We start from the raw sequence: 72,089 nt of genomic DNA on the forward strand, positions 1-72,089 counted from the left end.
CTGACCACTCATTCATTTAGGGATGGAGTAGCAGCATCGGGTCTAGTGTGGCTAGCATTACAAATACATCATTGACAGTTTAATTAACAGATCACAAAGAAACACAATAATGGCTTTGACAAAAGACTCTGCAACTGGCTAGTTTTTATATTTTATTTAGGTCATTTACATTTATATACATGTCTACCTTCAGGAAAATCTGTATACATTAAGTGCTTTAACCCAAGCCGTTGCACACTTTGATAACATTACTGCTTTTCCCATTTATTTTCTAATTGCAACTACCTGGGCTGAATGAAACAACTAATTTAACAGCACTTTAAGGTACTTTAACGAATTGAGCCCAGTACAATTATAAAATGCAGGAGTGTAGGTTATTACACGGTGATATGGTGCAGGCTGGCAGATAGAATAATGTTATTGCCGTATTTTAACACAACGCTTGGGAAGTATATGACGTAAATAGGTTATAATCTGTTCCTACTATTGCTATGTCTTTTTTTTTAATCTTTGTTTTAATTCCTGAAATTATTATTGTGTTTTAAAATAATTTGCATATCATTATGAAAGTAGCCTGGACCAAGCCAGTCTGACCACAACAATACGGTATCGTTAAAAAAGAAAACCCACTATGATTCTGACCAGCCGGAGGAAACTAATTATTTTACTTTGGCGCCATTGGTGACTTTTTTTATGAATGAAAAACCCCCTGTGAAGAAATGACATCACTGATAACTGAGAGCTATAAAGATGTTTAAATATAAATCATCCCCAGAGGATTTGCAGGATGAGATCATCGGATATTTCACCACGTGACAGGATGGTTTCATTGGCCGCTCAGACACCACAGAGACAGGAGAATCTATCCCCCCCCCTCCTTTATCTTTTGTGAATTAGAGTATTACCTCATTGTCAGCCATTCAATAGTAGCCTCTTCCCGGTGACCATCAAAGACTTGCTTTACTATGCAAATGACTACAAAATCAATACATAGTAACCTGAGCAGTATAGATTTCCCCATTACATAAATCATATTGTAAGTATACCATTATAGTAAAGGGTTTCCATGTCCGTTTATTAAATGACATTGTAGCATTGTGTGTCAAAAAATTCAAGCTATTTGTTTTATTAGAATTATTTTGAGACAAAAAAATATTATCTGATGTTAATTATTTCATTGTGCATAAGTACAGACATAAATTCATATTAATATATATATATATATATATATATATATAAAAAAACTAAAGTTGCACATTATAGGCTAAATGGGGGTTAATTGATACAAATAAACAGTTATTATGATTGAAGACATAAGAACTGCCATTTACAAATTATTATCTTCTCATAAATAAGGCACACTGGTAAGCTGCTGCATTGTGTCACATATATGCATCCAAATTAATGACAATTTGATGTAGTTTTGCTAGTGTACACGAATGTAAGTAAGGTACCTAGAAGACTGATAATGGCATTCCTGTGAATATGCAGAATTAGTAGATTCCTATCAACAGCAGATGTACTCATATTAATGCATATTTATAATCACCCTTTAGGCGATACGCTTCTCTGATTGGATATTTTTTTTTTTTATCATCAATACATTTTTATTAAAGTTTTTAAAGTAGAGGAGAGAGGGGTACAGAAATAAAAAAGGGGGGAGGAGGGGAATACATAGTGGGGAGTAGACATAACATTGTATATCAAACCATACAACATATGTGCAAAAACATACCAACAATATCCCAACAAGGTGGGAAAACAGTGTATTAAGGTTTAGCTCAGGGTTGTGGGCAGATCTGGGGGGGCCGGAGTTACAAGGTTATGTGTTTTTAGGGGGTGGATTAATCTGGAACCTTCGCCATCAGTTGTAAATTCGTAAATTCGTGCCAAGACATCCACTTTACAAGACGGTGACATAGAATAAGGAGCATCTAATGCCTCCATTTGAAAATTAAAATGAATTTTCATAATAACTTTGCCGATTGGATAATGTTAAACATTAATTTGGCAATCCAGATAGGATTATGCTTCATAGAAGTTATTATAGAAATCTGTTAGCAAACATGTAATACAAGTTAACCCGTGCATGATACTCATGCATTCTAGTCAAATCAAGCTACTTAAGGTGTTAAAAAGGTTCTTGTCATCTTCATCGCCACACACACACGCCGCTAGGCTTTTATACATTAGATAATGCTAAGAATTTAGTAGGTCAGTGTAGTATATAACTCCGTCCAGCAGGTGGCGCTGCAGCTTGAGCACTCTGTCATCCGATAGTTTTTTCCACACACACACACAAATACACACTAACACAGCATGTGTGTTCATGAGGTAAAATTACCTCATGAAAATGAGTTTGCGCCCTCAACTCGTAAATTTAGCTTTTACTACCCCTACCACAGGGGGAAGGGGGGATGATGGAAGTTAACTGACTTCACTATTATAATTTTTTTGTCAAATAATGTCAGTATACCAAATTTCAGGTCAATTGGATGAGCCCTTTCTGAGAAAATAGTATTTTCCACACACACACACACACACTAACGCCGCTAGGCTTTTATATATTAGATAATGCTAAGAATTTAGTAGGTCAGTGTAGTATATAACTCTGCCTGGCAGGTGGCGCTGCAGCTTGAGCACTCTGTCACCCGGTAGTTTTTTCCACACACACACACACACACACACACACACTAACACACGCCGCTAGGCTTTTATATATTAGATAAGTAGAAATGTTCACTGATCCCCGTGTTTTGGTTTTGATTTTGGTTTTGGATCTGGATTAACTTTGTGTTTTGTTTTTGGTTTTTGATTTGGCAAAACTGCCCTTGTGTGTTTTGGTTTTGGATCTCTATTTTTTTCTAAAACCCCTATTATTATTTTTTGCTAAAATTACATAATTTTGCTTTTTGTTTTTCCTACATTATTATTAACCTCAATAACACTAATTTCAAGTCATTTGCAGTCAATTTTGACCACCTCACAGGTCACAATATTATTTTCATACACTTTCAAACAAAGACTGCAGCAACCTGGCTGGATGGTAAGTGACAGAGCAATGACACAAACACACCGCAGTTCATAGCACATCTAGGAAAATTGCCACACAGCAGTGGCAGAAAAGAAAAGTGGTGCAACATGGAATTGACCTTGGGCCCTCCCAACCACCCTTATGTAAGATATTGAAAAGGACATGTACAGTTTAACAAAGCAAGCACTCCAGCAACAAGCAGTGCCACTTTTGTGGCTGAAATGCTTGGTTTGATTGGGCCCCCACAAAACAAGCTACTAATAGCTTAGCTGCCTTAAGCCTAACAGTGCTGTCAATGAACTCTACTGTGGCAAGTCATGCACCAGTAGAAGCAGTTTTTGCCAGTGATAAGAAGAAGGCCATTGTCATGCCTGGGCATAGGACCAAAAAATCCACCTCTTATGTGTGGAATTATTTTTACCCAAATCCTGACAACAGTTGTCTAGCCATTTGTAGCATTGTAAAGCCAGTCAGTAGAGGTAGGGACCTTAACCATCTATGAACCTCATCCATGTTATGCCATTTGAAGCGAGTTCATGGAAAGCTTTTTTGAAAATCAGAATTTTATGCTAAAAATAACAACAAGCAGTCCAGCATCATCTACCTCCCTTCTCTCAGCTAGATCCCAGCACATGCAATCTACACCCCCAACACCTTCATCATCAATATCCTCACAAGTGATCGGAGTTAGTCCTGCATCCAAGTTTCTAATCCTTTGCAAGAGGAAGCAGGTATGAAAGCTGTCACCCAGTCGCAAAGCAGATCACAGACGCCATGGCGACTATGCTAGTATTAGATCTGTGTCCAATATCCAATATTAATGCAGCTGGTTTTAGACAGTTACTTGAGGTCTTCTGTCCCCGTTACCAAATTCCATCACGACACCATTTTACTAGAAAAGCTATTTCTCACCTCTAACAGAAGGTTCGTAAAAATGTCATTATTGGGCTACAAAATGCCATTCTACCCATTGTACACTTAACCACAGATATGTGGACAAGCAGAACTTGGCAAACTAAAGATTATATGGTTTTGACAGCCCACTGGGCTGGTGATTTGCCTTCACCAGCAGGGACAGTAGCAGCATGTACCCAAGAACGTCACATTTTTCAGAGTCAGGCTACTCTGTGTATCATCTGCTGCACTAAGAGGCATATTATTATTATTATTATTATTATTATCGTAGATTTGTAAGGCACCCCAGTGCTCACAGCGCCGTACAGTAGGGGAGACAAGGACATACATAAAACAAGGCATACGTAAATAAGAACAGACAAGGCAGACAAAATGATTGGCACATGAAAACAAAGGGTATGTAGGACCCTGCTCATTAGAGAGTTTACATTTTAAAGGGAAGAGGGTACAGCTGAAACACGAGGAGCGAGTGTGGCTCAGAGTGGAGATTGGGATGGTTGTGAGGGTGCATTTGTGTGAATAGTGTTATCAAGGATCAGGTCACCTCTAAAAAAGAGATGGATTTTCAAAGAGCCTCTAAAGATTTGAAGGCTGTGGGAAAGTCTGATTGAACGTGGTAGGGAATTCTATAAGTGGCAAGCAGCACGGGAGAAGTCTTGAAGACGGGAGTGAGAGGTGGTTATCAGAGACGAGACAAGGCGCAGGTCAGAGTTAATACCGCTGACAACTTGCTTGAAAAACTAAGGGATGTCATTGCAACATGGCTTATCCTGCTTGGACTCTCCTGAGGATATGTGATTTCTGATAACGCCACCAATATTGTTAGAGCATTACAGCAGGGGGAATTCCATCACATTCCCTGTTTTGCTCACACAATCAACTTGGTGGTACAGAACTTTTTAAAAAATGACAATTACATGCAGGAGATGCTGTCTGTGTTCTGAAATATTTAGGGTAATTTTTGAGATTCTGCAACAGTATGTAGGAGAATGCAGCAGCTGTAAGAAGAATAGAATTTAGGGGGACTGTACTTTAGTCCAGTGGAGAATACTTTCCGTGTTGTGCAAGGTGCTGAAACCACTCAAAGTATTCACCTGTGAAGAGAGTGCAGACACTGTTAGCTTGAGTCAAGGAATTCCACTAATTAGACTTTTTGAAAAGCAGCTAGTGAAATTGAAGGAGGAAATGAAACAAAGCAATTACGCTAATTATGTTGGACTTGTAGATTAAGTACTTTATTAGCCTTGACAGGATCCAAGAGTTATCAATCATCTTGAAATCGAATCATTACATTTTACAAACTGTGCTTGATCTTAGGTTTAAGAGCTATGTATTCTCTTTCTTTCCAACTGACCCAGATCTCAAGAGATGCAATGAGCTCCTGGTCAGCAAGCTGACAGCTCAAGTGGTACATGACACAGTGACCTCTCCTCCTTCAGTATCTCTGAAAATTGCTGCTAGGAAAAAACTTAGCTTTCCCAAGACACACAGTAGTGATGCAGATGAGTCTGCACAACATTTTGACATTTGGTCTGGTCTAAAAGAATTGGCCAAAAATCGCGACAGCTCTTCCGTAAAATGAACTACAAATTCCATGAGGAAGGCCATTACTGGCAATTACATCAAAGTACACAGACTTCTGTGATGGTGTATTCCAGCGAGGGTGAATTAGTATTGTTTGAGGATGATGTACACACTAATGAGGGTGGTATGCTTGGTAATATTTTGGGTAGAATGGCATGCTGGCAATTTTATGTTTTTCTACTGTAAACTTTCACGTTTATTAGAGAGGTGTTTTTTTCTTTAAAAAGTTACAAGCTTTTATTTGCATTTTTGTTTCCCTGACTTAAAACCACTATGCACTTGAACATAGGCTTTAGCACATGAGGTAGAGGGATTAGTATCATCATGACTGAGACTGGAGAGTGACAAGAACAATGCCACCCCACCTGTTTCTGTATAAACTATGGCACAGTAGAATGTCACTGGAGACTTTTAAGAACAGTGACAGCCCTATTATTGCAATTTCTGTTTCAGCACTGAACTCTGCCCCCTCTTCTGTTTCTGAGTGAGGTATGGCACAGTAAAATGTAACTGCAGATTTTGAAAAACACTGCCAGACCTATTATTTATATTTCAGCAATGACAATTGGCAATGGAGCTCTCCTCTTTGTGTGTTACCTATATAACACAGTGCAATGTGACTGCAGATTTAGAAGACCAAGCCTGCCAGCCCTATTATTTCTATATCAGCAATGACAATTAGCAATGGAGCTCTCCTCTTTGTGTTACCTATATAATACAGTACAATGTGAGATCCGACGTAACAATGCCGTTTTGCCTTGTTTTCAATTCCGAGGGCGCGTGAAAGTACCGAGCCGGCTCAGCTCGGTACTCGGATCTGCTAAATTAGAGTGTGTTCGTTTGTTTAGGTTAAAAAAAAGACATGGTCAAGTTTTATGCTCAAAACTCCTACATTACACAGGGAAAGAAAAATACCCTGTAAAGCATAGTCCAATATGACTTAAGAGAAAAATCCTGGCGTGGGTGCTCCCATGAGGGTAACTTTATCCATATATGGTGGACTTGTCCTAAACTCTCAAACTTCTGGGCCGAGATCAAACACCTGATCCAATCAATTATTCAGGTAACGATTCCATTAGAGCCTTAATTTTTTCTCTTTCTCCTGGGAGCGCCAACGGCAACTCGGCATGAGAATAAGCTAGCTAGGCACATCTTATCGGCAGCTACCTGCCAAATAGCAGCAGACTGGAGGCAGCAAACTCCACCTTCGCTTCAAGCCGTTATTAATAGAGTCTGGCAGGTTCACCGCCTGGAATACATGACCAGCATCATCAATAGGACATCAAGATCGTTCACTAAGGTATGGAGCCCATGGCTCTCATTTTTTCAGACTTATCCCCCTTTCACTTGACTCTTCACTTACACATGTCCGTCCTCCTCCCGTAATCCCCTCTCTTTCTCTTTTCTTCTCTCTTTCCTTTCCTGTTCTCTACTGTACTAGTCTCCCTCCTTTTTTCCTCCTGCGTCATGCCACTCTCTGTCGAGGCATTTCGCTCCCTCCCTTATTTCTTTAAAAATCCTTGGTCAATTACCATACACGCATATTGTTGCACTGATTATTTATATCTTTATGCTGATTTTATACTATGTTATCTGTGATGTGATTCTATTGCTTGTTTTTTTTACTGACAGTGCATTTTGGTTCTGTTTGTTACTTGACCATTCAAAAATAAAAATTAAAAAAAAAAAAAAAAAAGAGAAAAATCCTAATCCCTGATTGTCAATCTAACAATTTCCTGGATCAGCATGTCATATTATGTCATAATAACAGTGGCCCTATATACGTGTTCTGTGGAGTGACGAATCACGCTACTCTGTTTGGCAGTCAGATGGGCAAGTCTGGGTTTGGCGGATGCCGGGAGAACGTTACCTGTCTGACTGCATTATGCCAACTGTGAAGTTTGGTGGAGGAGGGATAATGGTATGGGGCTGTTTTTCAGAGTTTGTGCTAGCCGCTAGGCCCTTATCTCAAATGAAGGGCAATCTTAATGCTTCAGCATACCAAGTCATTTTGGACAATGCAATTATTAAAGTAATTTTATCGTTTTCAAATAAGCATTGCCCAATCAATTGTATGTGTTTCCAAAGCACAAAGAGATTTATTTTAGCAGATGTAAACAGTTAACAATGCAATACATTATTATATTATGATACAGTACAGTACAGCCAATACCAAAAGATAAATACATACCGATGCTATCGCATGCGCTCACTGCGCAACCACGGGACCCGGTGGACAGTATATCTGTTAGAATACTGTGTCAGAGTTGACTGAGAGCCATGGGGAGTGCTGCGATGATTATATACAGTACAGTGTTACACAGTGAACAATAGAGATGACGTAGATTGTTTCTATAGGTCCAGACGTTGGGTGGGTCCAGTGTAAACAGGTCATAGGCTGATTCAATCTAAGGAATCCAAAGGTGGGGGTCGTCTTTCCAGGGGGTCTGCTCCTTTCATAGCCAGCATCATACAAAGGATTATTCCCTAATATCAATAACTAAAGTATGCAATGTGCGATCTCTTCGCCGACTGCACCGGACAGCTGCTGATGAATAGGGGATCAATATGATATCAGGCATGACACCTTTCCTATAACCTAAACCTTTAATAACACTAAAATGTACATATTATCATATTATATAAACTAATAATAAACCAAATACTATCTGCTCATAAATTACAGTGTAACGGTACTAATATAAATACGAATTATATAGATAACGAAATGTTGTAATGCGAGTGTGTGCGTGCGTATTTAACCGTGCGATAGCACCACGCCACGTGTTACGTGGCGTACGGATCGCAATTACACGGCAAAACAATATTAAACCAATATACTTTCGTTCATCCAATTATACGACTTCGACACTATGCTTCCAACTTTGGGGCAAGTTTGGGGAAGGCTCTTTTCTATTCCAACATGACAGTGCCCCAGTGCACAGGGCAAGGACTACAAAGACATGGCTTGATTAGTCAGGTGTGGAAGAACTTGACTGGCCTACAAAGAGCGCTGACCTCATTGAATACCTTTGAGATGAACTGGGATTGCGAGCCAGGCATTCTCTTCCAACATTAGTGTCTGACCTCATAAATGCTCAACAGAATTAATTGGCACAATTTCCCACAGAAACACTCAAACATCTTATGGAAAGTCTTCCAAGAAGAGTGGAAGCTGTTATCTCTGCAAAAGGGGGGCCAACTCCATATTAAAGTATATGTATTTGAATACAATGTCATTAGAGTCCCTTTTGGTGTAATGGCCAAGTGTCTGAATACTTTAGTCCATATAGTGTATCTATATATGTATTTATATTTATAAGAAAAAGAAATGCTCTCACGGGTCTTCTATCAAAACAGGTTTAATTCACAAAAGTGTTAAGCTGTATGTGCTAATATATCGGTCAGCTAGTCTTTTATTTACAACTTCTGTGGACTCTGCTCTCAGACCTTCCTTACATGAACGCTACCTATTACTAAGGGCCTTGAACATTGTACAAGCTACTTAATCATATTTGAATGTGTTTAGGATATTTGTTTTTGCAATCACGTTATATGGTCGCATTATATCCACTAACTATATTTCCAATTATCCTCTTTACTTGAGCAATCTTGTTGTTTTGTTAATTTTTGTTCTTTGTTCTGTTTTAGTTTAGAAAATGTTCAATAAAAATGATCTTCTTTAAAAAACAGCAAGTCTGACGCGATGTGATTTGTGAACTGTTCGGGAGACACATAGGGGCATATTCAATTGTTTGAATTTCCCTCAGTGTTAATACTGAGCGAGATTTCAGCTTGCAGCTCCGAGACGCGAGCTGAAATCCAGCGTGAAAGGTACCGTAATAACAGTATTTACGGGCACTATTGCCGTAATTATGGTAATAGTGCGCATGCCGCGTTACTTTTACATATAACGCCAACAATTGAATATGCCCCATAGGGGGGAAATCAATTCCGTCCGAATACCGCTGCGTAAAAACTATTACCGTTATTACGGTAATATGATTATTATTATTATTGTTTATTTGTAAGGCGCCACAAGGTTTCCGCAGCGCCGTACATGGTACGGACAGTAGACTATACAGGGTAAAACAGTACAGAACAATAAACACAAAGTACCAGTCCTCCAGAAACTCCAGGCAGGCAAATACAGTAGAGACGGAGCGGAAGAACAGGTATGGAGACAAAAAGGAAGGGGGGGCCCTGCTCATACAAGCTTACATCCTAAGGGAGGGTAAACAAATCAGGCACAGAAGGGAGCCAGTGAAGCAAAGGGGGGAGAAAAAAAAAGGGGCCAGGGGAGAAACAGAGGAGATGAGAGGCTAAGTGGATGGTTGGTAGGCCTTGAGGAACAGGTGAGTTTTAAGTGCCCGCTTGAAGGAGCAGAGATTGGGTGAGAGACGGATGGAGCGAGGTAGGACGTTCCAGTGAAGAAGGCAGCGCCGGAGAAGTCTTGGATTCTAGAGTGGGAAGAGGTGATCAGAGTGGAGGAGAGGCGGCGATCATTGGCCGAGCGCAGGGAGCCGGCGGGAGTGTGAATGGAGAGGAGGTTAGAGATATAAGGGGCAGTAGCTTGGGAGAGCCTTGTAAGTGGTGGTGAGGAGTTTGAAAAGAATTATGTAGGGGAAGGGGAGCCAGTGTAAGGCAAGACAGAGAGGGGAGGCCGAGGAGGAGCGGCGTGAGAGGAAGATGAGTCTCGCAGCTGCATTGAGTATAGAGCGTAGGGGGGAGAGGTGGGAGCAGGTTAATATTAACCCGGCTTTCTGCTCGCAGCTCCAAAAAGCCGGCGTTAATAGTACCGTAATAACGGTAATAGTGCGCATGCTGCGTTACTTGCCAATTGAATCCCCCCCCCATTGTGTCACCTCACAGCCAATTGAATCGGCCCCCAAGAGTTACCTCAACTCTAAATCAGTGTAAAGATGTAGCTGCCTTTGCACCCTCCTTGCATTGCAACATGGTTTATGCAGGCGTCATCTTGCAACCTTTAGTTGTATTTGCTCCTAAATCCAAATGTGGCCATTATAGATCCATACCAGATAAAAGTCACAGGTTACCCACTTCCAGCACAGAGCCTGTGCATCTCCCTTTGAGCAACTACAAGCAAGGCATGCTGGGACCTGTAGTTCTACAAAAGCTGTAGAACCACTTTAGACGCTCATTACGTTTAATGTAATAGATATAATGCTGCTGTCTGTTTACTTTGGTAACACTGTGGCACCATGTGACCCTAGCTGCGCACGAGCTCCTGCCCAGCCCCCTCACACCTCCACATCAGAGGCGGCAGTGGGGACACTCAAAACCGGCCACGTATCTACTACCGCCATTACCCAATCACAACCCTCGCCCCCCTCAGTGTCCGGCCTCTCGCCAGTGTTGACGTTATCAGCAGCCAATAGAACGGGAACTACTCACTAAACCCGCCAGCCAATCGGCGTAATAGAACGCGAGAACCGAGCTCATTGGCTGTCTCACGACTGAAAAAAAATGAGTCTTGGTAAACAGAACACAGCGAGGGAGTGATGTGATTGGTTTAAAGCTCACATCCATCACAGGCAGGAGACAACGTCATTCACCAATAGAAGCAGGCAGGGTTTGTTAGTGGGCGAGGTCACCGGGGCTTGATTGACAGTAACGACGACCAATAGCCGTGCGGGTTTTCCTACTCGGCGCTGTGTGATTGGTGCAGCAGCCGGGCACACTGGCAGGCAGTTGTCTTTCCATATAATTGTGTCATGGCGGCGCTGGCGGAGGAGGTGTCATGTCTGTGCGGTAGATAACGGCCAGTGCTGCTGTGGGTCCGATGTTTACTGGGCCATGGAGGGCCGGGGCCTGTGCTGGTGGAGGCTCGGCCTGTCTCTGGCGGCTGTGCTGCTGATCAGAGCGGCGGCGCCCGGGCTGGTGGAGCAGGGAGCTCCGCGGAGAGACGCTGGATACCCCTGGGAGGAGCAGGATGAGAGTAGCAGCCTCAGCTCGCTGACCCCTGGGCTGGGGGCAGCCGGGGATGTGATCGTGGAGGACGATGAGTCCGGGGCTGAGCAGGAGGAGAGTGGTCGTGAGGAGCCGAGATCCAGGTGACTGTCCGGGTACATCACACCTCAGCTGCAGGGGCATCAGTGGCACCAGGCACTACCTGCACCTACCAGGCTGCCCCTATGTGGCACCAGTCACTACCTGCAGGGGCATCAGTGTCACCAGTCACTACCTGCAGGGGCATCAGTGTCACCAGTCACTACCTGCACCTACCAGGCTGCCCCTATGTGGCACCAGTCACTACCTGCAGGGGCATCAGTGTCACCAGTCACTACCTGCAGGGGCATCCTATGTGGCACCAGTCACTACCTGCACCTGCCAGGCTGCCCCTGTGTGGTACCAGTCACTACCTGCACCTGCCAGGCGGCCCCTGCAGTCATTATTATGTTATGCAGCATAATGTCCTTATTAATAGAGACTTACACTGGCATACACTAGGACAGTGGTGTTGCAGGGGCATCTAGGGGCTATTCTTAAAAACCTGGGATTGCACCAAGGGCATGGGGCACCTTGCAATTTGGAGCAGTTGTCAGCTCTGCCTTGTGTCCCTGCAACTTGTTTATCATTACCAAGTACAAGTGATGCCCACTGCACATTATGTATCTATTCCTGCACTCTGTATGGACTAACCAAATGTTGTTGCCTACTGTACAATAAACATGCATTCATGCTTTGTCTGTTCCTGGGTGAGGTGGCATGACATTTAAGTTGCATATGTTTTGTGCCCCTCACCTCCATGGACTATATGGGAGGTGGGCATTGATGTCCTGTAGATGACCATGCATGTTGTGGCTTACCCTGTAGTAATGGGACATGAGCAGTTATTTGATTGCTACTTTCTCGTTCCCTTGTACCGCAAATGCATGAATTCACCTGAGGGTGCAGTCTCTGGTTTGAATTTCGTGTAAATGTTTGCACCTTATATGCTTGGCCTTGCTAAGTTGTGTAGTAAAAGTTTCTTCATCTCACTATTTTGTCTCTGTATTTTGATTGCATGTAATAAGTATGCAGCAATGAGGTGGGCTGTTTAACACCTTCACAATCTTCCACTGAGAGCCCACCTTGGCACCTAATTAGTTAAATGTGGCTTGAGCACTAACACCTAAATCTAAAAGTATGAGTCATAATCAGAGGGTATGTTCTCAGCAAAGTCACTTGTCAAATGTGGTTGCCATGCAGTTGATTGCTGGGGAGGTGTTTGGATGATCCTGAAATGATACATTACTGCATAACACTTAAGTATTGAGATTGTACAAGTACATATGTGTCTTCATGATGAAACTTTTTCATTATAGATAGTGTGGTTTCTGTGAATCTGAACAGGTGTACAGAAAAAGATGTATCTTTGTGATACTGTTAAAAAAATCTCATATCATTTATGTAATATGACAAACATTATGCTCTGCTCTATATATAGAATAATTTGCAAAATATTATACACTAAGGGAATTAAAAGTCGAGAGGTGCCTCAAATTGACTTTGAATATCCTTCTTTACAGTAGGACTTTGTTCCTTGAAATACACACATTTTATTTAGTGAATTTTGAGATGACATAACTAAGTACTGTTCATACAACTTTTTTATTTTATCATCTATGTACATATACACATTCCTTACTTGTTCTACATTATATTAGTGTTATTGACAATTCGTGACTTTGGAATCCAGGCCACGACTTACTTGATATGAGAGACCGTGTATTTTCTTATGTACAGTGTAGGGATAATTGAATCCACCTCCTAGATCAAATTGTTCTGCTGGTTTGCCTTGTACTTTTTATATGGTTTCTTTACATCACTGACTTCTAATATCTTTATAAATGATATACTCCTTAATTATATTAATTTCTCTAATATGTCATTATTCAGTCGCTGATTTCCAGAATCAGATCCAACTCCTTTTTGTTTCCTTCAGGAATTTAGTAGATTGTTTGGCTGTACTGTCTACATTGCAAATATTTGTTCATGTCATGAGATTTGGCCAGGTAGTTTCCATTGTGTTGCTGTAAGTTCCTTTCTCAAAAAGCATTTTACAGTGTGAGCACAGCCAGACATGCCCATTTTTAAAGCTGTTTTGGGATGTGCTTTTAATCTTTCATGTGTACATACACAAACCCCATTGGTAAACAGATGAACACTTTATTAGTGCAGCATGTGACTCTTCCTGTATACCAAATTATAGAACGTCTGTAGGTAACTCACACATCTACTATAGTGCAACATATTCTTGCTTTTTATTTTATTAACAGTGTTGTCCAATGTTTATATTGTCTTTGCTGTCCTTGAGAATATCAATGTATTATGTTATGGATGTCAGGCAGTTGGTGGTGGATTCTGTGTGCGATCCTGGCTGTTTCTGCTGCATCTCCTACCTATGGGAGCAATTAGAGCTGAGTGTTAGTGAGGAAGTTCAGGTGGGAATTGTCAGGTCTTTGCCGGTACTCCTTTTTCTGGCACTTGTGCTAGCAACAGCTCGAGTAGCTCACAGAGCTTCAGTTATATTAAGGTGCTCAAAGGGAACGTATCCGCATAGCGCAACTTTATTTACGTGTCGGCAATGCCTTGGTGTGAGCTCTTTCTCCAGTTAATATATGTCCTGTTTCTTTAGTTATTCTGCAGAACGACTGATGTGTAGTCAGTGTGTCCTCTGAACAGTGTTTCTATAGGATATTAATGCTGATTTTAGACGTTGCTTAGAAACAATGGCTTTTTTTGTCTTTAATTAGTTATGTAGATGGTGGCTGATCTATGTTTGTAACATGTAAACTTTAAGGTGAGGAACAAGACTGAGGAGACAATTTGCAGTCAGGCCTGAATTCAAAATCTGTAAAACAGTATGCGGGATACTAACTTATAAACTATAAGTGGTACTTCAGCACATATTTTATTTAATTTTTTTTCTGGAGACCTCACTATAAATGTAAAAAATGATCAAACCCCGGTTATTTATGCATTGCCGGCACTGAACACCGCAGTTTGTAGGATTCATTATAAAGTATTCACGTGAGACGCTCCTATACATGTCTTTGATGGATAGATACTGATGGCTCTCGCTTAATGCCTGTGAACTGCCATTCTCTGAAAGTGGGCGGGCCTTAGGAATGAGGAGCTTCATGATGGTGCAATCTGCATAATGGTCCCAAGTCAGTGACTTGAGTGAGATGAAGTTTCTAGGAGAGATATGAAGACATCCAGGTAGGAAGTACAGACTAACGGAGCTGTCATGGTAATCCGGGGGGAGAGTAGTTCAGCCTGTGCTATAAAGTATCCATAATAGTTTATTATGTGTATTTGTCTACTAGGACCCTACAACCTTCTCCTTCTCTGGTTCCTGTCTTACTCTTTTCATGCTGTTTCTTCTTAGAATATTGCGTTTGGTCATCAGGTTTCACAGTTACTAACAGGAGAGAGCTCTGCTTGAAAATGCAAAATCCTCAGTAACTCTGGATTAAAAGCATTTGTCAGTTGTTCATGGCTGGATATGCACGTTTGGATGCTAAAGATTTGGTTTGGCTGTAAGATTTATGCCCTAAATGAAGTGAACTATGGTGTGCTCTATATGAATATTAGACTTCTTCTTTTTTTTAGTTTACTATGTGTATGCAAGAAAATATAACTTGCCTACAAATCTTCCTTTAGAAACCTAAAGATAAATTATTATTGTATATTTCCAGTGTAGGTGATTTATATTGAAAAATACTGTCTCAGTTTACCTCTGTTTTAGTTGTTTTATTGTGCACATACATGGTGGCTGCTGAATATATTTACACCACAAAATGTTTGTCTACTGATAGAACAATCTCTGTACATATAATGCATTTAGTAGATGGCTCCGAAGCCAGATATACCGGTTTTAAATGACCTAATTGGAGTTTTGGTGAATAATCTTTAAAAACAACTACTGGAGATAGCAGAGGGTTTATAAGGGTAATACTGGAAGAATTAATGTCTACATGTAAGAAATATGCAGCTTGCTGGACAAGAGGAGTGTTCATACCCCAGAGGCAATGTGACATGTTTAGTATGGAAGGGTGTGCTTTAAGGAGAAATATGTATTCTACCAGCAGCTGGGATATCTACATGGGGATTTCCAGAGTTACTGATGTTTCCATGACACTCCCTGGTTCTATGTCCTGCACATGCTGAGCTTCTGGGCTGGATATAAGTACACAGTAGTGACAGCCTAATTATGAATTTATTGTCCTGTAGGCTTGTGAGGCTTGTCTGTTTACTTAAAGCAGGCAACCTGTGGCACTACAACTCTCAGCCATCCCTGCTAGACTGAAAGTGCAACGGGGACTTATTGTTTTTACTATTCCAGGACGTTAAACTGGTTCATAATTGTATCCTTATTAAACACCTGTTTACATTATAGCTTAGCAAAATCTGTTTACATTATAGCTCAGACTAGCACATGCAATGCAACTAAACACTGGTTTTATCACTTGTCAGGCCAAACATTGGGTCAGGTCTGTCATACTGTATGGTAAGGGTAGAACAACGGGCTCTTTGTGATTCAGATTGTCCAGGATCTCGGTATTGGCATGTAGCTGGATTTCCTCCTTCATTGAATTTTATTCGTGTCAGATATTTGTTTTGGGAATCAGGCTGGAGACTGACTGGCTGCTCTATGCAGTGTGAGTTTGTCTACGACATGACCAGAATCAGGGGCTCTCTTTCAGCAGAAGCTCTTGCTGGGTAAAGTCTCTGTGCAAAGATGACACCTGTGTATAGATTATTATAGGCTTGGGAAGGAGTTTTAAAAGCAAAGTGTTTTTTTTTCACATATCTTCACTCCTGGAACTAGAAACATAGAATTTGATGACTGACAACAACCATGTAGTCTGCCCTTGTGTCTGTGCGGGGCTTTTTTTTTTAATTGTAATATTTAAAATATTTTCAAAGTCTTTACTATAGCAAAATGTTTCTCTCATGGATTCTTGCATTCTCACTTAATAAGCCCCTGCCACAATAGCTGAGACAATCCATGGATCCATCGCCCTTTCCTTAAATTGTTCTACATTGTGTTACCTTTCAGTCTTCCCTGAAACCCTCTGTGTGTTTTAAATACTGCCGCCTTGAATTGTATTCATCATCTTAATATAGTTCAGTGTTTCTATCAAATTTTCTCTGTCCCTTCCCTGCTCTAAGCTTTTCATGTTCAGCGAATAAGCTCTTTACTGCTCTGTTCTGGGATGGCCTATGCACCATTTTAGTTACTTGCCAACTTTCCCGGAAAGTCCGTGAGACTCCCGAAATTCGGGTCAGGCTCCCGCGAGAGTTGGCATTTCTCCCGCATCCCGGAATTCCCTTGTTAAAATGGCGTGATTCTCGATAAACCGCGCCATTTTGGCCCCGCGAAAAAAACTTAATTTCTGTTGTGGGGGTGGGGCCAAAATGGCGCCCCCTCCCTAGTCACGCCCCTCTCCCGAAAACAAGTTTCCGAGAGTAGGTAAGTATGTTTTAGTAGCCTTCTCTGAATGTTTTCTATCTTATTAATGTGTGTTTGGAGGCGAGGCCACCAGACCTATAACATAGTACACAAGGTGAGGTCTTACCCATGACCTATAAAGCGGCAGTATAAACCTGTCTGCTGCTATAGCTCTTCCTACACAACAAAGTATTCTCCTGGCGGTTCCCATTGTGTAACTACACTGCTTGTGTTGCTTTTATATGCTGTGAATCTATAATTCCATTATCTCTTTCTTCTGTTGCTATATTGTTGTTAGTTGATTTTAGACAATGAGATCTGTCTCTTTTCTTCCCAGGTCCCTGGTGATCATCAGTACATTGGATGGGCGAATCGCGGCTCTGGATGCAGAAAACCATGGTAGAAAGCAGTGGGATCTTGACGTGGGCTCAGGGTCTCTTGTATCTTCCAGCCTCAGTAAACCAGAGGTTTGTTCACACTTACTGTATATATCTGTACACTTGGGCATTCCAGAACGTTCATACTTCACTGCTGTACTGCTCCATATCTGCTATTGTGATACATGTTTTATTTAAAGTCCTATATACTCTCGTTATTGCTGAGAACAAAATTAGTTCCTTTATGTATAAAGCTTAATTTTTGCAGAAAAATAATTTTTATTTCTACAGGTTTTTTGGATTTTTTTTTTTTTTTGAATATTGTGTAAGGCTGGGTACACACTACAGAAATGTTCTCCTGATGCGATATCGTTAACGATTTTACCAAGGCTGGGGATTTTTTTCTCTCTCTCCAATCAGCATGCTGATTTATTTGTACACACTGACCGCGTTTTAAAAGGTTAACATTCAGGTCTGCTTCATCGGTCATAACCATCGGCTGAAAATATTGGGACTCTGCATACTCCATAGAGATCTATGGACAGTGCTGGTCATGAGTGCATAGAGTATTAAATAGATATACTAGCGCTCACCCTAAATGAATAAGCTGCCAAATGGGGAACAAGGAGAGCTGATCCCTAAATCTCTCCAAATAACCACAGATTAATAGCAACATTTCCTGGCGCTAGTCTAAATAGAAATGCAGAGACAGAAATGTAAAGGGTAAATAGGTAAATTTATAAAAACAAACACATGTATAAGCAATGATATTGCAAAAGCTGAATAAAAACAAGGTCTGCAGACATAATGAAAAATATAACATTATATGCATATAAAAAAAAAAACACAAAAATAAAAGAAAAAAATGTGTATATAAAAAGAAAATTGTAGGGCCTGAGAGTAAGTGTAACCACTTATTAGTATACACTATAGTCCTCCTGAGAGAGAAAAAAGCATGCTTCACCATACAAATGCTCTAATGGTCCACTGATCAATTTCTGCTGTCAAAGAGACTGTCCTTGCTAGCGCTGAAACGAATGTACACAAGCGCCCCTGATACTCACTGCATCTGCTCCGGGGGTTTCAGCGGTAGCGCTCTCTGTCCTCCATCCGACAGTATAGCTGAATGGTAACAGTCCCTGCAGTATCCTCTGATCGTTGGCACATGTGCATGAGGGAAATCCAAAGGTCCTTGCAGCTAAATAGTGAAAGAAACCTAAAAAGTCACTCGGCCACCAAAAAATAAAATAAAAAAATGTTAAAGAAGTGCCATCCCTTTAGGTCAACGCGTTTCACCCGCGCTAGGCGGGCTTCCTAAGGACTAATGAGTGCATACACACTGGAGAATTGGATCAACATCGTTCTATTGCTAAACGAGAATTTTAGCTCTGTTTAAAAATCAAATGAAACGATACGATGAGCTTTGGAGCAATGATCGTTCATTGTTGGAGCGTAGACACTAATGCAGTATCGGACCAAATGGTCGTTTATAGTGTGACTGGCCTGATAATCAGCTGAAATCCCTGTTGTGTGTGCCCAGCCTTATTCTGATATTTTTGGACATGTTATAATAATCCTTTATTCTAACACATTCCCTTTTGTATTAATGGAATATATATATATATATATATATATATATGCCACTGTCATTCTCCCGCACATCTATTTTTTCCAACTAACTGATGGGGACACAGCTTATTGGGTGAACTGTTAAATGATGCAACTCTGTCAGCTGGCTCCCGACAATCTCCTGTCACTTTGTGAATTATCCAGGCCTTGTCAACTGGAGAATAAATTTGGTACCAAGATAATAAATTTCGGAGTCCCTGTGAATGGACACTGTGATTTTAGTACTTGGAGCAAATATTATCAACCTCTATGAAGATCTAATATATTGTCCTACCCTAAAATTGAGTTCTACGTTAAAACTGCATTAGATTAGTCTCTTAGGGGGAACAGTCCACAGAGACATAACGCGCCGATGCTGGGGCTGAAATCTTTATGGGGTGCAGTGGAAAAATGAGCAGAGATTCCTTACTGTAATGGCCGGCAATGCGCATGGACAGACGTCGCGGTCATGTCTAAGAGCACATAGTGGCCAGTTGAATATCCCCTTTAACGTCACATGGGCTAATGACACGTTTTTGAGCTTTGTTGTCCTGGACATTGCGCAGTTCCTGCTGTACAAGTACTGATGCTGCAGTCAGTATTCAGCAGCTGATCATCATTCTTGTCATATGAACTCTGTGCTTACTCTTTGCTCTTCATCTTGATTTCTTAAACATTACTGGTAAAATAATCCCTCCGCTACACAGATTTTATGTCAGACTATTATATCCCCTGTGGATTAAAGTTAAACCTTATTTTTATTCAAAGGGGCTTATGGGACAATACAGCCCCCCAAATAGTCATGGTCTTGACGAGAGAAAATGAGGAAGTAGAAAGTATAGTACTTTGATGACCAATGTATGATCCTCTAATCCCAATGTGATTTATTTTAGCAAATACCCAGCGCTTTGTATGGACATAGACACAATTTGATTAACTTTGTGTCAAATACACATGTAAACTATACACAAATTCATTAAGGTTACTAATCAAATAACAAGCATAGCAAGGATTCGTTCTATTTAGTTAATGCAAGTTTTACATCCTCTGGTCAAAAATAGGTTAAATTAGGATTAACACTTCTGTAAAAGAAGTATTGCTTTTAAATGCAAGAGCTGCTGTATGCTGGTGATCTGCATAATTATAATATGTGACAGGGGCCGGCTGACAGCTTTCATATGCCAAACAAAGTTAATCTGTAGTCAGTGGCACCTCTCACGCTTCTATATTTTGGCAGCACTGAGTAAACACTTGAGGCTCTGCAGTAGCTTCCCTATATACTTACTCTGCACATGCCTGGTGTAGGTTGTCTGAGTGTGGGCTGGGGTTGCTGTACCCCCATAGAGCCCTGCTGGTAGTGCTACAGGATCGGTGGCAGCTTGTTCCTCTTAAGGGGCAGGGCTACTGGCATCGTCCTTGGCAGCGGTTCCTGCTTCTAGCAGCATAATTGCGCCTTATCTGTTCAGCCCATTTTTGTAAACAGTAATCTAATATATTAGGGCTAAACAAATGTGCCTTGGAGAACAAGACTTTCTCCTTAGTCTGTGTCTGTGCCTCTTTCCCTGCAGTGCAGACAGTAGTGTTGGCGGAGCACCATGTGTGATAGCTCTCGTCCCCGGCTGGCTCTACACCCAAGTTGAACTTTCCTCCCCATGATCTCCCCCTCTGTCTCCAAGTTTACACCACACTTCTGCTCCAGATACTCTTCATTCACAAGCTTCAGCTCCGGAGCTATTAATAAATGTATTTATATACTTTATGGAATTGTAGCGTATTTCATTGCAATGTCTAACCACTGTTAATTTGATATAAGTATTAGTCTAATTTAATTTCCAATTTAATTTCCAATCGTCAAGCTAGCAGGAAGAGGAGCAGCTCCAGAAGCTGAGCTCCAAGCGGCGGATGCCTTACTCCACTCTTATTTCAGCTTTACTCCAGCTCTGCTGAGTATAGCTTAGATGGGAGGTGCACCTGCCAGAAATCATTGTCATCTGCCCTGGCACTTACCTGTGCTCACGCACCCCTCTGACATGTAGGCACTTACCTGTGCTCACGCACCCCTCTGACATGTAGGCACTTACCTGTGCTCACGCACCCCTCTGACATGTAGGCACTTACCTGTGCTCACGCACCCCTCTGACATGTAGGCACTTACCTGTGCTCACGCACCCCTCTGACATGTAGGCACTTACCTGTGCTCACGCACCCCTCTGACATGTAGGCACTTACCTGTGCTCACGCACCCCTCTGACATGTAGGCACTTACCTGTGCTCACGCACCCCTCTGACATGTAGGCACTTACCTGTGCTCACGCACCCCTCTGACATGTAGGCACTTACCTGTGCTCACGCACCCCTCTGACATGTAGGCACTTACCTGTGCTCACGCACCCCTCTGACATGTAGGCGCTTACCTGTGCTCACGCACCCCTCTGACATGTAGGCGCTTACCTGTGCTCACGCACCCCTCTGACATGTAGGCGCTTACCTGTGCTCACGCACCCCTCTGACATGTAGGCGCTTACCTGTGCTCACGCACCCCTCTGACATGTAGACGCTTACCTGTGCTCACGCACCCCTCTGACATGTAGGCGCTTACCTGTGCTCACGCACCCCTCTGACATGTAGGCGCTTACCTGTGCTCACGCACCCCTCTGACATGTAGGCGCTTACCTGTGCTCACGCACCCCTCTGACATGTAGGCGCTTACCTGTGCTCACGCACCCCTCTGACATGTAGGCGCTTACCTGTGCTCACGCACCCCTCTGACATGTAGGCGCTTACCTGTGCTCACGCACCCCTCTGACATGTAGGCGCTTACCTGTGCTCACGCACCCCTCTGACATGTAGGCGCTTACCTGTGCTCACGCACCCCTCTGACATGTAGGCACTTACCTGTGCTCACGCACCCCTCTGACATGTAGGCGCTTACCTGTGCTCACGCACCCCTCTGACATGTAGGCGCTTACCTGTGCTCACGCACCCCTCTGACATGTAGACGCTTACCTGTGCTCACGCACCCCTCTGACATGTAGGCGCTTACCTGTGCTCACGCACCCCTCTGACATGTAGGCGCTTACCTGTGCTCACGCACCCCTCTGACATGTAGGCGCTTACCTGTGCTCACGCACCCCTCTGACATGTAGGCGCTTACCTGTGCTCACGCACCCCTCTGACATGTAGGCGCTTACCTGTGCTCACGCACCCCTCTGACATGTAGGCGCTTACCTGTGCTCACGCACCCCTCTGACATGTAGGCGCTTACCTGTGCTCACGCACCCCTCTGACATGTAGGCGCTTACCTGTGCTCACGCACCCCTCTGACATGTAGGCGCTTACCTGTGCTCACGCACCCCTCTGACATGTAGGCGCTTACCTGTGCTCACGCACCCCTCTGACATGTAGGCGCTTACCTGTGCTCACGCACCCCTCTGACATGTAGGCGCTTACCTGTGCTCACGCACCCCTCTGACATGTAGGCGCTTACCTGTGCTCACGCACCCCTCTGGCATGTAGGCGCTTACCTGTGCTCACGCACCCCTCTGGCATGTAGGCGCTTACCTGTGCTCACGCACCCCTCTGGCATGTAGGCGCTTACCTGTGCTCACGCACCCCTCTGGCATGTAGGCGCTTACCTGTGCTCACGCACCACTCTGACATGTAGGCGCTTACCTGTGCTCACGCACCCCTCTGACATGTAGTGGTAGTAATTGTGTTCAGTGGTGCTGAATGTTAGAGCTGCTCTCTCCAGATACTCTCAAATAAGACTCAATTCTGCTGGCAAAAGATTCAGAGATGATCCACGCTAGTATGTAAGGTATCAGGAGATCACGCTGGTGTACATATTGGTGCAATCAGGTTGTTGTGTAATTCTGCTGTGTGGAGGCACGCGCTGGTGTATAATTTATGGGGGCAAAAGCCATTATACTCTGGTAACAGGCTGGAGTATATTTTCTTTTGGTGGGGGGGGTTACCGGCTGTCGCAGCATGTGCCAGTATGCATGGACTGTATAATATATTTTTCCAGAAATAATGAACATTCATTCTTCACCATAAGGCTGATATCTGCCAATGTGCATAACCCCACTCATTAAATATTTGGTTGCAAACTTTTAATGTCAAAATTGCTGACTTCTAACATTTGGATGCATTATATATCCAGACCAGTATTATAGGACCCTGTATTGTTTATGTCAATATCTATTTCTCTCCACCTGAAAGACCTCTAGCATTGACCGTATCAGTTCTATGTCACTCTGTATTCTGATCACGTGTATGTCTGAGATTGGATCACATCATGGTTAGTCACCTGATTGATGGGACAGATTAGGATTAAGGGCATCTTTATCCCCTCAAGATTAATTGCTTTTCTACTGAAGGGAATGTGCCTCATACCTATAGCCTTGTCTGGCAGGCAGCTTAATTATCTCTGCATTAGTGTGTGACCCTGGATCAATGCCAATTTACAGTATCTCCTCAGAGCCGCTAATATGATGTGTGTATGGCACATTCTGCTGCTAGATTAGGAGGTGAGGTAATGTTATTACAGAGGGAGCTGATGTCATCCTTCACCTGCAGCATCTCCAGACTTCCTCTATGCTGATGTCCTGCTGCCTCCAGGGCCTGCACCGAGCTTCATCTAATTCATAAATATTCATACATACAATGTGCAGCAGCCGGGGAGAATTCCCTCACTGCAGTGTGTTAAACCATAACCAATGCTGCTGTAACTCTCAGAAGAGAAAGAGAAAATATTGTTCTATTCTAGCAAATTAGCTAAACACGTTTACTTTACCAGCATCAGTTTCATGTGGATATAATGTTGTCCAAGTCTTGGATTTTGCTTTTGTAAATCACATTTACACAGACATCGTTCTTCTGTGTTGTCCATAGGGTGTGAAGGAGCGTAATAAATTATGCAAACCTAATTGTTCACACTCCTGTATACTGTGTCACTAGGACGTAGCCCTAAGGTACCAGCCATGGCCAAATCAGAAGGTCCTGAGCGTTCTGGGCTCAGTCATCAGTAGGTCTTGTCCACGTAGGAGTCGTCATTTACTTTTCAACACTAGTTTATGCTTTACCAACAAAAAATATTTGCATGTTTCATTTCCTTTATTGGTTTACAAACTACTAGAGTGGAAAAGTGTTTTATTATCTTTATGGCATCCATTCGCATTAAACAATGATACGTTTATTTCAGTGGCAAACTGGTTTTAAAAGATGAGGAAGCATTAAGGTTAATTTCATATAAATCCTTGAGGAAACCTTTAGAGGATGTTCACAGTTGTAAGAACAAAGCCTGCATGGACAAGCGCTTGCATTGAATGTTTTTCCTACACAGTCAGATGCAGCTATTGTCCTGCAAGGTTTTCTAGCTCAATCAACATCTGAAAGTTCAATATCCGATGCTGATTAGGGACTTTTTGAGAGTGTACAGGCTGCAGCCAGTTAGGTTTCGGGTGACCTTATTGATGACTAGATTAGCAGCGTGTATGGGCACCCTCTATTGTTGAAAGGTGTTATCATTGGTAGCTTGTTTCCCTCAAGTTGCCCACATGCAATGGTATTATTGGGCCATATTCAGTTAGCCTTCCGCGATTACGCGCGGCTCAGGCTGCATGTGTAAAGTGACAACACAGTACTGTAACATTGCAGATATCTCTTCACAACCCTATGGGGTGTGCACAGAAATCTGCGGTGTTGCGGTAACTGGACTTGTGCAGCTGCGCGTATTCGCTGAGCGCAAAGCTAATTGAATATGCCCTGTTTAGTGAAATCAGATCATTATGGGACGTGTTGATAAACGAGGTCTGAAGATGACTGATGTTGGCCTATGTGTGTAGTCCTCTTCTGATCACACTAAACTGAAACCCAGAAAGGATCTGGCTTCTTGGCCTGTACACTGGCTGCATTCATCTCACTTTTACGCTGAGCCTAGTGCTTGGTCTGGGTCTGGCCAGCTGTAGACTGGTTTCACTTGTTACTGAGCTGCAAACGTTCGTTAGTTGTCACCCCTAGCGGCTAACTATGGTGTAAGAGATATCACAAATGTAGATTGTGAAATGGATAATAAAACAAGTTATACTTATCCCTAAAGCTTTGACTCTCTCTCTCTCCCCCCTTAGGTGTTCGGCAATAAAATGATAATCCCCTCTTTGGACGGAGATCTCTTCCAGTGGGATCGGGACAGAGAGAGCATGGAAGCCGTTCCTTTTACCGTGGAGTCTCTCCTGGAGTCATCGTATAAGTTTGGCGATGATGTTGTATTAGTTGGAGGAAAGTCCCTTACAACCTATGGTCTCGGTGCCAATAGCGGCAAGGTGAGTTTACTGCTGAACCTCCAGGAGTCCTGAGCAGAATCACTAGCAGAGAAACATTTTCCAGAGGTCTTGGCTTACAGTTTATTCTTTTAAATGAACTGTAATCTAAGAAAAGTTTTGCTGTCCCGCTGTGAAGGCGATAAGTGGTCTAATTCTCTGTCTGCCCTTTTGACATATTTTTGGACCTATTCAGACCTGGCCACACCTCCGATGATGTCACACACACATCTATTGCCACTAGGCCACTCCCCCAAGTTGTGTTTTAGAAAAAGATTATCATGTCTGAGTAAGGTTAGAGATTGGACTCTTGGTTTTGCAAGAAGACTTGCTAACACCTGTATGGAAGCTAGGGAAAGTCATATAACAAGTGTATTTACACATTCTTCTTTTAATATTTGCTGTGCCCAAATAGAGGGGGGGAATAGGGTTAAAGGATCTTACAGAAGCCTATGAAATCCTGCCTGCAGTATTGTGCATTCTTGTCTTGTAAAGTGTGCATTAAGAAATTCCTTTTGTGTTATTTGTAAATTATTCCAGATGCACTAATTCTATGTGTTACATGTTAACTGTAATCTGCTGGATCATGAAGTCACAGTAACTGCTGTTGTGAGTCTGCAGATCAGTGTAATCTTATTGTACTTTATCTCCGTTTCCTGTCCCATGGTCTGTCTTATGTCTCCTATCCCTATTGCCAACTACTTATTCTATGTTTAAGTATATTGTCTACTACAGCTGCTACCTGGAAAACTGCTCTATTTTATATTAGCAGCCTGGATCTCCTTTTCCTTAAGGTTGAGGAATATCCCACACCTAGTTGACGGGAGATGGTTGTTATGAATTTTGTTTTTAGCATAACACAATTCTTTTGGTGGCTTGTAGTTATTCACACAAACGACCCATATGTAACCATGGCTGTGTGCTCACGCTGCAGGTAAAGTACGTTTGCTCGGCTATGGGTTGCCGTCGGTGGAATGAAGAAGATGTTGAGCAGGACGATATTCTCTTATTGCACCGCAAGCAGAAAACGGTGCGTGCCGTGGGCCCTCGCAGCGGCAGCGAGAAGTAAGTCTTTGTCACATCAATGATACTAATGTTTTGGGCGTTTTTTTGCATGTGTGTGATGCTGCAATTTTCAGTTTGTGTTTTTTCATCATTAATAATTAAGTTACTTTGGACTTATTAGCTCAAGGTTCTACTCATGTGGTTGGTAAAAGTGGAAGCATATATGTAGATAGTAAGATTTGTTCCACTTGTCTTCTCGGCTAATGCTGATTGCATCATAGTGTAATAACCAACTATTAGGTTTTAAGGGTCAATTCCTGAACTTCATCAGAATGTCCTGTGTTATGTATGTGGCTACAGTTCTCCGTGAAGAAGTCGTCTTTATTTGGCATTGGACAGAAGTCCGATCTTCTGGTTGGATGGAAGTATTGGGTGTAGTTTTGCTACAATGGGACTTATATGTTCAGGATTATTGTTCTCTCCCAGTTATTAACGTCCACTTTTAATATGCATCCTTTTATGAATGGTCGCTTCCAAGTCTAGTATCTACATCGCCCAAATGTCTCCTTGTCCATCCGCTGGGGTTTCTCCCTCATCCACTTGTGTGATCGTCGGTGAGCAATCATTCATAGGATATTGAATAGTCTGTCTCTCTCTTTCTGCAAACTGAATGGTTGTATGCAGGTTTTAATTCAACGTGACTCCAGCTCCTAAAATCTGTTTTTGCTAAATCCCAAAATGTGTATGTGACAGCCATGAGGTTCATGGATAAAACATAGAAGGAAGTTTTATGATTGGATATAGTATATTGCTATCGCTCTGTTTCAACGGATTTAAGAATAGACCTGAAATGGTTAATGTATCAATAGATTTATTGAGGGATTAAAGGTGTTTCCGTTGAAATTTAGGATAATTTTGAAACCCGTCTTTTCCCCTTTCAGACTGAAACTACTTTTTTGTATGGGCAACTTATTTTCCCATGTTAAGTCTTTTTATTCTGCTGATAGTGGGATTCAGTATTTGCATTTTGGTCTCCCAGTAAATAAATGAAAATGTTTTCACATCTGAGGGTAAATGTATTAAACTGTAGGTTTAGCAAGTCGCCAATATTCGGCGACTTTGCAGAGGAAATTTAAAACGACAATGTCTTTAAAGGCACATACTCCCTGGGGTTTTGGTGATTCCATTACAGCAAACCAATTGGTTTCTGTAATCGTTCCGTAATCACGCAGTACAGCTATGTGATCCCTGTGTGATAAGATTGTGTGGTGTGTGTATGTATATGTGTGTGTGTGTGTGTATATATATATATGTATGTATGTATGTATATGTATATATATATGTATGTATGTATATGTGTATATATATATGTGTGTATGTATGTATATGTGTATATATATATGTGTATATGTATATATATGTATGTGTGTATATATATATATATATATATATATATGTATATATATGTATGTGTGTATATGTATATATATGTATGTGTGTGTGTATATATATATATATATATATATATATGTGTGTGTGTATATATATATATATATATATATGTGTATATGTGTGTGTGTGTGTGTGTGTATATATATATATATATATATATATATATATATATATATATATATATATATATATATATATATATATATATATATATATATATGTATATGTGTATATATAATACAAGTTAACCCGTGCATGATACTCATGCATTCTAGTCAAATCAGGCTACTTAAGGTCTTAAAAAGGTTCTTGTCATGCATTTGGGCCTAGCCCAGGCCTCCTCAGGGGAAGAGCGTTACTTCCCGACGCAAGCGGCCTTTTTAATGTGTGTTCATGAGGTAAAATTACCTCACGAAAATGAGTTTGCGCCCTCAACTCGTAAATTTAGCCTTTACTACCCCTCCCACGGGGGGGAAGGGGGGATGATGGAAGTTAACTGACTTGACTATTCTAATTTTTTTGTCAAATAATGTCAGTATACCAAATTTCAGGTCAATTGGATGAGCCCTTTCTGAGAAAATAGTTTTTTACACTTACACACACACACACTAACGCACGCCTCTACACATGTGTGTTCATGAGGTAAAATTACCTCACGAAAATGAGTTTGAGCCCTACCAAATTTCAGCCCTTTTTGAATTTTTTTTCCCACACACACTAAGAATTTAGTAAGTCAGTGTATAACTCCGCCCAGCAGGTGGCGCTGCAACTTGTTGTTTTTTTTACACAGACAGACTCCACTAATCATTTATATATTAGAATATATATATATATATATATATATATATATATATATATATATATATATATATATATATATATATATTGATATATCATGATTAGCAGTATTACTTTTTTTAAAACATGTTTTTATATTTTTAACAGTCAATAAAAAACAGGAGTCGAGTACATTTGTAAATAAAAGAGCTCTGTGCAATGGAGAGGACGGTACTCAGACTCTATTTGAGTATGAGAGAGGTAAGACTGGGAATTTGCAAAGAGTTAAGTAAATATCAGAGTAAAATAAAGAAGAGGCAAACAGGAGTTCTGTAAAAGGAGAAGAGGGAAGAAGGGTGGCAGAAACCACCCAGGGAGTGTGGGCATTGGCTAGGTGAAGGGGAACTGTACTGGAAGTAGGACATCCAGGGCTCCCATACCTTGTTGAAGGTAGCAGTATTACTTCTTAAAGGGAGCTTACTGGATTGTGCATTTTAATGTTTCTTAAAACACAATCTATCAATGTATAATTTGCAGAATCCTCTACTCTGTGACCTGTGGATGTGAGCAGGACTCTTCCTTTGAAAAATGAGTCTAACTGAAAGGTCCGATCGTGCATTTGTCCAAGATTTTTTATCAATCATTGACAAAGTGTACACTTTTTGGGTTTTTTTTTGGCACAGAGGCTATAATGCGAGAGGGAATGAATAATTCAATTAGATCTGCACAATATAATTGGTGAACTGAGCACAGCTGTGTAGAAGTGTTAGATGTGCTGGAGAATTTCATAATTCTAACATCACTCAGTGTAAAATACATAATTATATCAAACACATAAGACATAAGTATGTTACTACGTGCATATTTGTGGTAGTATTTTTGCAGTAAGTCGGAATGTTCAGGACACTGGAGGGAAGTAATAAAATGACCCAGGAAAGTGTGTGTGTGTGACGATCAGATGTTCCTTGGGTTGTACTTTGCCTTGTGTGTGCAGGATACATGAGGTGCAGCAAATCCTCTAAGGTCCTGACAGACATCCGAACAAACTGGAAGAACTTGTCCTGTCCTACTGACAAGGATCACTAGCTCTATTTTCTCTGACCGGTTAACAGGATGGAGAACGTTGTCTCCAGGATGTAGTACAGAATATTGGGTGAAGATCTAGGAGGCATTGCTCCGGATACTTGGTTAACACTGAATTTTGAATGCCTTTGCAAATCTAAGACCACAAATAAAACGTGTATTGAAGGCATCCACAAACACATTGCCTTGTGATGTTTTTATTACACCAAAAAATGGCATTGGGTACATGGTCTAACGGGTAACTTCTGATGTTCTTTAAAGGGACCACTACACCTGAAATAGATATAACCGTTTGTTTCTCTATATAAATATATCTACTGTGTGTATTCATGTGTTTTGAGACCTGTATTTCATTGCTGTTTGCGTGGACGGTATTGGCGGCACGTCATAGAGATCAATGGCTCTCTGTCCTGCTCTGCCCTTAGGCATTGTCTAATATGAAATACAGCTTGATGAAGTGTCCGTGTGGATGCCCCCTATAGGTTCCACACGCTTATTACAGCTGAAAATATTTTCCAAAAGGCTGTGATCGATGGAAGATAATATTCCTATATACAGCAGTGTTCCTGTCGCTAATCCCTTTGAAAGACACTATAGCAAGCCTACAAATGTACAGCAAATGTCCATACAATGTCCAAGATCTCCGGTTCTATGTGTAGGAAACCTGGACAAGAGCTGCTTATAACAGTCCTAAATATAATGCATATAATACAATAGTTTGAATATAGAGTATATGACAATTTATGACCTGAATTCCTAATTGCTGTGACCTCGGCATTTAGAGCACTTTACCCTAAAGTTACATAGTGAGGTTGGAAATAAACAATGTTTATCATATGTTGAGGATATATGTTGTACACTGAACATGGAGTACAGTACTGCTATTCTCCCATGCTTCATGCCCATCAGTAATTAATGGGTCTATTCTGGACAATAAATAAGCATATGCTCTCCGTCATCAACGTCTACGGTACATGTGCAGTTATTCAGATTGGTGCCTTTTTTTTTTTTTACCATGTCTGTGGTTTCTCAGGTGGAATTTCAGCGTTGGGCACTTTGAGTTGCGCTACATCCCAGATGTTGAGCCACGAGTGGGGTTTATTGAAGGTCACATTGAATCCAGCGGTGGCACAGATGAGTCCAAAATAATCTCTGACATCGATGAGCAGGAAACCGGGACAAAGGACTCGTTTATAAAGGTCTCTGTCGCAGATTGGAAAGTCATGGCCTTCAACCGGCAGCTGGGTCATCTGGAGTGGGAACACCAGGTAAGATGTGTTGGTGACTGTAAGTGGGATGTACACGTGAGATAGATCATTCATCCATAGAATGTGTTCTATAGGTGGCTGATGACCTATTTCATGCATCTTTTTTAACCTCGTTCTATTCTTTCTAGTTCTGCACTCCCATCGCCTCAGCCTGGTTAGTTAGAGATGGAAAAGTCCTTCCCATCAGTCTCTTTGATGACACGAGTTACACGTCAAATGATGAGATCTTGGAGGACGATGAGGATATTGTGGAAGCTGCGAGAGGGGCTACGGAGTCCAGTTTCTACCTGGGTATGTGTGATGGAGGAGACCTGTCTGTATGAGGCCCCATGATCCATGTTAAATGGAAATAACATTTCACATTTGAGATGTACAAGTTGCGGCTCCTCTTGCCCAAGTATTGGTATAGTGTGTGTCCGTCTACAAGTCCTGCTAGAGGAATGAGCAGGGTAAGGTTACCGGTGAGGTATAATCCTGCAGAAAGTAGTATTGGACACAATAAGTTCAGTCTATACATGGATAATTGAAGTAGATAAGGAACTTGTGTGTTGGCCGTAACTTGTAGCAGTCCATGGTAGTAATACAGGGCACTAGGATTGTGTTTGTGACAATTGTCTGCTAAACTCCAATAACATTTCTGAGTTCTTAAAGCGCCTGTTGTATTGTCAGATTGACGACCAGCAAAATACATTTTGGATGTTTGTCCTTTAAGCATAAACTGGAAAGTAGACACATCATATTCAACTCTTCCCTTTATTATAATTATTTTAATTAATGTGATCTAGGTGCTGATGATCCTAGTGCTTAGTAAATGCCGTATTGTGGCAGAGAATGGAGAGATCACACAGGGACAGTCTTGTCTTACACTCATTATAATGCTTCTCTGTGAATGACAAGTGTGTCTTTTATTATCATGTAAAATAAAGTAGAAGTGATCCAGTGTAAAGACCATAGGCTCCTTGCAGGCAGCCATTGTAAGGCCCTGCTGTTTATGGGAATGCACCTATCCCGTCACTGGGAAGCAGTGACATCCGTGAGGCAGGAATACAGTTTTAGTGATGCCGCTGGGTTTAAATGATCACATGTGAAGTGATAGCCTACATTATTAAATATTTCTTCAGACCCCCTATTGTGTTGGAGACAGGTGCAAATTCAGATGGAGCGCATTTTAGTGAGCCTAATCCTGCTCCCAATGCTGTTGAAGAAGAATGGGGGGGCGGAGTTATTGTAACACTTGTGGGGGGGGGGGTGGGCTGATTTCTCCATCTGCCTCGTTAAAGAGGGACTGTCACCCGCCGCACACAAAGGAAAACAGCTTTGTGGGTAGGAGACATATGCACCTTCATCATCATCTATTTACATAGCGCCACTAATTCCGCACCGCTGTACAGAGAACGCATTCACATCAGTCCCTGGCCCATTGGAGCTCACAGTCTAAATCCCCTAACATTCTCTCACACACACCCACACACACACCCCGAGAGAGACTAAGGGCAATTTAATAGCAGCCTATTAACCTACTAGTATGTTTTTGGAGTGTGGGAGCAAACCAGAGCGCCCAGAGGAAACCCACGCAAACACAGGGCGAGCATACAAACTCCACACAGATAAGGCCATGGTTTGGAATCAAACTCCTGACCCCAGTGCTGTAAGGCAGAAGTGTTAACCACTAAGCCACAGTGCTGCCCATATCATTTTGGCCACTTTTATAATTTGTTTCTACTGAAAATGAAATATATATATCTATATATCTATCTGCGTCCCTCTCTTATACTTCACAGAGAATACATAATTTTTTGACCTGATATTAATAACATTTGAGCAGCAAGTTAAGTTTTGGTAGCATCATCTTTCATCCTTATGCCAATCATTTCCTCTCCTTTCTTCAGGATCAGTAATTATCTGTTTGTGTTAGTGACACCCTTGGTTTTTTTTTTCCGTCTTACCCCTGTATAATATCACTTTCTTGCCATACTAGGAATGTTCCGGGGGCAGCTGTATCTGCAATCGTCCGTTCGACCATCTGATAAGTTTCCAGTTAATCCAACAGCGCTGGATACAATGAAGGACGGCCATGGCATTATATCCCTGCCAAGGATCAAATGGAAGCCTTTAATTCGTAAGCTTGTGCTTCATTTAATGTTGTCCATTTTTAGGTTCCTCATATCTGCAGCCAATCTAATTGTCATATCATTGTGATGTTTGTAGAACTCATCTGCTAATGCATTTATTGTTGAAAAAAGTAACTTTAACATATACTTCAGTGTATTCATTCAAGAGGAGCTGTCTCCTTCTATACCGTTAATAGACTGAGTTATTCCATCACCACCTGTTAAATTCTTCATGTGTCAGCAGTATGATTCCATTATATATGTGTGTGTGTGTGTGTGTGTGTTAATCTGTGTAATGAATTGGAAGGTTGTTCACAATTTCAGAGATGCTACTAAACGTACCCTACAAGCTGGTTCAAAACCGAAAGGCATCATATATCATACAGATGTAAACTATGTAATATATTGCATGGAATTTCGAAACCGCTCTTCCTAGATGCTACTAAACGTACCCTAGAAGCTGGTTCAAAACCGAAAGGCATCATATATCATACAGATGTAAACTATGTAATATATTGCATGGAATTTCGAAACCGCTCTTCCTAAATAATTTCTTCTTAAAATCTTATAACATAACATTAATGGATTATTTATACAGTTTTGTGAATTTATTCTTTACTCTGAATAGCAAAGTGATTGTAATCATTATCATTGAGTAATATTAAGACCAAGCACATCCATGTAATAGTGATAGAAGCACTTTAAAAAAGGGAATAAAATCAAGTTAATTTTTATCTACATCCAGAATTTACACTAATCACAAACATCTGTAAAATATGAGGGTAATTTAGCCACATGGTAGTAGACCATGTTGGTTTTTCTTTTGTTATTTTTGTTAAAGGAGAGATGGTTAAATCGCATTTAATAACTTTGTGAAGTCCACTGTAGTTGAGCTGCCTAATCATTGACCGGCTGCATGCAGTGTCTTTCAACAGACAATATATCTGCTATGTGCGCATATCTACATCCGTGGCCTTCTACAAAACCTTTTGTAGCCGGAATGAGACACTGGAAGTATGCTATACACTGTATGTGAGCGTGTGGTTTTCGTGTGTGTGTGAAACTACTTGGCACCTAATACAACTTGGCTAAATAAGAAAATTGTGTGGCTTGGTGCACATTAATGTTTGGAAATAAGACTGTTCTCCTTCGCCATCCTCAGACTCTCCGTCCCGAACTCCTGTGTTGGTTGGATCAGATGAGTTTGATAAATGTCTCAGCAATGACAAGTTTTCTCATGAAGAATACAGCAACGGGGCACTGTCTGTGTTACAGTATCCGTATGGTAAGTTTGGAGAAGCCCTTTGTATTTCTGCACCTGTAGTAACAACATAGAGACGAGTATTGTGGTCCCTAATGTAAAATTAACTAGATTGCAACGGCTGTAGAATCGCAGAAGCATAGAAATAGGGGTACTAATGATATCCGCTGCAGCGGGCCAAGAGTCTGCGTGTGCCCAGTTGTCATCCAAGTATGATATATAGGCTCAGGGCTGTTTGGTTCTTTCCTTCTCTGGAAGCCATGACGGCCGGTTTATAAGTTACAGCGCTGCCACTAGAATTCAGAACTGATGTCTACAGACTGTGATGTGTTGCTTGAGATAAAGACATGCACCGTTTTGGATATGGTTTACTTAGAAGTTAAAATCTATATAAATACATCCTTAGGTCAATGTCTTCCTTGTGTTAGGTGGAAATGTGCACATGATCTGATTTAAATTTTGTTTCTAGTGTAAAACACGGTGGTGTTGGTTAATAATGGGGCTGAAACTTTCCACCATAGCAATAAAACCATGACCGAGAGCGTGTTGCTTCTCCTGATGATGTGCCTTGTTTCTAGCAAAGCCTGGAGGAGACCACACATATGGAAAGAAAGAGACGTCGCAACCTATTGTTGCAGCGGTCAGCCTGGCTGCACGTCCTGCCCAGCGTCCCCCCGCTGTGACTATGGGTACATACCTGTACACTGACCATTGTCCTTGTGCGTCATCCATGCCATACTGTCTGTTGGTGTAATGCTCCATCAAGAGAATCCTTTCATCTGCAGTATTCAGTTTTATATTCTGTATGAGGCTGGGCGCCCTTCCTCCTTGTCCCTTCTGATCTTCATCAGTATAAGAATGGGGCTTTGCCCTTAGTAACTTCATTCCAGGCTGCTATTCATTTATGTGTTTTTTTTTTGGGGGGGGGGGGGGCTACCATGGCAACCACAGTCACAGGACACATGGTGTAGTGAACAGAAAGGCTTTGGAATGCTCTTCTGAACTCTTTCTGCAGTGACACGTCCTCCTTCTCCTCCTCTGCCATCACGTGACCTGCTGGGAGCCTGTGTCGGTGTAGCAGGCTGATTGTGTGTCTGTGTGTGTGTGTCTGTGTGTCTGTTGCCCATATTTGTTTGACAACCGGAGAGCTTTTGAAAATGAGATAATTTGTTGAATTATAGATAAGCAAAATGATGCATACTAAAAAGGTACTTTACTTGCCACTTAAATAAAAAAAAAATCTGTTATTGGTACTTTAAGGGCCCCAAACCCTCCACCCTGTTGGTGCACAGCTATGAAAAGGGTCTTTAATTGTAAGTCAGTCGTAGCTACTGGCTGCTCCCTGCTCCTTTACTTACAGGGTTGCTTCTCTTTTTTAATGTGCAAGTGTCTGCACTATAAGGATTTTTTCGCAATATCCCTAGTTCTGAAAGGTACTTTTTAAAAATTTTTGTAGTTGCCGGTTACTCGTGGAACCTTAAGACTGATGAAATCTCTACAAGGTGCTCCCTTGTAAGCCGCTACATTTAGACCCTCTGTACTGCTTTTTCTCCATGCTATTTTTTCTGCTAGGTGGTCCGCCGTTGCAGGTGTACATCTCGGTGACCTAGGTTTCACAGTACTGGTTCTCTTGGTGCTTGATCGGTATAGACAGAGGTGGTCGCCTCACCCCTTTCTATATCCTTATGGATCCGAACGTTCCATTAAGTCCTCAGCGGGTGACTGTGCAGCTGCTGACTCCCGAGTCATTCAACCTGTTGTAGGGATCACTCCTCTAGAGTAGCTAGTCAAGAGCCAAAGCAGATGTAATCACAAACATCTACAGCTATTCTTTTGGAATTTCTAAATGTATATCTGTTATACATGTATCGGGTCTACTTGTTTTTTTAGAGCATGTGAGAGCCTGAATTTCATAATGCAATAAAGTAAGCGTTGAAAACATCTCTGAAATCATCTCTTACTCTCCAGACAATGGTTATTATCTGCCCTATTACAAGAGAGAGCGCAGCACGCGGGGGACTCAGATCACCGTTGGGATATTGGAAAATCCGAACTACAAGAACACTCGCAAGAAGGATCCTGTTATGCTCCTGCCCTGGTGGAAGGAGATCGTAGGCACCATCCTGCTGTGTATCACTGCCACCACCTACGTTGTACGCAGACTGTTTCAGCCTAATCCACACAGTGCCAGGGTACGTAATACGTCTCTAGATGCATTGTAGATTGCTTCTTTTGTGTTTTGTAATGCTGGGGTAGTCCTGGATCCCTGCATGTGTAACCTTCTGTATGTTTTGTTGGTTCGGTATCGCTATGTACATGACCAATGTCCACAAGAATTTTGCACAGCAATTAGATCTATTTTAGTGATGAGCATGAATAGCACTTACATTCCAGGTTCTAATGTGCCTTGCAGTGCTATGTAAATAATAACCATCTTATGAAAGATAACTTTAGGTTGAGTATTGAAGCATCAAACGTTTTATGTTTTGTTTTTTTTGTAACTGTAAATATGCACATTATTATACAAACACCAGAGGGTAAATGTATCAAGCTGAGAGTTTTCCGGCGGGTTTGAAAAACCAATCAGATTCTAGCTATCATTTATTAGTACAATCTACAAAATGAAAACTAGAATCTGATTGGTTGCTATAGGCAACATCTCCACTTTTCAAACCCGCCGGAAAACTCTCAGCTTGATACATTTACCCCCAGATGTGCGGTTAATTGTTTTAAGTATAATTTTATTTTGTAATAATTGTACTTTTTTTTTTTTTTTTTTTTTTTTTTTTACATATAGAAGAGAAAAGAATCTGAGACCCAGTGTCAGACGGACCATAAATATGAGCCCACCAGCACAGAAATGAATGAGAACAGGAGTGACTACAGCGGCTGTGGATATGTGTCACGGTATAACATTTATTATTCCAGGGAATCTCTTGTGCTGTTATACCATATGTCCTTTTACTAGATGATTGGCAGTGCTCATATTATGCCTAACTGACCAATCACACTGGTTTAACACCAATTAGCAGATGTTCTGATCTCTATTAGATGAGAGAGAAATACCTTGTAAGTCATCTTATTAATTTGGGATAGATATTTAAAACTAAACAATTGAATGTTTAATCAGTGTCCATGTTTGAGATAAGTATGATGCCACTTGTGTTTTAATCTGATCCTCACTTCACGTTACAGGTATCTTACCGACTTTGAACCTATTCGGTGTTTAGGACGTGGGGGGTTCGGAGTGGTGTTCGAAGCCAGAAATAAAGTGGACGACTGCAACTATGCGATCAAGAGAATCCGGCTTCCTAACAGGTAACAACGCGTTTCTCTCAGGGGCCGCCATATGACCGTAAGACTCATCCTTGAAAAGTGTCTGCACTCGGAGAGCACCATAATGTGTTAAGCGCCTTCCAGACTGTATATACGTAGGTTACTACTATTTGATTTATACTCTCTGCGCCTAGGGGGACCTATCTATATTTATCAGTTCTACATCTAGGGTTGGGACTACCCCTTTGCTCCCTGTCCCCCCGGCAGCAACTCTCTCTCTATTTATACACCTCTCCCAATAGGGAGCGCGGAAGCCACTTTTTTCTAATATACGTACGTTAGTCTACTTGTGGCCACATGCTGTGATATTGCCGAAGATATCGGGCAATGGACCCAATTATTGTGTTGAAAACAACATTCATACTCAATAATAATCTGAAATAAATTCCATTTATATCTGGTATCTTGGTAAATGTAGTTGGAAAATGACTATAGATGACCGCTATTGGCGTGTGTGTCTGGTTGGTTATCTTGTGACCACATTAACAGTCCCTGATCATGCATTAGGGATCTGGCCAGTTGGTTGGATCTCACCCTATTTTTTCACGTTTGTATATGTGGTTCATATTTGATATTAATCCTATTACTTTGGGCAAGCGGCAGGATCGGCTTGTGTGGGGCAAGATTAACTAAGCAAGGAATCCTTATACCTATTAAATTTATTAATATATGTATAGTAGGCGCTTCTCGGAGCTCATTACATGTAACTGTTCCTAGGAAACTGGCCAGAGAGAAGGTAATGAGGGAAGTAAAAGCTCTCGCCAAGCTGGAGCACCCTGGAATTGTGCGCTACTTCAATGCGTGGCGAGAAGAGCCGCCAGAGTTATGGCAAGAACAAATGGATGAACTGTGGCTGAAAGATGGAAGGTATGGCTCTTGACATAACTAGAGAAGCTACCTTAATGAATACTTAATTATTTGAGTTATGCATTTGTTTGACATTTATTTATTTTATCCTAGCACGGATTGGCCTTTCAGCTCTCCAACGCCTGCGGATGGCCTATCTATCAAGGTTCGTAGTGCAGATCCGTACTCCATGAAAGAGAAGGTAGAAGTCATCACCCCTTCATCAGAGAGTATGAGCTCCTTGTCCACTGCGTTTGTTGCTGTTGATCCAGAAAGACATCGGAGACGGTCATCACCTTTCACCTTTTCTACAGATGATTTCAACCAATCAGAAGATGCCATAGTGAACCTGCAGGACAGTTTCCTTACAGACTGTGATTTGGAGCACAGTATGATGGTTGACGAGGATGTGGGGACTGATCATAAACATTACTGTCACCGAGGAGTGGACGTTGGGTTACACGAGAGAACCTCCTCATCCATCGTCTTCGAGGACTCTGGTTGTGACAATGCATCAAATAATTTAGACAACAGAACGGACGTTTCTGTTGTGGTTACAACAAGTGAGTTTTCTCAAAGAGACTCTGGAACCAAGGACTCCAGTGAAAGTAAACCCACTTCCGCAAGTACTTTGTCCATTTCTCCACCGAGACCAAAAACCTTAAACTTGGACCTAACCAAAAACACAGCCGAGAAGCTGAACCCCAGCTCTCCCAAGGTGTACCTCTATATTCAGATGCAGCTGTGCCGCAAGGAGAACCTAAAAGACTGGATGGAGACGCGCTACACTTTGGAGGACAGGCCGCGTGCCGAGAGCCTCCATATATTTCTGCAGATAGCGGAAGCTGTTCAGTTTTTACACAGCAAAGGGCTGATGCACAGAGACCTGAAGGTGTGTACATTGGCCATCTGGTAGGCTGGCATACATTTGGAAGAATATACATACTCTATTTGTCAGTTGGCTTAGTTGGGATCAACCGGCTGGCAGCACTAATTCAGAGTGCCAACCTTAGGTCACATATGTGTAGAGAAAAGGTCATTCCCCAGCCCTTAGAGATGTGGCAGATATCTCCCATACAAAGAGGTACCCTTGTTTTACTCCACGAGAATATCAGTAAGGTGCCCACGCATGCTGCCATCTACTGGCAATGAGTAGAATGCCTCCTACTCATCCAGGCTGTTGCTGCCATATTTATAGTCTGGCCTTGTGAAAATCTGAGATTTCTAGCCTATTGGGGGGGAATGTTTTGTACCCGCTCGTGTGGCAACTGCTCCATAATAATGCCGCACTGATTTGTGTAGCAGACGAGCCGTTCACATGCCACCCAGATCAGCCAAGTGCCCGGAATAAACAGTCAGGTTCCGGTGCCCCTTGCCATCAGTAGGTCACATGACCAGTAGCAACTGCTAACAATGTACTTTATAGAACCTGCCGGGACACTTGTTAGGATGTATAAATCAGAACTCAGGGTATACTGATATTTACAGAAACCGTTTCACTGGTGTTTTATAACCGTATATGTAGAAATAATTCTTTACCTCTCTTGTATAACTATTCGATATTGAGTATTTTGCTCCAGACCAAATACAATCTGCGTGGTAAGAGATCTTCCAATGACATTCACATAGTACATTATAGATCTGAGATCTGTGTTTATGGAGGGAGATACTTCCTGATACACAGCGGAAGGCAATTGCTGGTCACCTCTCTTTCCAGAACAGTAGACTGCATGCAGATACAAATGTAAATACATTATAATACTAGAAATCAGATATTTTAAGGTATGGGAAAAGTTATATATTTGGAAATATAATGTAGCCCTTTTATATAAGCCATCTTTGTTTTATTTGTCCTTTAATTCTGATAAACCTGAGTGATTACTGTCATGCTAGTTACATGTTGCAATCCACTCCATATATTATTGTGCAAGCTTGCCTGGATTACATTGACTTGGTCCAGTGGTAATTGGCCATCCTTTCCTGCTCCTTCTGGGTCTACCGATGCTCCACAAACTCTGCATGTATGTTTGTGGCAGGATCCAACATGTTGCATCAGGATGGTAAAGATAAAGGAGTGTGATATTTCCAATTTCTTTTTATCACTGTAATGTTATAAGGCAGTCATAGTCGAGCTGTGTCTCTCCAGGTGTTTTTGAAACTACAAGCCCCAGCATGCTTTGCCAGTAGATAACCTGCTGATTGTTGGCATGCTGGTACTTGTAGTTTCACAGCACTTGGAAAGCCACAAGCTGTCCTAAGGTATTACCTGCAGACTGTTTGGTAATAATATTGATTTATTTATGTTCAGTCCTAAAATGACATCTGTGTTTTGATGAAGGTGGGTCACAGAAATAGCAGGAACTTGGTTGTACAAGAGCATATTAAAGGTTGATTAGTGGACTTATTGCCTCTATATACTGTATACAGCTGAGATGACGGAGACGTGGACCATATAATCACTGAGCAGGTGCACCGAGACTGAGTATGCAGATAAATGTTTGGATCAAGCCTTTCAGTGATTAATTCATCCTCTTCCTGTTTGTTTTCAGCCTTCCAATATATTTTTTACAATAGATGATATAGTAAAAGTGGGAGACTTCGGGTTAGTTACTGAGATGGACCAAGAAGAAGACGAAGAAGCTGTTTTGACCCCGATGCCAGCGTATGCCCGACATACCGGGCAGGTCGGAACAAAGCTCTACATGAGCCCAGAACAGGTGCGTGTGGGGTCAGTGTATCTATGAGGATGGTGTAAATGTAACACAACCAATCTGCAGAGGGGATGAGCTGACTTGTATCAATCAGCAGAATATCCGTTTATTTCTAGATGTATGGCCAAAGCTACTCCCACAAAGTGGACATCTTCTCACTGGGGCTGATTTTATTCGAGCTGCTGTATCCGTTCAGTACCAATATGGAGAGAGTACGAGTAAGTGCTTATGTTATATTAATATTGTGAGTTCCTGGATAACAGGTGGTGATAGGAGTATCATCAGTACTTCTGTGTCTGTACTAATTGGTGACCGAATTCCTGTACGTATATGGAATACTCGCCAGCGAACCCCTACTAATTAGATCCTGCAATATAAGTAGAGGGGAATTTAAAGTTTGTGGGACCAAAGTGAGTGTGAGTTTGTCTTTGTTTTTTTCCCTACTAGATTAGCTGCAATAGTGTCAGAATGAAAGCATCAGTAACCCCCCTGTCCTTATCGTCATTCACTTATAAAGTGGCAGAAAACCCAGCAGCGACGGACATACACAACACAAGACCCTACATAGCAGATATAAGATGGGGTAGTAAAGTCACATGTGCTGCAGCCCCTTACTAAAACTGTTACGTGTTTATAGGAGAGAAGAGTCTTAGAGAGAAGTGTGGAATAGTGAAGTGTCTTCTATAAAGTAAGCACAATAATCAGGCTTGTGTTCTGGTTAGCGCCCTACGTTTCCTACCAGATATCATTTCTCCAGCGCAGCAGGGGGAGTTGTAAGATGTGGAGGGGAGTGTAGTGTAGTCTGCGTGTGTGACTGCAGCCTTGTTATCACAGCTTGTTCAGTCAGTCCAGCTTCCGCTGTACTTTACTACCCACTGAAAGTTCTTTTTAAAAGGTATAAAGTTAGTAATTGGTTAGTATGGTTATATATTTTAGGTTATGCTAGATGACGGTAAAGTAGTACATGGCTGTAATGTTCCCTGATATTGATATAGCTTTGTTTCCACTTGGGATAAAGGTTAAAATATCTCCATTTGTAAAGTACAATGTTAATTACCTAATAGCTAAAGTTTTACACATTTGTAAAACCAGCGCAGAGAAGAGGGCACAAATCACACCAAGCATCTGAAATAATAGTGGGTACAGCCAATGGCGGGAGTGCCTGTGCCCGCCAGTTATTGCCGTTCGGAGGTGAGCGGCTACGGACCCCCTCACCTCTCCCCTGTAGCCACATCACCCCAGCAATGACTAACTCCACCATTGCGTGTTTGTAGCACATTGTATAGTTGCTGTTTTTTTCGGGTTTTTTCTTTTTTAAGTTTCACTAACTTGCAAAATGGTCCCTGTTTATTGCAGACCACACCCTGTTTTATATAGAAATTGTTCAATAGAAATATTCTAAAAAAGATCTTTTGATTAAAATCAATGGAAAATTTGTGGGTGAGAGATCAGCATTGTTGGTTGTCATGATTCCCTCTAGATGGCACTGTTTCCTCACACAGACTGTACTGGGAACGGTTATCACCAATAGAATTATTATCTTAGACCGTGTGTTTAGTAAGGCTGGGTACACAAGACTAGGTACACAAGGCTGGGTACACACTGGAGAATTTTCTCACCGAAATGTTATCTGAAATGATTGTACCTACTACTGAAGGTCCGATCAGTCTGGCGATTCATCCATACACACTGACACAATTTACCTTCAGATCTGTGCTCTTCATCTGGTCCTTTGTCTGATCCTCTAGTCCGGAGAATGACGGCACAATATTCATTAATTCACTACTGTCACATTGTCACCCTGATTAAAACCGCCTTGTTATAGCTATCCACATGTCCTAACGAATATCGTTAGCATCTGTGACTCTGAAACTAAACATTCTCTCTTAGAACGAACAAATTAATTATTCCTTCTATAGCACTCTCTACATTTATTCACCGGGACATTCAATACTAGCATCGGCTGAAAAGAACACGACTCTGTAACCTCTATGGAGGCCGTGAGCATGAGTGCATATACTCTACATGACCGGTCGGTGATTGGTCGGAAAATATTAAACACTATGACCAACCAAATGAGCCAACAGTCGACACTTTGGAATAACTTCTGACCATCGTGTCACTATACACACTAACCTGACTTCCAACCGAACGTCGTATGTTGTCTGATTTGCCAGATTATTGGATGAAAACGCTCCAGTGTGTACCTAGCCTAAGGCAGCACATACATAAAGCAGGAAGATTCAAGGGAGACAAGCTAAGTGGAACTTGGAAACAAAGGCTAGGGAGGGCAATGCTCTGTTCAGCTCACCACATTATAGGATAAGGGCAGAGCTGAGACAAGAGGAGCGGGTATGACAGAGTGGAGATGAGGACAGCAGCAAGACTGTCCCTATGGAGAGTAGTATCAGGTTGGGAGTTGATTGACTTTAGTAAAGCGTTTTTCAGATAGCATTTAAAGATTTGAAGGCTAGGACAGAGCCTGGTTATGCATGGTAGGGAATTCCATGTCTCATAGGCAGGAGGGAGTTGTGGTTATTCAAGACAACTTATAGTGATCTGTTGACTCTGGATGGGGGAAAGTTGATGAGCTCTTTTTTTTTTGGACACGTTGACCTTTAAGTATCATCATGCCATCCACGTGGAAATAGCGGAGAGACATTTGGTCACGGGAGGAGCGAGGTCCACGTCGGGGTAGTTTAGCGCAGGTGAACCAGGATAGGATGGTTATGAAGGACAAGGGAGTGAAGACTGTGCCAGAGAAGAGGTGATGAACAGTGTCACAAGCAGCAGAGAGGATGGAGAGGTCCCCCATAAACTTATTAATCCACCAATGAGCACTGTTGACTTACACAGGGGTATACTCAGATGGAGAAAATAAATAAATACATTTTCATACATTTAATTACTCTGTTGATCTCGTGCTATAAGTTTAAATTAAATTGTCTGCACAGAATATGACACAAGCTACACCCTACAGTACAGGAGTGCCAGGTGGCTCCATGTGCTCAGTTTAATTGTGCTCTATCTGTACATCTGGAGAAGATAATGATGGCGTGTATAGAGCATTACACACAAGCCTGTTATTAGCAGATATATACACTCATAGATCACCCAGTGCTATGTCCCATAGATCATACAGGATAGCTGCCCTGTATAGAGAACAGGGTTTCTGCATTTAATAATAATAATCACTTTTGGTAACATTACACTTGGACAGCATTGCACAGATATGAAGGGCAGCTCTGACTGTACCCAGCAATAAGATCAGCAAAACAGTGGGGGACATCTATAAAACCTGGTGCACGGGTCAGTGTGGAAGGAGCTTACCCGTGCTTTTTTTTTTTTTTTTCTTTTCTTTTTACCGCAGTTTGCGAAATGGAAGCAAATGCCTTGTTACAGAACAGTCTGTGCACCTCTTTCTCAGCAATGGCCCCCATTGACTTTAAACTAGCATTGCTCCTTATTAATGCCCCTTCCATCCATCTTTATGGCCTCTGTTGACCAACAATCCAATGCTGCCTACCCATGGACCAATCCCGTCACTCCACAGGATGACTACCCAGTATTGCCCCGCAGCGTTCAGGGCAATAGCCTCTTGGATGAAGGCATGTGTGGTAACGGGCAGAGCGCTCTGTCGCATATAAGGTGTTACATGGGCACATGCCTTGGGCAGAACTTCATGCTTGGTTTTTTTTATTATTGTGTGTGTTTGTACTAATTACTATTAATGGAATTTTAACTGTTTAATTAGTAAATTAACTAGTAGGAAGTTATTTCATTTTTTTTCTAAATGTGTTTTTTTTTTTTTGTTTTTTTCCCCCCCCCCTCTCCTATTGTTTTAGATTTTAACAGACTTGCGTGACCTGAAATTTCCAACCCTGTTTACACACGAATATCCCCAAGAGGTATGTATTACATGTGAAGTATTTACAGGCTTAATAGGCGGAAATAAAGGCAAATGTTTTGTATTTTTCTGTGACCAATTGTGAAAATGATTTCATATTAACTTCAAATAAATAGAACGTGTCCCTACACACAGCGGACGTAGACCTTTTATGGGCTGAGCCTTTATTAGAATTCAGTCCATCCAATTTACTAATAACCAGTGATATGTCAGAGACACTTTATTATGTGTTCCTGCACCTTCGTGCAAATATTGTGCATAAAGACAAAGTGCATGTAAGTGCTTTGTTCAGGTGCTTCTCTACAGGGGCCCTGGTTATCGGTGATTTTGAAACTAGAAGACTCTCTGGCTGGGGAAGGGTCTTCAGGTCCCCATTCACAGCAATACTGGGAGTTTCCCTTCTCACCTAGGGTCATACAAATTTCAGTACTCCCTAGAAGGGGTGCCTCTACGAGGGCAGGGAGTTGGAACCTCCACACCACAGACAAAAACAACTGCACAGTGACAAAAAAAATGGGCAAGAGAAATAGGTGAGGTTATGGCCCATGTCTTTTGTTGGTATTAGTCCATTTCTGTCGGCCAAAATGCAAAAGATAGGTTTTAATTTATGAGATTTTCCGGCACGTCAGAGTCTTCCACGTGGGCTTTTCTGGTCAGTGGACAAAGGCAGCTTGTCCACAATCAGAGGGGTTGTCAGTCCTCCTTAAACAGTGTTACACTTGGTCTTGCCAAAAGAGTAGAGAATCAATAGTTGTGTAAACCAACGGTTCTCAGACCTGCCTCCTGGCTTTAATAACGGCACATGTCATCAGGAAGTTTCTAAGTGACTTGTACCAGGGGTTCTATGCCGACCTTCCTGGAGCAGAACCACAGAACATGCACATTAACCGTATCTGACCTAGACTGGTGGCAGCTCCGTCCATCATCGACTCTTATTGCTCTGTGTAAAGAGTGATCGGTAGCCCGTAGTCTTGTACATTCCTGTGATTTAGAAGTTATTTCCTGTGCCCTAACCGTGTTTTTCTTCCTGGACAGCAAAACATGGTCCGGCATATGCTTTCCCACAACCCAAGCGAGAGACCTGAGGCTGAAGAAGTTATTGAAAGCCCTTTGTTTGAGAGCGTTGAACTTCCTGGCAAACTGACTCTCCGGCAGAGGTCCCGGACATTGAGTACTTCAGGGCTGAAGAGTCTGAAGCATTCCTACATGTGACCACTCCACCTCGACGTTTCTTATTTTGGTTATGTTTGACCATAAAGACTGTCTATCCTGGAAACGGTACCAAGCTATGAAGTCCTGGCAAATTTCTGCTAGTAAATCTCCTTTCACAATATGATCAGATTTTAATGCCATAAACATTTTAAATAGTTGGACAAGTGTCCCTAGGTTGGACATGGCTTGAGGATTCTTCCTGACGGCATTATGAAGACCTGGATTTTAGGTGGTGGCTGTCAAGTAATATGGATTGCTCCACGACTAATGTTCTTCGTTCTATAGACTTTGTGTTTTCTAGAAGATAATCTGTTGTAGATTTGATAGCTGGTCTTTTAATACATTTTTACATGATGTAAAGCACAGATTTTTCAAGTAAGGAGAGAATGTTGGCGGTCGATCATATATAATATTTTTCTAGGTTTGGAGGCTTAACGCTAAGAGCATGGAGGTTTGAAATGCTATTTAGGTGTTCATGTCCTCCAAAGTAAATTCAGTTCATTCCGTGTGAAAAATTTGTGATTCGACGCACTTTACAACAAAAACAAAAAACTTGTTTAGCTGTTACGTACACACATTGGGTATAGACGTTTTGTGGACATACCACGTTTCTTAACAATAGCCTCCGATCTCTGAACCTTATACCTTCTCCCTTACCCACGCCATTAGCTCTGAATAAATTGATAGGCTGAACACAAATGGCTACCCCCATGGTTTGTACGCAACAGGTAACTTTCAAACCTCTTTGTAATTTGACACTTCAATATGGATCATGTATATGCTGCTCTAATCTAACTATTTGTAATTGGAATCTTAGAAAAAGCTATACAAACTGTTACTGGTTGTTCAGACCATTCTTGTTAGTGTTGACGGTTGTGTTGTTAACAATAACCTGTTGTCATCCGTTTTCTTGAATGGCTGTATGTGACAGGCAGGAACGTGTTGACGTAAACACTTCCAAGCCAGCTAGTGACTCCTCTCCTATTTTTCCACGTTGACCTTGAGAGGTGACGGTTAGCGACGCTTCAGGAACTTATGGCCACAAATATTTTGACACAATTAGGCACCTTCTGTACTTTAGCTTTGCACAGTAAATGTGAGCCAGTTATTGCCTTATTTGCAATCAAGCCGACTTGATCTGCACTAGGTCTAAATTGCACTAGGACACTAGTTCATGCCACAGTTATGTCAAAGGTTGAATGTAAGTTTGTGAACCATTTTATTTTAATGTTTTACTACTTTTGGACAGAGTTCCATAGTCTTACCTGCTACAAGATTTGTAACTACCACTGACAGGCTTGTGAATCATTTAAGGAGTTTAAATTGTGCTTGTTTTATGTAAATATGTTTTTATTTATAAAGATCGGTCAATCCAGTGGGTTGGTGCTGTACAGAGCACTTATTGCAAAATGAGACCAGTTAAGTGCATTACATTTTGTGACTTTTTTCAAGTCTAAGTGATTTAATAAAAAAAATGTTTTATTTATGGGTCTTTTTTTAATTTTCTTTTTTCCCCATTTGAGAAATTGTTTTATGCTGCAAACCTTACGTATTGTCATGTCACCGATTTACAGGAAATTATATTTAGAAAGAAAATAAAGGGTGAAATTGGTATTTTCAACATAGAATGCCAGTCATTCGTCCAGACATCCTAAACCTTCTTCTCAAAAATCCATATCGAGTTATTTGTTGGAGAATTGTGTTTTTAAGTGTGTAAGCCAAAGTATTTTGCATTTTCTCTGTTTTTTAAGGTGTTTTTTTTATTTTTTTATTTGTTATTACGGTCAGACTGACTTTGTTATAATTCTTCTGCTCGTTTGCGTGTAAACTGTTTTTTGAAGTGAACGGGAATAGAACAAGCTGTAGCCAATCATATTCTCAGACTGGTCAGGAGTGGATGGCTGTGCCCTGTCTACTTGTGACTGTTGGTACAAACAGAACTACATGTGATAGAGGACAGTGGGGGTGAGCTGGAAGCCAGAAACTAAGATTATACAGTTGAGGCAGTGTTCTCCCCAGAACCTATTTCCTGGAAATTTTTACTTGCCATCCAGCTCTTACAACCCAACAGAGTCCTATTATAATAGAATAAACCATTGTTTCTCCTATTAGAACAGGCACTATGTGAGCACTACAGCCAGCAGTGTGTGTTACACCACTGACCACCAGTCTGACCAGTCCCCTGGCAGGTGTGGGCAATAACCTGGAACATTTTTCATTATTATTGCAAAGTATTACACTGCTCCCACTAAACTACTTCTTAATGGCACCCGGCTGACAACATTTTCTGGAGAACACTGTTGAGGGATCCTACTCCTTTCACTAAGTAGTGATGTGAGGCTCCTGCTGTGGGCATATTGTGCTATTGAACACTCCTCTATATGAAACAAAGTTCATTCATACAGCTGCACCTCCCCCCCCCACCCTCCCAGCCACCATTCAGATGCAGCACAGCAGCAAAAATAAAAATGGGAAACTGTGTATTTGTGGGGCTTGTGGTTTCTCAGCACCTGGCAAGTTTTAAAGTGAAATAGATCAATTTAAACCTGTTTAAACTGCTGGAAGCATCAAATAGATTGTGTCTGTCGCTGAGCTTGTGTGATATAACCTGTGAAAGCTCAGTTTCTGCAGGGAAGAAGAGTCTTTGATATCTTCTAGCTCCTCACGCTGTCATATTTGTAGCTCTGCTAGAAGTTTAATTGCAAATAACTGGTTTTATCACATGTTATGAAAAACTGAGTCAGTGTTACACAATAGGTAGTTTCTCCACCAAAATGTTTCCAATTGGCTTTAAATAGAAATGATCAGACATGTGATTCTCTATCTTATAAATATTTTATTTTGTTTCACTGCACTTGCGCTTAAAGAGCAGCTATAACCCATTCACTGGTATGCCACATGAAAACCCAATGCGCTAACCAATAATTTATTTACAAATAAAAAGATGGATGTGTGTCTTGTCTCCTACTGAGAAGTGTATAATCCCTGTACAATAGCTTCCATTTAGAACTTCCCTACGCTCCCGAACCCCCAAGTCACTACAGAGCCATGACCAGGCATTGGTATAAAGGGAATTTAGACATGATTGGGCGGATTATAAGGTAATTGCAGTGTAGCTAGGCCTGGTAAGGCAGAACATATGTATAATGCAGGCAAGGAAGTGGTAGTTAAAACCTTTTTTCGTTTGCTCATAGCGTACACAAGGGATCACAAAAACAATGTCTTCCGTACACTGATCAGCCACAACATTAAAACCACTGACAAGTGAAGTGAATAATGATGCTTGTTACAGTGGCACTTGTCAAGGGATATATTAGGCAACAAGTGAACAGTCAGTTCTTGAAGTTGATCTGAGCGACAAGGGCTAAATTACTGGCTACAAGACTATCAGGGAATTTCCAAAAAGGTTTTGTGGGGGTGTTCCTGGTATGTTACAACTCACGGCTATTGACATGAGCTTTCAGAACAGGAGACAGGTGTTACGAGCCGCGGCGGTGCCCAGCCGCCGCGACTCCCCTACCTCCGTCCCGGCCGTCGCTATGACGACCGGGACGTCACTTCCGGGGGCTCGGCAACGGTCGGGACGCTGAGTGTGAGAGCGCCGCGTCCCAGCAAGGGGAACTGCTGGGCGCGTGCTCATCTAGATAGCCTGCGGGCTAATTAATACAATGGGCTGTATTCTTGCAGAGCTAGGTTCTGATTGGTTGGGCTCACTATTTAAGGCAATGAGGTCTGCTACCTCATTGCCGGTTATAGCTTCTGACTCCCAGTCTGCTGACCTGCTTGTTCCTGTGTATTGTATTCTGCTGAACTCTCGTATATGACCCTTGGCTTGGATTTGGACTTCGCTCGTGTATACCGTGACCCTGACCTTTGGCCTGTTTACCGTTTCTCCTGTTTGCCTGTGACCCTTGACCCCGGCTTGTTAACTGGAATTGTAACTTGCTGCCGGCCCTTGAGCTCTGCGTGGACATCACTCCGCTTACCTGGGTTCTCCCCAGCCGGTACACACTTCACCACCCTCTGTCAGTCTGCAGCCCAGTCTGTCCCCACCATCAGGGGCTCCAGTGAACACCTGATTGGCAGAGTAGACTCCGGGTTGTGTTGTGCTGGCTGGAGGGGTTCCTAACAAGAGGTCTTCTCCTTTAGCTGCTGCTTTTCCTGTAGAGCTGAGCACGCTCACAGGACTTAAACTCAGCATAGTAAAAGCTCATATACAATACTGTGGCAGCTGGGTAGAAGGCTGTTGCCAGACAGGGGCGGAAGATCAGAAACTAGCCAAAGTCAGGGGTCTGAGGCGGGTAGAATAGTCAGAAACAGGCAAAAGGATCAGGGCTGGCAGTGAGCTGGGATATCCCAATAACAAGCAGAGGTCAGGGCAATCAGAGTTCAAGCGGGTCCAAAGCACAGCCAAAGTCAAAACAGGAAATCTATCGGGAGTCGTCAACACCGCACACAGCAGCAATTCAGCAATCCACAGGGAGTAAACGCTATACCCGGCAGGGTGTCTAAGCCCTCCTTGCCTTAAATACTCAGTGACCAATCGGGGAAGGGGAAAGATGTGGATTCCAATGAGCCCCAAGCTGGTGTATAATAATAATAATAATTAGCCTGTGGCAGCAGCCAAGATAAAGATCCCAGATGCCCAGCTGTTGTCATGATAGTCGGGACACAGGTAAGAGCGAGCGGTGGGGAGCTGCCACTCGTAACAATATGCAGTGGTTAGTACCTACCAAAAGTTGTCCAAGAAAGGACAACTGGTGCACCTGTGACAGGGCCATTCGTACCCAAGACTTACTCATGAGTGTGGGGTGCAAAGGCTAGCCCGTCTGGTCCAATCCCACAGAAGGGCTACTGTAGCACAAATCAATGAACAAGTTAATGCTGGCTATGATAGAAGGGTGTCAGAACAGACAGTGCATCACAGCTGCGTAGCCAAAGACCGATTAGAGTGCCCATGCTGCCCCTGTCCACCAACGAAAGCACCTACAATGGGCATGTGGGTGTCAGGGCTGGATCAAGACACAACGGAAGAAGGGGTTCTGGTCTGATGAATTATAGTTTCTTTTAAATCATGGCCGTGTGCATCATTTGCCTGGGGAAGAGATGGCACCAGGATGCACTATGGGAAGAAGACAAGCCAACAGAGCAATGTGATGCTCTAGGCAATATTAGGCTGGGAATCCTTGGATCCTGGCATTCATCTGACTGTTACCTATATAATTATACCACTTCATGACCACGATATTCCCTGATGGCAAATGGCCTCTTTCAACATTATAATGTGCCCTGCCACAATGCAAAATTTGTTCAGGAATGGTTTGAGGAACATGACAAATTGTTGACTTGGCCTCCAAATTCCCGAGATCTCAATCCGATCGGGCATCTGTGGAATGTGCTGGAAAATAAGTCTGAGCCATGGAGGCCCCACCTCACAACTTACAGAACTTAAAGGATCTGCTGCTAAGGTGTTGATGCCAGATACCACAGGTCACCTTCAGAGGTCTTGTGGAATCCATGACTCGATGGATCAGAACTGTCTTGGTGACACGAGGGGGACCTACACAATATTAGGCATGTGGTTTTAATGTTGTGGTTGATCGGTGTATATAACCAATACAAGTCCTATTTTACAAAATAAAAAAAATATTGCAATCTTCTGTTTTGTTTTTTTGTTTTGTTATTGTAAATATAACAAGTTGGGTTTGTGAAGTTTTATGTGTTTGACACCCACAGTCTTCCTGCATCAGACTACTATTAACATTTTAATTCTTTTATTACTTTAGGTTGTTTCAACCACATCCACTTCATCTCCTGCTCATCTATGTGTAGCCAGCTTTGAATGAGTCTAAGAAGTGCTCTGACCCTTCTCAAACTCACCTACAACAAACAACTCACACACAAAAACCCACAAAATTTTCTAGTTGAGTCAAGTTATTTTTCTCAATACATTTCCCCCTCTCATCTCCTGTCCGTCTCATGAGGGTCTTACCTGGGGTCATCAACTTGTTCCAATGACCTGTTCATGCTGCTTTCTATAAATCCTCTGCAGATAATGAACTGACTGAACTGGGTTTATGAGATTCAGTTGTCATCATTGATCAATAGAATTTAATTTGTGCTCATTGTCTGCTAGGATAATATGTCTACTCTGACAGCTTTCACGAGCATTGTGGCCATTGGGACAAGACTCTTGGTTAACACTCCACAATAACCTTTTATTTTTCTGAACAAAAAAAACCCCAACATTTTTTCTGTGTACAATTATCCATGGATCTGTTCTGTGCAGAATTGTTCACGTAAGACCTATTAAATATTCTTTGAAATGGCTTCCTGGCAGAAGTAATGATCATTGATTATCAGACTGTTGAATAGCTGGACAATTTAAGTTTCTGGTGTCTAGCTTAAAATGCTCAGTGTTAGGTTTAGTGATGCGTGGAAAAAAGTGACCTTTTAAAACTTCTTAACAATAAAAAAAAAAGCCAATAAACCTCCCAACCGTTCTCAGCACCTCCTGTAGTTGAGAAGATACTGATACTGTGGTTGAGAATAATAGTGAAAATTAGATTGATTGTAGATGTTCTTGAGTCTGTATGTTCGATATAGGGGTCTATTTATCAAAATTGAAGATTTCTATTGCAGTGATGGAAAATCTTTGGCTGCCCAATTTATCATTAAAATGTCTGGCAGCAGTACAGCGTATGATCCCTCTATGCATGCGTGAGCTGGCATAGCATTAGTACTGATCGAATCAGGGGTTTTAATAAATAGCCAGAAACCCTGTATCTGGTGAAAACTCCAGTTTTTGACGAATTTAGGAATTATCTCTCTTTGATAAATAGACCCCTTATTTAGATATCAAGGAGTAAAACTTTGGAATTAGCATCACTACCATACTGTTTTGGCTTCTGTTGCAGTGTTTGGTTCTGCTCTACAACTAGTAAAGGAAAGGGCAGTTTGCATTAAAAACCATCCACCCACAACCCCAAAAAGAGATATTCCTTTTTATCTTTTAATAGAGAAAATGCATATGTTTGAGTCTATACACAGTTTTATGCTATTGCTTTATTACTGTAAAAAGAGCTTTTAATTTTAACCTAGAGATGCACAATCTGTGTATCAGGTCTCTTTCCTGCTATGAGGACGGTCACCTTCCTACCCTGGCAGTGCGTGCCCATTGCCTAGTACCTTGCCGTGACTTCGGGTGCACTGAGCATGGGTGCCCGGTGCTAGGCAATGTCATGCATCTTTCTATGCTCTGTCTGTTCCTGACCACTCCTATGCCACGCATAGGAGGTTCTGTTGGATCTCCTGGTTTCACCTCGTCTAATCTGGCTACGCTTCTGAATACCTCTAGGCACTTCCATTGTTCGCTCTGGTACTGACCCGGCTTGTCCACTAAGCTCTACTAGTGACTCCAGCTACCTCGCTAGTGACTGGCTCTCAGGGCCGCGACCTGCATGACCCACAAACCTCCTTACGGGAGTCTCTGGTGAACTCTGGGGGCGTTTTTATGACTTCAGGTTGCAGCTGAAGAAAGTTAAACAGCACTAGCCTAGATCTTCTTATGAACAGTTATAGAAATAGTGACACCTGCTGAGCGTTCTGAGGAGTTGCCCAAAATACTAAGAGGGTGAACAAAACGGTTTTGCATATATTTGTTTCTACAATGTATACGTTATATCGTTCAGTTATGAGTGGCCCAAATTGTCAGTGCTTGTCCTCCCTTGTGTAACTCTATCACTACCCCAAGGAACTGTACTAGTCTTCTTAAAACAGAAGGTATTCACATGCCCCTGCTATAAAATAGCATTGTCCCACAAAAACAAAATAGAAGGTATTTAATTCTCACTTGTGGGCAGAGACATGTCAATCATACCGTGTAAATCCCTTATAGCCAGAAATGCATCCACGGTGCTTTTGCTAATAGGGTGATCCTAACTCTAAACAGTGAGAGTCCCATATATTTAGGCCATACATATATGTGTTTTTAAATTGAGAGCTAACTTACCAAGAAGTACCCCAGAAGCCTCCAAATGTCAATACAGCGCCAGCGCTCCCCTCAACTACTGGCACCAACATACCTCTCAAACAATACAGAAGTGGTACAAGTAGAAATGGCAGCTCCTTTGCTGGCTATAGTAGTGTGCTGGGGGATTTTTCTCTGATGAGAGGAGAATGCCTTGCTAACTGCGGACTGTGACCCACGCAAGAAGAGATTTTGTTTTGTGGAGCGAGATTATCAAAATGAGCGTAAAGAGGAGGAGGAACTTTTTTTTTTCAGAGTATTACTCGCTCCTTGGAAAAACTCTGTACAGCATTTTGAAAACCGGGTGAATCTCCCACGTAGACCAGTGATAGTCAACCAGATACACTTCAACGGCCGCGTAGTGTGACCCTCTAACCTTCCAAATGGCCACATGTGACCATTAATCTCCGTAATAAGTTAAAACGATACATTTACTCAAAGAAAGAAAGAGACACCTACCTATAATAACATATTGACAGGCATTGTAAACAAGTGTTACAATCTATAACAAACACATCTCACGATAAAGCAGGAGTTCCACATGCAGCCCTTGGCTCACCTGTTGCCCATCACTGTTTTAGACCATCTAACCTAAAAGGTTTCTCGACGCTGCAGCAAAACTGCAATATTATTAGGGAAAACGCCAGGGGTAGATTCATCAAAGCTTCATAAAAGAAAAAGCGGAGGTGTTGTCAATAGCAGCCAATCAGATTCTAGCTATCATTTTCTAGCATGTACTAGAAATGACAACTAGAATCTGATTGGTTACTATGGGCACACCTCCACTTTTCCTTTTTAGAAACTTTGACAAATGTACACCATGGTCCCAAATCTGGGCAAGTCATTCTACCTCATGTTAAGGCTACTCATTTTCTGGGGGTTCAGTTTTATATACTTGGTATTCACTTGTTAAATTAAAACAGAATGTATGTTTTGATGATAGTTCTGCTGGAAATCAATCGGATGAAATATTAAATTAAAAATATTTTTAGAGAATGCATGTGTACCCATTTAATTGTTACACTGCATACAATTTATACTGTGAATAACAACTAAGTGTATATTATTTAATTTTAAACTACATGGATAAAGAAAGCATGCTGCTCTGAACACCCACTACCACTCTGGAGGTTTGGCTCCACGCGCCCCTCTTATTAGGTGCCTGGCTGGATACTGCAGATATGAGAATTGCAGGAAAATAGCAAAAAAAAAGACCTATAATTATATTTCGCTAAACAGCAGAATAAAAGAAAGCTTACTGCTCTCTGTAATCATGGTCCCAGCTATTGTTTTGTTTTCCATCTTTTTTAATCAGTGAATTATAACCCAACGCAAAGCTCACAAACTAAGCATGGCACCTGATAAAAAAAAAAGGTTATTTAAAATTATCGCAGGGTCTAACCAACAGCTCTGAGTAGAATTGATATTTTCTATTACCCTTAAATGGACATTATACTTGAACATGACTTATTTACTAAATTAAAACGGAAAATGATTCCCAGATGTTGGCTTGCTAGCAAGACGCCTGCGGCTCTTTTGTTAAAGAGCAATTCCTGGACAGACACCTGCTAAAATGTCAAGCTAATTTTAATACTAACACATTAGTTTATTGACCATTGTAGGATGAGCACGGAAAATGTATGCTAAAAATTATCTCCTGTTGTGACCATCTGCCTGATTACCAGACCCTGCTTGTTTGCCTGTTCATCCCTGTTCCAGTTTTGCGTTGCTGCTATCTGATCTCCTGTTGTCACCCTCTGCCTGATTACCGGACTCTGCTTGTTTGCTTATGACCCTGACCTCTGTCTGGCTACTGGATTCTGCTTGAACTCTTGTTGCCCTGACCTCTGCTGGCCACTGGACTCAGCTAGTCTGTCTGCTTCCCTGGATTGCCTTGTGCCTTTGGCAATCTGTAATCCTGATCCCTGCCTCCTTAGTCTGGAGCCTTGTGCCTCCTGGCAATTGGGTTACTCAATACACTTGTTCCTGCATTTAAACTGTATTTGTCATTGCTTAGTGTTAGGAACTCCCAAGTCAGTACAGTGAAACTTGGGAACTACTCAGAAGGCCAGGTGTTCACTGGAGCCCCTAGTGGTGGGGACAGACTGGGCTGCGGGCCGACTGAGGGTCGAGAAACGTATACTGACTTAAAGGAGTTCCCAGGAGTGGAGTGATTGATGGACAGTAGTATGAGAAGAATCCTAGGTCAAAAGGTCACAGGCACAGATGCAATATCCAAGGGCAAGCGAAGGGTCAAACTCACAGGCAGAGAAGCAAAATCCGAATTCCAGGCAAAAGGTCAAGGTCAGAAGAGAAGGGTCACAGGTCCAATAACAAGCAGGGGTCAAAACACGGGTAGTCAAATCCAAGGTAGCAGGAACCAAAATGGATAACACAAGCAGGCAGCAGAACTGAGGACAGAGCGCTATAACCGGCAGTGAGGCTGCAGACCTCACTGCCCTAAATACCACAAGCCACCAATCAGAGCCTAGCTCTGAGTCTCACACAGCCCCCATGATAATTGCATTAATCAGCCCACAGGCTATGTTAAATTACGCGCATGCGCCCGGCCACTAGTACCGCCGGGACGCAGCGCTATATTATCAGCATCGGACCGTTGCCTCGGCAACGGCCAACCAGGAAGCGCAAGCGACGTCCCGGTCGTCAAGGCAACGGCCGGGACGCAAGCAGGACCAGGAGACGAGCCACCGCGGCTCGTAACACTTAGAACCTGTTGCTCTGTGTACTATTCCTGCCATTTATCACACCTGTTCATGTTTGTGTATTGGAGTATACCTGTTTATTCTGCTACCTGAAATCTGCATATTCCACGAACTGAATCCTTGTTCACAAATTTTGCCTAAATAAAGATACCTGGTTTCTATACTTCTGTTGCCGCTTCCTGAATTCGCTAGGAATCATAACATGATGAACTGCCCATACAATTTGGGCTTGATGATTGCACGCCCTCTGCTTTAGTCCTGGGATTCCTAGTGTTTCTGTATAGAACTCTGTGTTTAGCTGTTGAGATCATGTTAGTAAATCCACAACTACAAATGCTGCAAATGAACATTATTCAGCTCTGTTACCAAATCATACAGGTATCTACTTTACTTCAAGAAGTGCTTAAAACCCTTCCTGCTTCTGTGTTGAGCAGTTACAGCGCAAATACTGATTCTAGAGCAACAAATTCAAATTCTTCTAAAGAAAGCATGCAGACTGCAGAAAATCCTCCCGGAACTTTTTCTGATTACAAGGACATTAATGGTGCTGCATCTGTGGTAGTGGCGGTAGTCTCTAGCATCAGGGATTCTAAACGGGCCAGCTACCTGCATCCCCATCTGACAGAGGAGGAGCGATGGTGCAGAAGGATTGTCAAACTATGCCTCTACTGCACCAATAACGAACATTACTTACAAGACTGTCCACTCCGCAGACCACGACATCCTATAGAACAGTCTTCAATGTGCTCCTCTCCAGACCATGGAATGGTCTGCACTCATCACCTGTTGCTTTATTACAACCTGATCTGTTCCCTGGGATGGGGCCTAATCTTCCAGTTCCAGACACCTGTCTGACAGTCGAAGTTGCTGCCTGTCCTGTGGTGCCAGTCCCAGTTGGCGCTTGTTCTGAGGTGCCAGCCACCACTCCAGAGATTTTGCTGGCTCCAGAGGGGGCCCTGTCTCTCCAGTCTGCTCCGGAGATATTGATACTTAGTGCGCTTCAGCCCAAGTTGCCACATGGTACAGTTCAGCCTGAGTTGCCTTGTCCGGTCAAAGTCTCCTCACAGTGCTGTCCGCTCAGAGGCTCCTCCTCTGCCGTCCCAGTCGGGGACTCTCCAGAGACTGCTGCCCAAGTCAGGGATTTCCCAGAGTCTGCTGTTCAGACAGAGTGCCCAGAGGCCATTTCTGAATCTTCAGACCCTCCTCCAGTCTACTTTGATGGACATCTCATGCCTCTGGCAATCTGGAATCCTGATCCCTGCCTCCTTAGTCTGTAGCCTTGTGCCTCCTATCAATTGGATATACTCGTTCCTGCATTTAAACTTTATTTGTCATTGCTTGGAACATGTTGCATCTGTGGACTATTCCTGCCATTCATCACACCTGTTCATATTTGTGTATTGGAGTATACCTGTTTATTCTGCTACCTGAAATTTGCATTTTCCACGAACTGAATCCTTGTTCGCATATTTTGCCTAACTAAAGATACTTGGTTTCTATACTTCTGTTGCCGCTTCTCGACTTCGCTAGGAATCATAACAAAAGGTTAGAATACTGAACATACTCTACTTATTCTATTGGGATGACTTTAGTTTTCTAACAGGAGAAATGATCATTATTTCTGTCCTTTTTAGAATTTTCCTAATTATACAGCTGATAAAAAGGAGTATGGTGTTTCCTCAGCTGAGGAAGGACTAATAATATAAGAGGCCTAATTAGTTGGCAGAAACACTTTAATTAGGTGTCTTGTGGAGATATAACTGGACAATGCTCATCTCCACATCCCAGTTCCAGAAAGCAATGTCCTGCGTTTAAAATTCCATTCAAAGTTGACAAAGTGCTATTTACATCCCAGATGACTGAACTATATAAACTTGTTTAATAATCTAATTAAAATTAAAATAATTTTGGAATAACGAAAACATTTTTCACTATTTTACTCTGGACCCTGACTCTCCTATTGTGCCATACGATATAGTACTTATTTGGGCTGCACTAGCTATAGCTGCACCCGTTTACTGGCCAAGTATTCAAAGTGAGCGCTGTCCTGAATGCTAAGGCTCAATATAGTTCCATGTTCAATAGGAAAACTCCTGCGGCATCTGACAGAGGTTGATGGCTGTGACAGGAGGAGGGTGTCTGATCTCATCTGCATGTCGGCGATATTAGATGCTTTGTACATTGGTCTCATCCCTAGCTGACATGTTAGATTTTGTGTAATCCGGATATAATAATAACTATTAGTGATGACGAGAGGGACAAAACCATAGGGTATTACCTGACTAGTATCTAGGCACTATAACTGCAGAACACCTTGTGAAAGAGCAGAGAGGAAGGACCCTGGGCCTCTGGCCATTAGTCATATATCTTGGTTGGATCAGGTTTTGAGCTGTAGATTCCATGTCTGTATAGGATGTAATAGAATTGTATTATGATCATGTCCAGTGGTCAGGTCATGTTGGAGATGTAGTGTCCTAAGTCTGTATAGGATGTAATAGAATTGTATTATGATCATGTCCAGTGGTCAGGTCATGTTGGAGGTGTAGTGTCCTAAGTCTGTATAGTGTATAATAGAATTGTATTATGATCATGTCCAGTGGTCAGGTCATGTTGGAGGTGTAGTGTCCTATGTCTGTATAGAGTGTAATAGAATTGTATTATGATCATGGCCAGTGGTCAGGTCATGTTGGGGGTGTAGTGTCCTATGTCTGTATAGAATGCAATAGAATTGTATTATGATCATGTCCAGTGGTCAGGTCATGTTGGCGGTGTAGTGTCCTATGTCTGTATAGAATGTAATAGAATTGTATTATCATCATGTCCAGTGGTCAGGTCATGTTGGGGGTGTAGTGTCCAATGTCTGTATAGTTTGTAATAGAATTGTATTATGAACATGTCCAGTGGTCAGGTCATGTTGGGGGTGTAGAGTCCTATGTCTGTATAGATTGTAATAGAATTGTATTATGATCATGTCCAGTGGTCAGGTCATGTTGGCCGTGTAGTGTTCTATGTCTGTATAGAGTGTAATAGAATTGTATTATGATCATGTCCAGTGGTCAGGTCATGTTGAGGGTGTAGTGTCCTATGTCTGTATAGAGTGTAATAGAATTGTATTATGATCATGTCCAGTGGTCAGGTCATGTTGGCGGTGTAGTGTCCTATGTCTGTATAGAGTGTAATGGAATTGTATTATCATCATGTCCAGTGGTCAGGTCATGTTGGGGGTGTAGTGTCCTATGTCTGTATAGAGTGTAATAGAATTTTATTATGCTCATGTCCAGTGGTCAGGTCATGTTAGGGGTGTAGTGTCCTATGTCTGTATAGAGTGTAATAGAATTTTATTATGCTCATGTCCAGTGGTCAGGTCATGTTAGGGGTGTAGTGTCCTATGTCTGTATAAAGTGTAATAGAATTTTATTATGCTCATGTCCAGTGGTCAGGTCATGTTGGGGGTGTAGTGTCCTATGTCTGTATACAGTGTAATAGAATTGTATTATGATCATGTCCAGTGGTCAGGTCATGTTGGGGTGTAGTGTCCTATGTCCGTATAGAGTGTAATAGTATTGTATTATCTCCATGTCCTGTAATTAGGTCATGTTGGGTGGGTGTAGTTTCCCATATCTGTGTAAACATCTCCTCATATAACACCTGTTTTATAGATTACAATGGCCAACAGAAGCACTTTCCTAGACAATGTTGGCAGGAATGGCTTTGTTTCCCTTCTGCTGCCTATGGTTCTAGAGACTTCAGGGGACGTATACCAAGTGATACCTATTTAGAAAACTGTATGTTTCCTTATATGTTTGTTTAGTGAATCGAGAAATTGCAGCTATTATTTCCGAATGGGCCATATGTTTCCTGCAATTCTACAACCAGATGATGTTGGAAGCTCTGCACTATCTGTGTAGCTTATAATATTAATTGACAACAAGACGTTTCTCCCACATTTTGAAAACGTGTCACTTCTGTTTGATGATCAGAGGGTTTTTCCAGCTACTTTAGAGTATCCTACGGCACTACTTATGGGAGATGGTCTGTGCTGACCTCTTGCATAGAATAGTTTAATTTACAGCTGATGCCTGTGTTCTGTTGAATGATGTATTACTAATAATATGTTTCATTAGCATTATGTGATTGGCCTAATGCCTGTGTTTATTCCTGAGGCACCTTCCATTAAACTTGTAATTGTTAGTATGTTGAGTGAATAAAACCATCATACACATTATCCTGTTAGCAGCTATGCAATTTAAAGCATATAAAGAAAATCATTGCATTAACTAACAGCTATAACATGATATAACAGCATTATCACTGTAACTGCTGCATAATCTATCAGGCAATTGCATTTCTTTTTTGCAGACTGGAATGCTGCCTCAGTAATGTGCTTCACTTACTGCACAAGATCTATCTGTGTAGCAATTTTTGCTTAAACTTTAATTTGCTCCTCCACCTCAGTAGCAAGGCTTAGACTAGTCGCCAGAAATTCATCTAAATGCTGATGATGTGCTTCTGTGCCACCAGAAGTCTAACACCTCCCTGCAAGTCTAAATATTTTGTATATAATCGACTTGGGTCAGCGCAGCTATTGTACTCATTCTTCAACACTACGCTCAGATGTGCAGGACGTGAAGAGCGCAGTGCTAGAACTGTGTGTTGCAGTTTGGATCATTATAACAGAGCCGTAACTTAAAATTTTAGCACCTGGGACTAGAAAGAAAGCTGCCCCCCCAGCCCTCAATTTTAACTAAATGAACCTATAATATTCATAAACTGTGCCTTCCTTAAGCATTGCTCCCTGTGTTGCACTGACCTTTCCCCGTTCCTGCGCCGTGATCACCGTAGTTCTGGCTCTCTCTTCCTGCGGTCAGCTGTGTCACATGATCGCGGCGGGGCGGGGAATTCAAACTTGCCTCCATGTAAACTTCGCTCTGACGCCTGGGCAACGTCATAGCAACTTCCTCCGTTCCTGACTCTAGTTCTGTGTTCCTGTGTTAGCTTCTCCCGTTTACCAGACCTGCTTGTGACTTTCCCTGCTCTCCAACCCCAGGGTACCGGACCCGGCTTCCTGACTACCATTCTGCTCTCCAACCCCAGTGTACCAGACCCGGCTTCCTGACTACCATTCTGCTCTCCAACACCAGTGTACCAGACCCGGCTTCCTGACTACCATTCTGCTCTCTAACCCCAGTGTACCAGACCTGGCTTCCTGACTACGATTCTGCTCTCCTATCCCTGTGTACTGAACCCGGCTTACCTGATCACGCTCTGCTGTCTACCTGTGTACCAGTTCCAGCTACCCTGACCACGATATCTGCCTATCTTCCGTGTGCCTGCTTCTGTATTTGCCCTCGGATATCTCCCTCAGCCCTAGCTCTAGGGACAGACCAGTGGACCACGACCTGCGAGCCTCCGCAGCTAAGCCCATCCCACCTTGCAGCGGTTCTTGGTGAACACCAGGGGGTTCGTTAGGCTCCGCACCACCAACCAGCCAGCGCAAATCTAAAGTGGGCCAAGTATCCCATAATTCACGTTACACCCTGGACCCTGCATTATAATGTAGAAAAGTTTTTAATGGCACAGTGTTGCCAACTGCAGACTGACAATAGCAAAGCAGTGTGTTGAGTGCTCTTGTCAAATAGGTTTGGAAAATGTGTGGTATCAAACTCACATGAATATCATGCTCTTTACTTCCTATCCCTACCAAATAATCTGCCTCTGCAGAGCCCTCAGGTACACCGAACCTCACCGAATCGTTATCTCTTTAGAGAAATCCGTGAGTTCCCCTACCACTAAATGGAACCAAATAGTGACATATATAAGGACACTCATGTGGATAAGCTCTAAGTTTATTGCTCCCCACACGTGACCTGACAATCTGTCATGCTTATAGCACAGTTAAATTACGTTTTAATATCTGACTTTGGTAAACCAAAGGAATTATTACTGGCTGCTGACTGGACTTTCAAATTGCTATTTTTTTCATTTGTAGCATGAGTTTGCCGAAGCCGGGGTTTCTGGCAGAATCTAATTACTATAGAGGATCTGAGAGTAAATTGGTGTCGCCGGCTTACAAGGCCAACTTATATCACCTGCGTCCCAACCCTCACCTGCCTCATGTTCTCCCAGGTATGTACGACCAGAGGAAAGTACCCACTGGATGTGCTCATTCTGCAGACAGGGGTGAGTTGCTCAGAATGGCCAATTTAACTGGTGGTTTCCAATAACAGCCTAAGACAGCCTATAAGTGCAGAGGGAGAGTCTGTGTGAACCAGGTGATGAGCACTCTATTGCTTTTGCTTGGTGTAACTTTGGCACAGGACTGCATTAGACTGGTATGGTGCTATTTATGATACCCTGAAAATGAGGTTACATAGTATGATGGATAGTTTGTCTGTTAAGCACAGTATCTTATTCAATATCACACATGCTAAGCATTTATTTCTACATTGTACTGCATACTGTGCATGCATGTTACACTTGCTTTATCAATGCCTGCAGCACAACACACACTAAGGGCTAGATTTACTAAGCTGCGTGTTTGAAAAAGTGGGGATGTTGCCTATAGCAGCCAATCAGATTCTAGCTATCATTTTGTAGAAGGTACTAAATAAATGAAAGCTAGAATCTGATTGGTTGCTATAGGCAACATCCCCACTTTTTCAAACCCGCAGCTTAGTAAATCTAGCCCTAAGGGTCTAATTTAGACTTGGATGTAAGTCCATGGGTCGCAGACATCCGCTTTGTTTTACTATTCTTGTGCAGTAAAAGAAAGTGCAGTTTTGAGATCCACTTAAGGAGCACTATTTAGATTAGACTGCATCTCCATATACACTTTTTTAAAAACAATGTGGCCTCCTCGTAAGGCAGTGGAACAACAAGAGTTGGGTTATTTTTTGATACTGCTACATTTGTTGAAGATTCTAGATTCCAAACTCTGTTCACTATCATAGGTAGATTAAGAAATCTGACCAGTAGTTACACGCATTCTTGCCATTTCAATGTTTTTTATGCTGAGAAGAATACCATACTGCTCTAGAAATATCCTAAATAGGTGACAATTGAATATGTCCAGATGATTCCTGCATAGATTTATATGGCGCTGCGAGCAGGAAATCCATCTTCTGGGGCATCTCCAGACCTACATATGTAATAGCAGCAATGGATTCAACACCCTGTGACTTTAGAAAGTAACAAGTAAGCCAGTCATTGCCCAGTGAGAATTAGAAAGATGTACAGCATGTTAATGAAAGTAAATTAAAAACTGTGTTACTTCTGCCACATGAAGATGTAGGGCCTGATTCATTAAGGAACTTAAATTAAGAAGTTTCTTATTTAAGTCTCCTGGACAAAACCATGTTACAATGCAAGGGGTGAAAATTAGTTTTCTGTTTTGCACATAAGTTAAATACTGACTGTTTTTTCATGTAGCACACAAATATCAACTTTGAATTTCAGTGTACAAATAAGCTCTCAAGTATTTGTGTGCTACATGAAAAAACAGTTCTTAATTTAAGTTCCTTAATGAATCAGGCCCGTAGCCTTTCAAGAAGGCCATTGAACACATTGGATAATGGTTTCAAGAACTCAAGAGGAGATGTAAGTAATGTTGTAATTAATGTGTAAACATGACCATTTTGCACCCACTTATATATACTGAAATCCCCTTGCGAATATTCCTTTTCATTGCACAGATCCCCAAATGCAGAGATTGCTCTTTAAAAAGATCCCCTTCAGCACAGAGATGTCCTATTTCAACACAGAGACTACCCTTGCAGCTGAAAACCTCCTTCCAGCCTAGAGAAGACTGGAGCCCTACAAAGGGATGTCGAGAATAAACAAATCCATGCCTACATCCCTGTTGGAATTGTGGATCGGCGTGTTTGCCGAAAGTGGAGTGACAGTGAAGCAATGCCGCTTTCTTGCCGACAGTACAATTCATGCTATAACTATTGCAGTGTGATTGTGTGAGCCATTGCATAATTATGCTTGTTGTACCTGTATTTATCCTTCTTTCCTCATTATTACTCTAGCCACTGTTAATACCCCTTTTAATAAACCTATCTTCATAAGCCTGTTGGATATTTGTCTGGGTGTGAAGTCTGTCCCCACATCCATGGTACTAGAGGTATGCAGTATGTGCAAGGTACTCTGGTAAGCACTAACATGAGGCGGGAGAAATTGCCGGTTACCCCGGGGCAGATTCTCCACTGGTTGACTAGGGTAGAATGGTATAGAGTGCCCTGATATCACGTCCATCTCATCCAGAACTTGGAACGCATTTTACCTCTTCTGATTGTACTTCAGAGAACAATCACATAGTTTATAATTTATCTTTTATTTCTATATTTTAAGCACACTTTGTGCAAAGTAAAAATAAGTTTCACAAACAAAAGTGTAACACCTAATAGAGACAGAGCTGATATCCCATCGCTCCCATGATAAATCTAAGCTGTAAATGTAGCAAAACTGAATTTAAGGAGAAAACTGAAACGTTTATTTTACTGAAAGGGCTGGTACTAAAGTGGTAGAAGGGTGAACTATGAGATGACTCTTTTGCTCCACCCTCCCCATAAACCTAGGTGTTCTTTGCGAGATGTCTCCAATGACCGGAAAGTGGACATGTACCTTGAAGTGAGCTGCATTGTTTTGATGCAGAATCTATTCAGTTACCAAAATTAGTAGTCAAGACAACATAGTAAATGTAGCGCTCTTTATTCCTTCTTACTATTGTCACACATAGGCCAGTCTTGCCCAGCACATTACTATAAAAACAAACAAACAATGGAACTTACAAACGAGAAGTGATTTATCGATCTGTCATTATGTACCAGGAAGACAATTCTGTTTAGCTGTGTGTGTGAGAACTCATCGAGCTGTTTAATTCCATTCCACCGCCAGCCCTTCAGATTGGAAACGTGCTGTCACTACTTTGTCTTCACCTGTTTTCATTCTGAACACAAGTAAGCGGCTGTTGCTTGTCACAGTGATTGGTAGTTAAATCATGTTCTTTGTTTGATAGAACTGAGAAATTGCTGTCAGTAGGACGTATTGCTTCACAAAGCCTACCTTGTACCAATCACTTACTACACAGCTATTGGAGCACTAACTTCAACATGTTTTTTCTTTATTTATTTATGTTGATTGCGAGAAGCAAAGGTAAAATAATGTGTGGTTTTACTGTATCTTTGTGAAATACATTTCCATAGGACACAACCACACTCATTTATTAACATTTCACTGGGGTGCAAAACTTCCACTGAACTGCAGCTACCAATCAGCAATTAGCTTTTATCTTTAGCTAGTGCCTGATTTTGTTTACTGTGCCTCAGAGCAAATTTAGCACCTAAATGCGGTGTTAAGTTAAATGAGGCGTAGAGATTTTCTATACAAACAGCAGGCAGCCATGAGCGTCCCTCCCACTCCCCCGCACTCCTACCCTCGCCCCTGTAAACATATATCTGATAAGTACATAAAACAATTCCATCTGCAGTAGGGATTCTGAGTGATGTAGATGAAGATGGGAGTTTTCAGCACACACGTTAGGGAGATAACAGACAAGAAAAATATTGCTTTTGGAAATTGGATGTGTAACTGCTGCTTGCAGCAGGCAGTGTCGGAGGACACATAGAAACCTTTGTGTACACATTCATATATTTCTGTATAACTCCATTCTATACATCATATGGAAAGGCTTTATAAAAACAGGGTTAATGTGCCTTTAAGGAGTTCCATTATTACAATGCCTCAATTAGCATTCCGTGGAAATACAAAGCGCAGTAAAAGAGTGGATCACAAACCGTACAAAATAGGCATGTAACATGGCATGCTTTATAGACGTATAAACAGAGAGGGGCGACGCGTGAATATTTTATATTATCTTTACATTTAAAAAAAGAAAAATTTTTTTTTTGTAAGATTTAATAAATTGTCTTTGAACAGAATCCAAGTCACCAAGCCTGTATAGGTGCCGACAGCTAGATTCCGCGTTCCAAGTGCTTGTAGTTTAAGTGGAAGGATATAAAGATTACGATTGGAGCTTCAAAGTGGAAAAAAGAAGTCTCAGTTCTGCTTTTTGATCAGAGTGTTTGTGATTATTTTTAAATATGTGAATTTCATAAAATGATTTTTATGTATTTGTAAATTATAAATTATTTTTCAAGCATTGCTTTGGCATAGTCATGATGTGTTGACCTTTTACACCCATTTAGGAGCATCACTGGTTTCTTGATATAAAGAGTCAATACATTCCCCTGCCCATCACGTCACCGCCTGTTTGCAGAATTTACCCTGGGTCCACGCACCTGCCTTAGTCCACCGGTGGGTGGGCTACAGATATAAAACCCAACGTACATAAATCTCATGCTTAGTAGTGTACCGTACTTGGACACTTAATAGTTTGTTTGCTTTTTAGTGCACAATTAGACATTGGCAATTTAATGCTGTATTCTGGATCTTGAGCAGTCTTGGAGAAGGTTACTATAGACACCATGTCATCTCCAATGTCCACCTGTGACCTCCAGCGTCTACAAATAAATATCTTTTTGAGGGCTCTCTGGAAGTCCCGGTTTAGGAAAGCATATAGCATGGGGTTGATGGTGGAATTACAATACCCCAGCCATGTAATGAACTTGAAGCTGTTCACCAGAACTGCACTGGTGGAACTTGTACCCTTTGCTGCTATCCAAACATTGAGGACAAAGTATGGAAGCCAACACATAACAAATACTGAGATGATTATACTCATGGTCCTAGTGGCTTTATGCTCCAGTTGCAAGTTGTTTTGGCGCTTGCTGTTTGGGTGATAATGGAGATCCAGCGTCTGAGACACAATGCGGGTGGCTTTTAATCGGGAGGCTCTGTAGATGAAGAAATACATACTGCACATGATCATGAACGGGATGTAGAAGGCCAGGGATGAAGCAACTATTGCAAAGGTCCAGTTGGTCACAAAGATGCATTCTTTGCTATTATCAAAGTCAATCCCAGGTATTTCATTCCAACCTTGCATGACCGGTAGGAAGGAGATCAAAGAGGAGTAGACCCATATTGTCACTGTCATAATGATACATCTGCCAAGAAAATAGAAATGACAAGAATACCTTCAGACGTAAAAATTGTGCAGCACTGATAAATACACAAATATACAGAGACATGGTCCTGGAACCAATACGTGATGTGCAGGAACCTCTAATTCAAATTTGGTGCCCGCTATGTACGTAACACAATTGTTTATTTGTAGAGGATCACCGAATCATTGCTGAATGTGTCAGTACTATACAGAAGTGGAAGTTGCTCAATCAATTTATAGGTTCATAGCAGGTGCCTGAAAGGGTGGGGCTATCCTAAAAGGAACAAATACAGAGAAAATCCCCCAGCACACTGCTATAGCCAGCAAAGGAGCTTACATTTCTACTTGTACATAAAAATGCATTGGTCTCAGTTGCATACATTTGCAAATGTATGGAAAGCCACCCGCCACTCCACAGCGCATTTGCTAATAGGGTGGTCCGACCTCTAAACACTGAACCTATAAATTTATTGAGCAACTTCCACTTCTGTATTGTTTGTTTGAGAGGCATGTTGGTGTCAGTAACTGAGGGGGAATGCTGCTGCTGTATTGTAATTTGGAGGATTCTGGAGTACCTCTTGGTAAGTTAGCTCTCAATTTAAAAACACATATATGTATGGCCCAATATAGGGACTCTCACTGTTTAGAGTTAAGACCACCCTATTAGCAGAAGCACCGTGGAGTGGCGGGTGGTATTCCATACATTGTCAAATGTGTGCAACTGAGACTTCTGCATTTTTATGTACAAGTAGAAATGGCAGCTCTTTTGCAGGTTATAGCAGTGTGCTGGGGGATTTTCTCGGAATATATGTCAGTACTGCCAACTGCCAGTAAATTTACAGACAGTCAGTAAAAAACTACAAAAAAAGATCTGGACAATCTTAAATCAAAGTACATGAACCCTCTATGAACAGTCATGAAGCGCCTGATCTCTAGAGGCTGTTACTGTTTTCGTGTTTGGGAAATTCGGTGTAACATAATCATCTGTCTGTAAAACAATACTGTCTATCATTAAATTTTGTAAAAAATGATCTACAAACATATTTGCAAGGCTTGGGTACCACTGTTGCTTACCGATAATATTAACAAACCCTTCCATTAACAGCATTAGCAAGTCCATTAACTCCAACCCAAAAGTGGAATGTCTTCTGAATGTTGCATGGACTGAAATATTTGGAGATTTTCATAAACAATCTGCAAATATGTGTTAGACCCCCCGTTGTGTAGGAGAGTGTAACGTGGGAATGATGCCCCTTTAATGAAGAAGAGAGCCCGGATGGAAATTTCAGAGTTTAGAATTCTAGTTTAAGTTTGGAGCAGAGTGTCGAGATGGGGAAATAGTGAACATGTGAGCTTTCTAACTCAGAGGTGCAGAGAGATGAATTCAGTTTTTGACAGAGCATGTGTAATCACGAGAAGAGAGTATAGCTTGATGATAAACAAGTTTATCTTTCATCCCCTGACCTCTCCCCTTCCCTTCTGCCTCGTGTCTCCTGCTGTCTCTCGGCCATCTCATCTTGGATGTCCCAACGCTTCCATAAACTCAATATTTCCAAGACTGAACTTATCGTCTTTCACCCTTCCAGGACTCCCCCCCTCTCTATTTCTGTTAATAACACTACCCTCCTTTCTGTCTCTTAAGTCCGATGCCTTTGGGTCATCCTTGATTCCTCCCTCTCCTTCAAGCCTCACATTCAGAATATATCCAAGATACGCCCCTTTCTCTCCACGGAAGCTACGAAAAATCTAGTTCACTCGCTTGTAACCTCTCGTCTTGACTATTGTAACCTCCTTCTCTCTGGCCAACCTGACTCTCTTAAGTCTGTGCTGCTGCCCGCCTCATTTTTCTTTCCCGCCACTCTATCTCTGCTGTTTCCCTCCAACAGTCACTACATTGGCTCCCCATGGCTTACATAATTAAATTTAAACTCCTCACCCTCACCTTTAAAGCTCTTAATCATTCCTCTCCTCCCTACATCTCCAATCTCATCTCTACCTACACTCCTAGCCGCTCCCTCCGCTCTGCCTGTGACCGCCGCCTCACTGCTTCACTGATCACCTCCTCTCACTCCCGTCTCCAGAACTTTGCCCGGGCTGCTCCCCAGCTGTGGAACAATCTTCCACATTCCTTCATGTTAGCATCTACTCTCAAAGGCTTCAAGCGTGCCATTAAGACTCATTTCTTTATTCAAGTCTATCAGTCCTCCTAACTCCCTTGTCCCGGCTCTCTCCCCCAGTTAGTATCACCCTATTTGTGTCTCTCCCTTTCCTTTAGGATGTAAGCTCTCAGGAGCAGGGCCCTCTTCCCTTGTGTGCTCCTTCTACTGTTCCTTCACCCTCTGTACCTCTTGGCCTGCTTCCAGCCCTGTTTTCTTAAGTTTCGGCCTACTTCTCGCTGATTTCTACCATCACTTTCACACATTGTCCCAGATATAATTTGATTTGCATTACCATGTTACCAGTGTGTGTGTTTTTGTTTGTGTTTTTGCGTTTTTTGTTCTTCATTTTTTGTTCTTTCTGTATCATGTTGTATCATGGGTCTCTGTTTTCTGTGTATGTCATGTACGACGCTTCGGACCCTTTGTGGTGCCTTATAAATTAAAGATAATGATAATAATAATAATAGCATGCAGGTGATCTAGAAAATTGTGAGAACCCAAATCCGAGCTAATGACAGACCCGGGTTTCCAATGTACGGGCCTTTCTTGTATAGCGATAGACATGGTTTCCAATGTACGGGCCTTTCTTGTGTAGAGATAGACATGGTTTCCAACGTACGGGCCTTTCTTATATAGCGATAGACATGGTTTCCAATGTACGGGCCTTTCTTATATAGCGATAGACATGGTTTCCAATGTACGGGCCTTTCTTGTATAGCGATAGACATAGCAATGAGGAATACTGCTGGTGGAGTCTTAGCAGAACAGAGGTACTCACAAGTGACAGTGCAGGAGAAGAGAAGATGCTGTCAGTCACAGTAAGTATTAGTAGGTATTAAACTCTTGCAGCAAGTGCGCTGGTTATCTCCCAACAAGCCTAATGAAAGGTGGGATGATGGGGAATGATCATACTGCAACTTACAGATGTGACCAAGAGATTAGTCTCCACTATGTTATTTCAAGTGAAGACAAGAGACTGTGTATAGAGACTGTAACTAAATTCTATCAGTTATGCCTACCTGACACGTCTGTGTTTTATCTTTATTCTCTATTTGCCCACACTGGCCCATACACGGCAGGATGGAGCAGGGCATTGCCACCTGGGTGTCAGGGAGGACACAGTACCATATCACACATACTGTATGTAGTCCAGAGCACTGACGCATGAAACTGACTAAATAGGGCTGTATATACTATGATAAGCTCCAGTTCTGCATTTGTTGTAAATAGTATGTAAACCTCACTCCTGTTTTCATTAAATTATTATTCAACGAAAATGTATATTTTAGCTAACCCCTTCCCCCAACTAACAGAATTTTTGAGGTTCCATGAGTAGAAAATATCTATCAGAATATACACCGATCAGCCAAAATGTTGAAATCACTGTCAAGAGAATAACATTGATTATCTTGTTACAATGGTACCTGTCAAGGGGTGGGATATATTAGGCAGCAAGTGAACAGTCAGCATCCAAGCGACTTTGAGAAGGGTCAAATTGTGATAGCTAGAAGACGGGATCAGAGCATCTACGAAACGGCAGGTCTTGTGGGGTGTTCCCGATAACCACTATGAAAACTGTTCCAAGGAAGAACAATCAGTGAACCATCGACAGGGTTATGGGTGCTCAAGGCTCACTGATGCACATAGGGAGCGAAGGCTAGCCATTGGGTCCAATCCCACAGAAGAGCTACTGTAGCACAAATTGCTGAGAATGTGAATGCTGGCTATGATAGAAAGGTGTCGGAACACACAGTGCATCACAGTTTGCTGTGTATGGTGCTACGTCGCCGCAGACCGGTCAGTGCCCATGCTGACCAATGTGCACCGATCAAAAGCGCC

At 41.9% G+C, this 72,089-nt stretch overlaps 2 protein-coding genes across 5 annotated transcripts in view; one reads left to right on the forward strand and one right to left on the reverse strand.

Annotated features, from left to right (window-relative positions):
* Positions 1 to 11,227: 11,227 nt before the first annotated feature.
* On the forward strand, positions 11,228 to 47,757 carry EIF2AK3 (eukaryotic translation initiation factor 2 alpha kinase 3). Of its 3 annotated transcripts, XM_075193952.1 has the most exons (18): positions 11,231 to 11,607; positions 17,335 to 17,464; positions 25,111 to 25,305; positions 26,237 to 26,367; positions 30,653 to 30,887; positions 31,016 to 31,178; positions 32,866 to 33,006; positions 34,161 to 34,283; positions 34,838 to 34,948; positions 36,228 to 36,451; positions 37,057 to 37,166; positions 37,455 to 37,577; positions 38,313 to 38,462; positions 38,556 to 39,333; positions 40,991 to 41,158; positions 41,269 to 41,370; positions 44,998 to 45,060; positions 46,095 to 47,757. In XM_075193952.1, exons 1-18 carry the CDS (start codon positions 11,351 to 11,353, stop codon positions 46,269 to 46,271), a joined length of 3,381 nt encoding a protein of 1,126 aa, XP_075050053.1. In that variant the 5' UTR covers positions 11,231 to 11,350; the 3' UTR covers positions 46,272 to 47,757. The 3 variants fall into 3 exon arrangements, with proteins under 3 accessions (XP_075050079.1, XP_075050053.1, XP_075050078.1); XM_075193977.1 differs by lacking the exon at positions 34,838 to 34,948 and having other exon boundaries at positions 11,233 to 11,607; XM_075193978.1 differs by lacking the exons at positions 40,991 to 41,158; positions 41,269 to 41,370; positions 44,998 to 45,060; positions 46,095 to 47,757 and adding an exon at positions 40,780 to 40,984 and having other exon boundaries at positions 11,228 to 11,607.
* Positions 47,758 to 65,719: 17,962 nt separating this feature from the next.
* Positions 65,720 to 72,089, reverse strand: part of LOC142112431 (histamine H2 receptor-like) — a 117,655-nt gene continuing 111,285 nt past the window's right edge. For both annotated transcript variants that reach the window (XM_075193979.1, XM_075193980.1), the window contains exon 4: positions 65,720 to 68,092. In XM_075193979.1, the coding sequence (XP_075050080.1) occupies positions 67,387 to 68,092 (706 nt within the window). In that variant the 3' untranslated portion in view covers positions 65,720 to 67,386. The remainder of the gene's footprint in view (positions 68,093 to 72,089) is intronic.

Source organism: Mixophyes fleayi, chromosome 1 (genome assembly GCF_038048845.1).
Source record: "Mixophyes fleayi isolate aMixFle1 chromosome 1, aMixFle1.hap1, whole genome shotgun sequence".
NCBI classification, from domain to species: Eukaryota; Metazoa; Chordata; class Amphibia; order Anura; family Limnodynastidae; genus Mixophyes; species Mixophyes fleayi.

Coding starts and splice junctions, on each gene's coding strand:
- EIF2AK3 (XM_075193952.1), top strand. CDS start 11,351: ATGGAGGGCCGGGGCCTGTGCTGGTGGAGGCTCGGCCTGTCTCTGGCG. Junction 34,284..34,837: donor TGTGTTACAGTATCCGTATG/GTAAGTTTGGAG, acceptor CCTTGTTTCTAG/CAAAGCCTGGAGGAGACCAC. Junction 38,463..38,555: donor CTGTGGCTGAAAGATGGAAG/GTATGGCTCTTG, acceptor ATTTTATCCTAG/CACGGATTGGCCTTTCAGCT.